Genomic DNA, 72,089 nt, shown 5'->3' with positions numbered 1-72,089 from the left:
TTTCAAAACCCACGCATTGCATACATTTGATATATTTATTGTCTTGCGGCTACAACGCATTTCCGCGCGATAGACAAGTTGTGTCGACCTTCGCGGGTAGACCACTTGCGGTCTTCACCTCTCCATGGCAAGACGTGCTATGACCAGAGGCCGTCCAGCCCGGCCAACCACCCCGCACGATAGGCGAGTCGTGCCCACTTTCGCGGGCAGACCACTCGCGGCCTTCAACCTTCCTCCACAGCAAGACGAACTGTGGCCCGAGGCCGATCAACCTCCCAGGCGAAGTTAACCAACACTAACTTTCCTAACAGAGAGTGTCACTGCATGATCGGACGCACGTCCCTCCGCGTGAACCAGCGCATCTACCAGCGATCGAGCGCCCTCACACATGTCCAAGCATGTTCACACCAACTCATACATGCCTGCTCAACGTATCAATGCATGTCTCTCGGTGTGCTCGCACGACACATACCAGGCCAGTCGCTTCCCTACACACTTGCATTGAAATGCTGAACGGTTCATGCTCCTTCATTGTTTTCTTTTCCCATTGCAGGAAATTCTCAACAAGAAGACAGCCTGAAGACGCCCTATCAGTTCTGTTGGACCTGTTCGACTCACCTGTCCTCGTGGGACTCGGCTTCTCGAGCCTTCCCTAGGACGGCTGCGCATGCCTACTCGCAATTAGGGAAAACATGCTTATGTGACCTCAGTCAGGGTCTAACCACTCCAGAGTGGTGATGACTACATTCCCGGAAACAATGTCATCCACACGCGACACCCCATGGGTCGTGTGCGGGACAAAAGGGATTTTCCCATGGGTCCACCCCATATTTCTTACCGCATACTCCACCGCACAATCGCCTAACACACCATCTTCTTTGTCATCTTTATAGGGACACGCCGGTCACAGGCGAAGAATGATGCAATGGCTCACGCCTTTCCGAGAACTCCTCTCGAGCCTCCTCCCTTATACTTTGACAGGGAAGGGGCTCGGCACGGAGGTACCCCTACAAAGCTAAAGACAAAAACAACGAGCGAGCCTATGCCATCAACGCAACGATTTCAGTTGACATTGACGACATGAGACGGCCAGGGGCGACAGTTGCACAAACCGCCCACCACGAGTCAATCGACGATAAAAGACCAGAGCATTCGCGTTCAACGCTTGCACCGAGACCACCTCGGACATCATCCACCCACGAAAAGCATTTCCAAGCGACGTACACTGGGGCATCCCCGGTTGAAGTTCGCACTAGCACAACTTTCCAAGCGACGTACACTGGGGCATTCCCGGTTGAAGTTCGCGCCAACACAACCTCGGCAAAACGACGACACTAGGCCTCCTGGTTGAAGTTCGCCCTGAGGTCGCCATCGTGGGTCACTCCAGCAAGTGACGTTGGAACGCTCCTGGTCATTTGCGTTAAGTCCAGGCCTCCTCCACAACAAGCATCAAGACAACTCCGGCCACTGATTCCCTAGGGCAAATTTGTATTTCCTCTAGACAATAGGGGAATTCACCTGAAGAGATTGCAAGGGAAAATGACACGAAGTTCAACTTTCGAGTGCAACGGGAGTCAAAACTTCCAAGAAAGCCGGTCCTCACAAAATAGGGCTAGCAAACACACAACAAGTCTCCACGAGGCGAAGCACACCAAAGTGGCCTCGGCGATACAAAGTCGAGGAGTTTCAAACAAAGAACACGGGGCACAAAACAAACCCCAGCTGCAAGAAAAAAAACAGAGCGAAAAGAAGCGGGAAAACCGCCAATGAAGAGAGAGAGAGAAAAAAGATGCAGGAAAAACCTGCCAATGACAAAACAAGGCACCGCCGAGATTAAAAAACTCGGCATCGCCAATTCAAAAAGTAGTCATAAAAACCCCGACAAAAAAGAGGGAGCAGCAGACACAACTCCTTGACGGAGACAGAAAACAATGCACTCGGAGGTTGAATCCTTCAAAATCTTCGCCCTTGCAAAACTCCAGAGATAAAAGAATCGAGCCCGCTAGGTCGAAAACCCCTTTTGGGGCGGCCTAGGCAAAAGATAGGGTAAAAGAGAGGGCCACGACCGAAAACCTTTGGGGCGGTCGTGGCAAAAGGAGAGCTCTTCCCCTTTAGATTGAGAGGTGCGGCCCTGAGGTGGGGTGACCGTAGCAAAAGGAGAGCAAAACGAGAGATAAAATAAAATTGCCCCCTAGTCTCTCACACATCGTGTGGACAAGGGATCCCCAAGGGAAGTGGCCAGTTTATCTATTCTAACACGATCCCTATCGGCTCTCCAATAACCAATTCAACCGTCCAAGGGGAGGGAACCTTCCTCAAACACAGTGGGTAATTGAATACGACGTCCAAGCAGTTCAGTACAACCTACACAACAGAAGGACGAAGAAAAATGGGGGTACATCTCATTGCAGGCGTGAACCCAGTGTATCCTTTTAGCCTGCGGGCAACGTGCTTCCCAAGCTTTCGCTTTTCACTTTGTCTTTGCATAAATCCGAATGGGTCACAGCCACCCTTCAACAGGCTATAACAGAGCCAAAATCCCAGAACATTCCTCTCCAAGAGTCTAGTCATAACGCTTTGGAAATGGTCAGACCGAATCTGACCAAATCTGAATAGAAATCCCAAGCGGGTTGCAAATGCAGCCACCCTACTGTACCCTATTGAGAAGGGTTCAAAGCCGACGGGCGCGTCGAACAAACGATTAGAATTGATAGGGCATCGTGGGGGGAAGTCTCGATATGCCTAATACATAGCTAACAGGGCCCCTGGAGGCCTCGCATATAGGCCTCTGAGAACGGGACCTACTTATACTGTCAAAGCAAAAATCTTCATGGGTTGTTTAGGTGACCCAAAACTGAAGATCTGCGTGTCGAAAAACAAATTTTCATGCTTACCTGGTCCATTACTGTTAGTATTTCTAACATGATTTACTAGTAATGTCAGGATCACAGGTACTGCAAACAGCATGAACTACGACAGACTCTGATTCCTAGTTCCACGGGATACGTAGGCGCTCTGTCTTAGAGCTCGAGTCTCGCAATACAAGACGCCGACTTTCGGCGACTTCTTGCAGGTCAAAGGCATGACCGCCCAAGAGCAGAGCTGGCCTCCGACAAAGCACAATCATTCCTCAGCAGCAAAGTGGTTTCCGGCAGCCCAATAGGTAACCGCCTAGCGGCGAGCCAGGCTTTTGGCAGATCAAACACATCACTGCCACAGAGGTAAGGCTCAGTTTGCCTCCGACAAATCAACGCCCCTTGGAAGATATCTCCCCAAGATCGATCATCTCTATTTCATGTGACGGGTGACAATCTCAACCCAGAGGGAAATCTTCAGAGCAGCACTCCAGCACTCAGTTGCATTGCAATCATTTGGCAAGTAACGAAAAGCATGTTGCACCACATCGATTGCAACACGGACGAACTCAGTGATGAGGAAGCACAATGATTCCTTCCACACCCTCACACTACTCCTCAGCGTTTGCAGTTTACTTCGCGCACCTTTTTCTGCAATGCACTTTAATTGGCGTGCACCCTCTCAGGATCGCAGTGCACATTTATTTCCGCAATGCACTTTAATTGGCGTGCACCCTCTCAGGATCGCAGTGCAAATTTATTTCCGCAATGCACTTTAATTGGCGTGCACCCCTCTCAGGATCGCAGTGCACATTTATTTCCGCCATGCACTTTAATTAGCGTGCACCCTCTCAGGATTGCAGTGCACATTTATTTCCGCAATGCACTTTAATTAGCGTGCACCCTCTCAGGATTGCAGTGCACATTTATTTCCGCAATGCACTTTAATTAGTGTGCACCCTCTCAGGATTGCAGTGCACATTTATTTCCGCAATGCACTTTAATGGCGTGCACCGTCTCAGGATCGCAGTGCACATCGCAAGTCCACCGGGTGGTAGGCGCCTTTGAACCATGTAGTTCATTCGGGATGCGCCCCGTCGGCATATTGCAAACAACCCGCCGAGCAAGCGCTCGTGCACCTCGCAAGTCCACCGGGGTAGGCGCCTTTGAACCATGCAGTTCATTCGGTATGCGCCCCGTGCATATTGCAAACCTCTTCGGGTCAGTCCCGACTAATTATTGCATTGGGGTCAGTCCCCTTCGGGTCAGTCCCGACTACTTTCTTGCATTGGGGTCAGTCCCAACTACTTTCTTGCATTGGGTCAGTCCCCTTCGGGTTTCGTCGACTACTTTTCTTGCATTGGGGTCAATCCCCGTCGGGTCAGTCCCGACTTTAATTGCCTGTTTCAGCTTTGTTCCGAACTCTACATGTCCATTGTGCGCATTCTCACCATATTCCCTTTTATTAGGTACAACACATCCTCCATATCCAAAGCAAAAAGGAGAGGGCCATATAGGAAATTCCACCTTGATCATTGCTATCAAACTGGGGTGCTTTGAAATCTTTGATTGCATCCTCTACTCGAGCAAGCAGTCAAAAGAGGGGCAAGCTGTCAGCACCCCATTTTGGCTCACCATTCCAAACAACGATATTAGCAATGATCCAAGCCACGACTTGAGCAGAACACAGGAAAAGCTCGGCCGAGCGAGCGAGAAATCACTATTCATCCTCAAGTTGGCAAAATGAGCAAATGGCCCATGGACATGACAGAAGGACTCTACGGGTCACCAAAAGCAACAGAGCGACCAGAGAGCTCAACATGTCCAAAACCGGCATTTTCAGTGTACTACACGGACGGTACTATTTCCGATAGTTCGCTTGGTCGTCGGAAGATAGTAATATTGGACTCCAAAAATCACATCAGTGCAAAAAGATGGAAAATGTCTTCAAAGGTATTTTGCAATCATCTGCTCTATACATAACAATTTTCTGTAATAGACAACTTTTCAGTGGAAGTCAAAAATGTCGGTTTCCCAGAGGAAAGTTAATGCCAATATAGACGCTGGGCATGCCCCATCAGCACACTGAACTGAATTATGCTTCAGATTGTCTCTTGGAAGTCACACAGACACTTCAAATGACTTCCGAACGGCAAAACAAGCATATCCCTCTTCAGAAGAGCATAGTCGGAGAATGGTCTGATGAATTACGGCAAACGAAGTTCATACCGCATTGCCTAGAGAAAAACTCTACAGACATTCACATTGGGCAAAACAGATCAGCAAAACCCTTCGCGGTTTCCCGAGGTAACCTCCGAAGACGGGAAATGACCATTTCAGTGGAAATCCATATCCGGAGGTCCTCTTTGGGGAAACTAGACGCCGAATGCTTACGTTACACAATGCTAGCCTCTCAAGGCTCAATGTGGAATCGTCGGAAAATAAATCCACAACTCAATCTAGACCTACCGAACAGCGCTTTATTAAGGTCTCAGATACACTTTCAAGTCCTAGAGATCAGTCTGACAAAACGGAGATCACATTGATTTCCGGAACGCCCCAAGGCAACTCAGACAGCAATCTGAGAAATCCAACTTCGGACTCCTAGGACGTCTCCGGCTTCAACATTTGCATTACGGCTTAAGGGTCATTGTTCACGTTGTCTGACAATTCATGTCAAAATGACCAAAGTGGGATGCAGATACAAGATATGCTGTTAGAAGCGGTTAACTTCGCTCTGGTACCCGGAACGGGCAAAAACGGCTTCCGAGCCTCGTACGCACCCGAAGCATTCTTCCACAAAAATTGACAATCTTGGCTTATCGGGATCGTTTTCTCGCACACATTGTCGATAACAACGTTCTTTCAAGTCACGGAACTCGAACACGTAACCGATCGACATCCGAGCATTCCCGATTCACCTCCAATCCCGTGTGGGACCCACGGGACCTTCTTCCCTTGCCAAAGACAAGAAGAACCACCCCTCTCTTGTCATCTTCTTCTTCAAGCCAAGAAGACAACTTGCCTTTGTCTTCCTTTTGCAAAATATCTAAGTGTTTCAATTCAACACTCCAACTTCCCATCCAAGCCATCAATGCTCTTATCTCTTCTCCATTAATGCAATGGATGAGGATTGAGCTTGATATTTCCTTAAGAAATTCGGATTCCACTAATCCATGGCCCTAATTGCACTTTTCTTCACTAATCTTGCATTTAAGCTTTTCTATATATTGTCCAAATGTCATTAACTTAAGGAGGGACCTTCAAGCACTCTCTCTCTAGCATTTCTCACTAAAACAAATGCTCTCAACCTCCCAAGAACTTCAGCAAAATCGCAGCAAGCAAGAACCACCCAAAAACCAAGCAAAACACTCAAGACTTAAGTCGGAATCCATCCCGACTTAAATCCAAACTTCACCAAACTTCATATCCTATATGTTTTCGACCCCCTCTATCTATTTCCGAGCTTAGATTTCAAGTTTGAAACCTCTAAGTTAGAGAATCAGCTCAGTACAGAATCGAGCACAGTTTTGGCCCAGCCGGGTCAAAGCTTCCAGCCCTGTTTTCTCACCTTTTCGAGTCGGTCTGAACTTTCAAAACCCATCAAACACCTCCGGGGGTTCGTTAGGAGTCGGGAGCCACCGACCTTGCTCAAAAATTCCATCGGAATCCACCGTTATGAATTCCGACCCGAAAACTGCTCAGTTGGGCCGGCGTTTCTGACTGTCTGTTCGGTTTTCTTGCAGATCGGGTCGATCCAGGACTCTTTTCGGAAAACGACCACCACAGCCACCTCCGGAGGTGAGTTAGCAGTCGGGAGCCGTTGGCCTTGCTCATAAATTACATCGGGAGCCTCCGTGGCGACGTCCGACCCGACTTGTGCCAGTCGGGTCCGAAATTCCAGACTTGCTCTGTTTTGGGTGATTTTTGCAGGACTGTACGGGTCGACCCGACAACTCTGGGAACAAACGACCAGCACGGTCACCTAGAGGGGTCCCTTGGCTACCCAAGGCCGCCGACCTTGCCTCAAAATTCCATCGGGAACCTCCGTGGCGACGTCCGACCCGACTTGCGCCAGTCGGGTCTGTCCAGTATTCCATCCGGGTCTGTTGGGTGCCATTCGGGTCTGTTCAACGGAAAACAGCCCAAACCCGACCCATCAACGGTCCAACCCGACTCTTGAAGGTCCCATCCCGCATCTCGGGACTAGGTATGGCCATTCCCGACTTAGAGGAGCTAGGACTTTTACATTCTCGTTGCGTTTATGGAGTTATAAGGGGTTTTATGTATGTTTTATTTTCAAGTTTTAATCTTTATGCATTTTCCATGTTATATCATGCATATTTATCCTTGATTTATATGCTAGCATGTCGAGAAACACTTGGATCGTAGTCGAGAAGAACATCCCGACCCGGGAAAGGCAAAGAGCTCACGGGTTTCCCTCCAAGGGAGGTGACCGAATGCTCTCTTGCTCCTTTCGGGCAAGGAACGATCTTCTTGACCCGATCCAAGCTTGATTCCCGAGTTTCATCGTATTTTCTCACGCGCATGAAGTCGGTATTGTTTTATCGATTCCTTAAATAACTTGTTTGTGCATGTTTCCATGTTCGAATGCGTTATTCAAATCATGGCAATACCGACTTTCGTTTAATCGTGTCATTTATCATGTTTGTCATTTAAGCATGCGAGAAATGATTCGAAACGAGACGGGGAAATCTCGTGGAACCCCATTCGGGCCATGGGACCTCTCGGCTATCTCCTAGGAGAAATAACCGAGAGCCTCTTAGACTCGTACGGGTTGCATGAGGCTTCCTCTTCCCGTTTTGAGTCCGTTCTCGGCTTTCGTGTAATTTGCAATTTACATTATTGTCGCAATCTCACATGAAATGTCTTTCCAAACCAAACTTTGCATGGATTCGTAATTCGGAGACCCTTTCGGGCCTATTAGGACCAAAAGGTGTTCCGGCCATTGTTGGCCGAATCATCCTCGGTCTTTCTTGACCTGTCTTGGTTGCCGAATCACGAATCATTTCCACAATTATGCATTCGGCACAACCCTTAAGCATTAATTTCACGAACGGGTTAATCGGGACGCTCACATGATTAAACCCACTTCACACTGATAAAGTTTACACGAATTGGCCATTAACTGATAACTCGCGTCGACAAGTTGTCAAATGACGTTGGTGCCCTTTTCAAACTTATCAATTTCAAAACCCGAAACGCGCGGTCCGATGTAGCATGGACGTCTGAAAAGGGCTTCTATGTCTCAACTTGAGTTTTTACCTGATTCCAGGTAGCTCAGGTCAGGATACAGAAGATCTTTCTAGATCACTTCCGGGCAGATCGACCGGTTCTTTGGCTTTTTCGGGGTTCTTGCACAACCCTGGACGATCCAGGGATTTGGTTGACACCGGCTACAGGCCGAGGTGGCCCGCACTGCGATGTTTCCCCCTTTTCTTAAAACAATTTTCAAATAAAGGACAAAATCGTCTTTTCACAATTCAGCGACACCCTTAGGGTTAGCATAACAGAAACACTACAGTACGGGATAAGAATGGGCTACCTGTTCAGGTGCAGGTTCATCTGCATAGCCTTTTCTTATCTAACTGATGAGTTTCTGTTATCCTAACATAGACTCGGGTAACTAGAACGGTTATCTCTGTCAGAAGACATGCAAAATGCTGATTAACCTTTCACTCGACCTAACCAAACACTAGATAATGGTTAAGAGGAATTCTAGATTCCAAATCTAGAGTCAAAACACGAGTTTGGCTAATTCAGTGGAAATTCAGTGTCATAATACAGAACAACTGTAAAAGCAATCCACACACCTGAGATTTGACTCTCTTTGTCAAGTTCTCAAAACAAAGCCGATTGCTAAAACATTGGTACATGTTTGATTGTTTAGCATATGGCATTTGCTTGCAAAAACACCCCTGGGTTAATAATCTGTTAATTCACGTAAACACGACAATAACAAACACCTTGTCTGTTATTAACGTTGCGTGTTATCTTTCCGCACCTGTTTGCCATGCGGGTCGAGCCTGATCCCTAGGCCGAATAATATTAGGGTTCAACACCCTAATCATCGATCACAGGGTCCAACACCCTAATCAACACTCACAGGGTCCAACGCCCTATTCAGTGAGAGCGTCCATTGAATTTCAGTTCTTCGGTCTTTTCCCTAAACTCACGGTGAGTTAGAGTGGAATAATAACCGAATGCGAAACGACTGGAATTCGACCCTTTTGTAATTTGTATTTATTGTTTTCGAGAGCATTGTAAGGATTTTATTTTGTACATTTATTCTGTAAGAATTCCAGTTGGTGAGCGAACGGTCCGAGAGTCGAATTAATCGAATCGGTCTAATGCTTGCCCAGATACAAGTAAATCCAAGAACTCGCGGTTCTGGTTCACGCAGGGATTCAACCTCCATGGTTCGATGAACTGTAACGCAACATTGTGAACCAACTCCCCGACATACGGGTTTACTTCTCTCTCGGCTTCTCAACCGACATCGTTTGGTTCACCGGATCTCCAGTGTCAAAACGTGCGAGCCGAGTGCAGCTTAATTCATGCGGTAAATCATAAAACATGCAAGCCTAGCAAACCAGAGTACCAAAAGGGCGTGCGGGATATAGGCCCGCACGTAACATGAACCCCCGAACACGGATTTTCCGGTTCCGCACAGATCAATGCCTTAACAACAAACTAGGTGTTCCATACCCCTAGACCCAGGGTAACTTATCCGCCCTCGACCTTCGGGTCGTAAAATGATAAGTGGCGACTCCTTCTCTCACGCGTGTCCGTCACGCGTCCCCACGGGAAGGTGGACACCCCCAAGCTGCGCGATCCAAAAGCGCGCAATGCGGGCCCCGACGAGAGTCCACATTCGGGTCCGTACACACGCGAAAAGACTAAAATGCTCGTCTTTTTAATTGAATGTCAAAAAAACGATTTGGAATTACCGTTGCGTTCAGAAAATTCAGGGATTTATGTTTTTGCAGAACAATATTTTTCGGCCTTGAGTTTTGTCCCAGATTCTGAAAATTGAAGTTGATGCACGTGAAATCCAAAGACATCCCATAGAGTATTTTTTCTGAAAAATTGTAAAATTTGCGTTAAATTAGGAAAGTGCCCTATTTTCAAAAGTCGTGAATACTCAAACAATTAGCTGAAAATACTTTTCTCTGATGGACGATAGAAATGACGATTTTGCCATCCACAAAAGTCGGTAGACCAAAATGGGGTGACGTCAGAACACCGTTTGCCGTCTTTTCATATTCACTCTTTCTCTATATATACCGAATTTAATGTCATTTAAATCCAAAAAATCGTTCGGTAAAGTCAACAAATTGTCGTTCCATTTGTCCATATTCTATATATAAATTTTGGAAACTAGCATTTGGTGACCCGTTCATGCACGGGTATTATTATCTATACAAAATAATTATAATATAGGCATATTTACATATTAATAGATTTAGGCTATATCTTTTGGTACAACATGTAATATATAAAAGCCAAAAATTGGAATGTGAGAACTTCAATTGAAAACTCTACGCTCTTGGTATAATGTTGTTACTTTCTCAAATCGATGCATTCGATGACCCTCAGCTTCATGTTGAATAAACTTTTCAATTTCACTTCAATGAATTTTACTATTTTTTTGAAGTTATATTCGACATATTTTTATTATTCGTCCATATTATTGTATGTAATAATATATAATTATTTTTTTCGAAAAATTAAAAGATTTCTTGATATCCGAAAGAACTCCTCAATATGAGTGATACATTTTCAAGTTCAATATACCAAATGCCCTATAAACACGAAACGAAAATTCTCATTTTCGCATCATCATTTTATACACGACAATTTTTCCTATGCTTTAAATCCCTCATTTTCTATTGCATCAATGTAAATTATACATTTACAATATATTTTTTCAATAACAAGGAGTAATCGAATTTTGCTTGACTAATCCTTGCAATCCACAATGAATTTCTAACAAATCCATGGCATAAGTCCTCCAGCCATGCATGTCAACCCTTGGGTTAATACTATATGATTATTGACTCTCTATACACATGATCTTCGCATATAATCATATGAATTGATTATATATATTTTTGACATCATGATATTTGGTTCTTTCATAATTTTGTAGTATTTATTATTTTTATTTGATAATATATACTATTTATATTATATAGCTTTTTTTATATCTATGTCCATTTGTCCACCATATATATTAAATATTCGATATAAAAATTACTATACAACGCACATGCATCTCCACCCCTGTTTCTTCTGCAGTAAGAAGCTGCAGACATCTCCCCTTATTTCTTTTGCAACAAGACTGCAGGCATCTACCTCGGGCACATAATTTTGGTGCCCTAACTCCTTTATATAGTGGGTGGTCTCTAAAAGATCATGGGATTTAAACTTGATACCATCCATGTGAGTCTTAATCCACATGGGCCTTAGACCATTCTCCATGTAGGAGAGAAAGCGACCCAACACCTTTATATATGAATATAAAAAATTTTAGATTATTTTCTATAGGCCAGGTTTACATGCCACTACGTCTCTAGTCTTTTACTAGAGAATGCATGCCATTTTAATTGGTTCATACAATACACTACAACTAGTACTGACAATTATGAATTGATTTTTTAATACAATAAGCAAAGATGTCAAGTTTTACAGCTTCACATGATTCATCCGCAATGGAGGCTCAATGGAAAAATGTTATTGGACAATGACTTTGTCCATAGGGGTGAAGAGCAACAATATGTACCGGATCGAATTACTGGTGCAATAAACTCATCGGGTCATTTGCTACATTAACCCATCATTGAAGCTCATAGAGGCCGTATCACATTCTAGATCCACAAAGAGAACTAATTCTACAAGGCGTGTGATCCATCTGCTTTTGAGATTGTTGAGAATAGAAGGAAATGTAGCATATGCATGATTGGCGGTCATAATAGTCGGACATGCCTGTCAACACCCCATTTTGGTCCATCAGTCTAGGCAATGCCACTCAACAGCGATCCAGGCTATGACTTGAGCATCGATACAGAAGAAGGCTCAACATAGCAACAAATTGCTATTCATTCTCAAGTCAATAGAGATAGGCAGATGATTCAAGCACATCACAGAATAACATACAGAATCATCCAATGGCATACGGAGCAAACAAAGAGCCTTAATAGCATCTAAACCGGCATTTTCAAAATACAACACGTACAGTGCTATTTTCTACTGGTTCGCTCGACGATCAAAAAATAGTAAATATTAGACTCCAAAAATCCCTCGTGATCCCAAACATGTGAAAAGTGTCTTCAAACGTATTTCGGAGTTCATCTGCTTTATACAGAGCAACTTTCAGAATACAGACAACTGTTCAGTGGGAATCCAAAAATGCCGGTTCACCTAAGAAAATTTAATGCCCAATGTTAGATACAGTCATGTCCAACAATTATGCAGAGCATGATTATTGCTTCAAACTGTCTTTCAGAAGTCATATAGACTCCTCTAATGACTCCCGAACGACAGAACAAGCATACCTTTCAACGAAAAACCTTATCCGAAGACTAGTCTGATGGAATATCGGCAAACTAAGTTAGCCATGCATTGCCCAGAAAACTGCAGCGGACATATGCAATTGGGCAAATCAGACAGCAATATCTCTTTCAATTTCCCGAGTGATATCCGAAGAGTAGAAAAGTCTGTTTTCAAAGGAAATTCATAAACGGAGGTCCTTTTCGTGGAAACTTGACGCCGGATGGTTGGCAAACCCAGTGCTACTTATCTTAACACTCAACGTGAATTCCTCAAACGGAATCTCACAATCCATCTAGACCCTCAGAACACTGTTTTAGGGTTTCAGATGCAATTTTTCAGTCCTTCGAGCCCAGTTCTCAACGAACAGATATTATAGTGATCTCCGGCTCACCCGAGCAACTCAGAAAGCATTATGAGAAATTCGGCTTCAAACTCTTATGATGTCTCCGGCTTCACATTGACAGCCGGTATCAATTATTCAGTTTGATCGACAATGCACGTCAAAACGACTGATTTGGAATGCAGACAAGAGATGCGCATTCAGAAATGGCTAACTTTGCTCTAATCGCCTGAAATGAGCAAAACCGGCTTCCGAGCCAAAAATCACACAAATCTTCCTTTGGGCAAAATGGAGGATTTCGGGCTTGATTAAATCATTTTCGCGCGCACAATGACAATTCGACGTTCGTTTGATCCACGAACTTCGAACACGCGATCAATCGAGACCCGAACTTTGGCCCGAACTTACCTCACGACTTGTGGGACCCACGGCCACACCTATGGCCGCCTCATCCATGCCATTTCCGTCCATGTCCATTGTCTTCTTCTCCATTACAACTTGCCTTATCCTTCCATGGAAATATCAAGCCTACAATTCCATTCTTTTACTCCATCTTCATAAATGTCCATCAATGCTCTTATCCCTTCCTCATCAATGCAATGGAAGAGGATTGGGTTGATTTTTCCTTAAGCCAACCACCCCTCCCCTCATCAATGCATGCTTTAATTGTACTTTTTCACACTTAATTGTCATTAAGCATAGCCTATATATACTTTTTATGTCATTAACTTAATCACAAGTCATCACACATCATCTCACTAGCTTTCTCACTCATCGAGAAGCTCTCAAACTCCCTAGAAGCTCAGCAAAAACCGCAGCTAGCATAACTCAGCAAAAACCAAGCAAAAACCCTCAAGACTTAAGTCGGAATCATCTCGGCTTAAATCCAAACTTCACCAAACTTCATATCCTACATGTTTTCGACCTCCTCTATCCATTTCCGGGCTTATATTTTAGTTTTGGAGCCTCCAACCCATCGGAACAAGCAACCACAGAATCGGATCTCGTTTTGGTCTTTCTCGGGTCAAAACTTCCAACCCGAGTTTCAAGCCCTTCCGGGTCGGTTTGAGTTTTCAAAACCCATCAAACGCCTCCCTACACAACCCTAGGGTGTCAAGGAGTCAAGAAATCCAAGAAAAACCCGTTGGTTTTAGCCCAGCACGAAGAAACAGCTCGATTGCCCAGTCGGGTCGAAATTTCTGATTGTTTGTGCCGTTTTCTTGCAGATCGGGTCGATCCGAGACCCTTTTCACCAAAAGACCACCACCATCACCTCCGGAGGTGAGTTAGGAGTCAGGATCCGCTGACCTTGCATCAAAAGTCCATCGGGATCCACCGTGGTGAATTCCGACCCGAAAACTGCCCAATCGGGCCAGTTTCCAGGACGCACTCTGTTTTCCGTGATCTTTGTAGGACTATATGGGTCGACTCGATAACTCTGGGAGCAAACGACCTCCACGGAAACCTAGAGGGGTCCCTTGGCTACCCAGGGACGCTGACCTTGCCTCAAAATTCCATCGGAAGCCTTCGTGGTGACGTCCGGCCCGACTTGTGCCAGTCGGGTCTGTTCTGGCCCAGTTGGGTCTATTTTCTGTTTACTGACCTGACCTTGCTTTCGATTTTCGAAAAATCCACGCGTGCTCTCCTCCCAAAACCACCGCAGGGACATTAAGAACCCTCTTAGCTTTCTGGAACAGTTGAGAACTCTCCGAAAAGCCACCTGAGCCGCCTGAACCGGCCTGTTTTCTCCCGGGTGCCCAGTCGGGTCAAATTGCTCCAGACGGGCCTGTTGCTGCCATCCGGGTCTGTTCAACGAAAAACAGCCCAAACTCGACCCACCAACGGTCCAACCCGACTTCTAACAGTCCCATCCCGCATGCCGGGACTAGGTATGACCATTCTCGACTTACAGGAGTTAGGACTTTTACGTTTTCGTTGTGTTTACGGAGTTATAAGTTGATTTTATGCATGTTTTACTTGCAAGTTTTAATTTTTATGCAATTTCAATATTATATCATGCATATTTATTATCGTAATATGTGCTAGCATGTCGAGAAATACTTAAATCGAAGTTAAGGAAACCATATCGATCCTGAAAAGCCGAGATACCTCTCAAATTAACCTCTTGGAGAGGTAGCCGAGGGTATTCTTGACCTTTTTGGGTCAAGACCGGTTTCCTTGCTCCGAGTTGAGTTGTTTCCCAAATTTTTATGTTTTCCCGCATCCATGGAGGCGGTATTGTTTTATCGATTCCCTAAATAACTTGTTTGTGCATGTTTGAATATGTTATTTAAATCATGGCAATACCGACTTTCGTTTAATCGTGTCATTTATCGTGTTTGTTGTTTGAACATGCGACAAATGATTCGAAACGAGACGGGGAAAACTCGTGGAACCCGATGTGGGCCATGAGACCTCTTGGTTTTCTCCAAGGAGAAATGGCTGAGAGTCTCTTAGACTCGTACGGGTTGCACGAGGCTTCCTCTCCCCGTTTTAAGTCCGTTCTCGGATTTTGTGTAATTTGCAATCTACATTATTGTCGCAATATCGCATGAAAATATCTTTTCCAAACAAAACATGCATGGATTCGGGTATCGATGACTCATTTGGGTCCATTCGGTTATGAGAGTATTTTCGGTCATTGGACCAAATTAGCCTCCATCCTTATGGAATCGCCTTGGTCATCGAGTCACGAATCGTTTTCATAATCAATGCATTCGGCACAACCCTTAAGCATTAATTTCACGAACGGGTTAATCGGGACGTTCACACGGTTAATTCATTCAATTTAAACAACTTTGCACGAATTGGACATTAATCTGTAACTCGCGTCGACGAATTATAAAACGGTGTTAATGCCCTTTTTCAAAATAAGCATACTTCCAAACCCGAGACATGCAATACGAAGTAATATGGACATCTAGGAGAAACTTGTGTGTTTTGACTTGAGTTTCACCTGACTTTAGGTAATTCAGGTCGGAATACAAAAACTCCTTTTAGACCACTTCCGGATAGATCGACCAAATCTTTGGCTTTTACGGGGTTCTCGCATAACCCTGAAAGATCCAAGGAATTAGTCAACACCGATTACAGGCCGAGGTGGCCCATATTGCGTTGTTTCCCTTTTCTGAAAAATACATTTTCAAGTCAATGGCAAAAACATCATTTTGTGATTTGGCGACACCCCAGGGGTTAGTTTGATGGAAACATGATGGTATCGAAATAGGAACGGGCTACTTGTTCAGGCACAAATTCATCTGTATAGCCTTTCTTATTCCCACTGATGAGTTTCTGTCATCTTAGCATAGTTCAGGGTGTTAGTCGGGTATTATGTATCAAAATATAATTACTTGACTAATCATTTCACTCGATCTAACCAAACGCTAGAAAATGGTTAGGTGGTACTCTAGGTTCCAAGTCTAGAGTCAAAACACAATTTTGGATGAATTCAGTGGTAATTCAGTGTCAAAACACCGAATCACTGTAAAAGCAATCCACACATACGAAACTTGACTACAGACACCCGATATGTCAGATTCTCAAACCAAAGTCGAATGCTAAAATATTGGCATGTGCTTGTTTGTCTAGGGTAAGATTTGCATGCCAAAATACCCCGGATTAACAATTTGCTAAGACACGTACATTTGACAGTAACAAACACTTTATCTGTTATTAACATATTGCGTGTTACATTTCTGCACCTGTTTGCCATGCGGGTTGAGCCTGATCCTTAGGCTGAATAAAATTAGGATTCAACGCCCTAATCATCGTACAACAGGGTCCAACGCCCTAATCATCACTCACAGGGTCCAACGCCCTATTTAGTGAGAGCGTGCATTGAATTTCAATTCTTCGGTCTTTTCCCTAAACTCATGGTGAGTTAGAGCGGAATAATAATCGAACGTGAATCGACTGGAATTCGACCCTATTTGTAATTTGTATTTATTGTTTTCGAAAGCATTGTAAGGATTTTATTTTGTACATTAATTCTGTAAGAATTCCAGTCGGTGAGCGAACGGTCCGAGAGTCGAATTAATCGAGTCGGTCTAATGCTTGCCTAAAGGAAAGTGAATCCAAGATCTCACGGTTCGGGTTCACGCAGGGATTTAACCTCTATGGTTTGATGAACTGTAACGCAAGATTGTGAATCAATTCCCCGACACACAGATTTACTTCTCTCTCAGCTTTTCAATCGATATTGTTTGATTCGTCGAACTTACGGTGTCAAAACGTGCGAGCCGAGTGTAACTTAATTCATGCGATAAATAATAAAATATGCAAGCCTAGCAAACCAGAGTACCGAAAGGGCGTGCGGGATATAGGCCCGACGTAACATGAACCCCTGAACTCGGACTTTCCGGTTCCGCATAGATCAATGCCTTAACAACAACTAGGTGTTCCATACCCCTAGACCCGGGTAACTTATCAGCCATCGACTTTCGGGTCGTAAAATGATAAGTGGCGACTCCTTCTCACCCGTGTCCGTCACGCGTCCCCACAGGAAGGTGGATACTCTCAAGCAGCGCAATTTTAGGTCGCGCGCATGTGGGCCTCGACGAGAGTCCACATTCAGGTCCGTACAATCCAAACCTAAAAATATTGGATCGACTATGGAGACAAATATCATTGACGTGCATAGAGGAGTCAATACGATCAATACCATCGATCACAATTGTGTGGACCCGAATTTCGTTTCGTCGGGGTCCGCATGCGTGCGCTATCGCATGGCTTGGGAGTGTCCACCTTCCTGTGGGGACACGTGACGGACACGCGTGAGAAGGAGTCGACACTTGCCATTTTACGACCCAAAGGTTGAGGACCGACAAGTTACCCGGGCTTAGGGTACGGAGTACACCTAGTCGCTAAGGCATTGGTCTTGCGGAACAAAAAATTCTAGATCCGGGGTTTCTATTACGTGCAAAGCCTATATCTCACACGCCTCTTCCGTACTCTGTTTGTCTAGGGTTTATCGTTTTATTTCATTTACCACGTAAATTAGGTTGCACACCCCTCACTCTTTTTGACACTGCAACTTCGATGAAAACAGTTGATTCGAGCTAAGAACCCGAGAAAGGAGTAGGCCCATACATCGAGGAATCGGTTCACTATCCTCGCGTAATGATTCATCGGATCGTGATGGTCAACGTCCCGCGTGAACCAAAACCGCGAAGCATTGGGTTTACTCGTCCCTCGGTAAGTAGATCAACTCGACCGATTCAACATTCGGACCGTTCACTCTTCGACCGGGATTCTTACATGAACAAAGGTACCAAATAAATCCTTACACTATTTTCTCACATAAATAAAAATACCAATTATAACGACTGAACCCCGGTCAGTTTGTGCTCGGTCATTATTTCTCTCCGATCACCATGAGACTTGAATAACCGAAAAATAAATAAAGGCAACGCGGGCTCAGGGATCCGGGGGTCGGGTCCAACCGAACCGACGGATAGCAGAAGAGTCGTTTGACTCTCGTGATAGCCATAGGATCGGTCGAGTTCCCGGGTCATGTCCGACCACGACTTACTTACCCGATCCGATTCGTCTTCCACATAGACACTACTAGGAGTAAGGCAGTAAGCCGAGGCAAGATCCGATTCCGTACTCGGGTTACGCGTACTACGTGTTTGGCAAATGATTTCCTAGCCTAAGCAGAACATGTGCAGGCATGGTGCTAGGCTAACTAAGTGTGTGTAGGTCTCTTTTAGATTGTTCTGCTTTGTGACAGTGCGACTTTAACAGATTATGCCAAGAACATGTTTTTCACCTGAAAGCCCAGAACCTAACCCTTTTTGCCTATTTGCCCTCGTTTGATTATGCTAAGTGTATGATTAGTCAAATTTCGCATTTTATCAACAGATAGAGCCATCCTAAAATTATCGATGCGGTTACCGGTTATTTGTCAATTTATGCACTTTGCTTAAAGCCGAATGATTTATTTAGTCAAGTTACACATCCATTTTCCCGTATGTGAAATTCTTTTAGTGATTATTGTTCCATGCCTTGGATACTACGGGTTTATGAAGTGCCACAACAATTTATGCACTTTGCTTAAAGCCGAATGATTTATTTAGTCAAGTAACACGTCCATTTTCCTGTATGTGAAATTCTTTTAGTGATTATTGTCCTATGCCTTGAATACTACGGGTTTATGAAGTGATTTGTGACACGAAGACCAAGACGGATCCCCAAAGACCAAGAATGCCCGGTCGATGATGGCTGATACACTCTTGGACCCTCGTGGGCCCGAGATAATCGCCGATACACAAATCCATGCACATTATTTCAAACTAATGCATTTAACTTACGATTTATCAACCGATCAATGCCAAACGAAAAATACGGTTGCACGCAAACATATATGAATCACGATTATAATGCATATTTTACGAAGCCGGCGCCGCCATGATCACGAGGAACGCAGGAAAACATACAAGCATACACAAACGCAATATTAACGGAATCGATAAGATAACGCCGACTCATGGAAGGGAAAACATAAAAATACGTATTGCCATGTCACATACGCATAATAAGCAAGACAACTTATTGAAAGAACATGCATATCGTCGGTCGGGGACTCAAATAGGACGGGTTGGAAGTCCTTATTATTTTATTTCACTTTATTTAATTTTTTTAAAATGTTCAAGGACTGAATTGAATAATTTCAAAAGAGCTGAGGCTTATTTGAAAATTAGGCTAAAATCTCGGGGACTGATTTGGAATAGTTCAAGAGTCAAGGATAACTTTGAAAATGTGAAATGTCGACTACGGCCATTCTGGATTTGTTAAGAACGTTAGGGACTGAACTGAAAATAGGTGAAAAGTTCTATGGACTGATCTGAATTGTCTAGCGAATTCAGTGGCTGAATTAAAAATGCTGAAAATAGCCCAGGGTTCAGTTGAAACAGATCTGAAGTTTCGTACTAATCTAGAAAAAGTGAAAAGAGTTGCAGGGACTGAACTGAACAGATTGAAAAGTTCCCTAGACAGATCTGAATAGTCTGAAAAGTTCAGTTGCTGAACTGAAAATGCTGAAAACGGCTTAGGGTTTGATTGAAACAAATTTGAAAGTTTAGGGCTGATATGGAAAAAGTGGAAAGAGTCGTAGGGACTGAAGTGAGACAGATTGAAAAGTTCCTAAACCCAAGTTTAGAATAGTTCTGTTTCTCAACACGGTTCACAAGCGTTTATTTCACGTTATCACCCTTAAAACAAATATTAGTATATGTAAATGATGCCCTAAGCATGTTACTAAGTCGGGATTTATACCTAGCTTCGAGAGAAAATTTGGAAGTCGGGCTAGACAAGTGTCCGATCGGGTCTAGCAGACCCGACTGGAGGAAATCGCACGGTAAGAGAACTGGGCTGGAGTCGATTGCTAGGCATGGGATAGCGGCTGGACGCAGCGTTTCCAGGCTGTCAGGGGCTCTCCGGGGGTGGCCGCAAATGGCTCGAGACGCCTTCAACCTGAATTGACCCGAGAATGCAGGAGAAAACCCGTGAGAGTAAGATGAAACCTGAATGAGACAGGAGAGTTAGAGGGCTGTTGCAATGATAGGCCTGGTGGCACCCTGCTCTTCGGAGGCTTTTGGCGGTCGGCTGGGGGCAGTTCACGAGTCGGAGGAGCTCTGAAAGACCCGACAGAGAGTTGAAGAGGAAGGCGAGTGTGGGTCGGTTTGAATGGTCTGCTCCGAGGGTGAGATGAGGGATGTCCAAATGAGCTAGGGTTGTTATGAAGTGAGTGTCGAGCTGAGGACTATCCAGAGGAAGAGGGCCAACTGAGGGGAATGGAGGTCTGCGAGTGAGTTACTGAAGGCAGGGAGATGAGCTGAGGACGTTAAGGGGAATGTTGAGGGTTGTCCGTGAGGAACTGAGGGGAGACTGTGTGGAATTGAGGGAGAACGGGAGTGGGCTGCCGTGTGAGGACGAGCTATGAGCAGTAGAGGTAGAGTCCGAGAGGGCTGTTGGGGGGGCCGAGGCGTAACGAGGGAGTGACAGGAAGGAAGAAAAAGGAGGTCGAGGCAAGTTGCTGGCACGGTTCTACAGGTGAAGCAGAGAGAGAAGAGGAAGGTGGTGTGATGACGTTGACTGGTCCGACCCTTCCAAGCTGCCATGAGGTAATGACGGAAAAAAGAAGAAGAAAGGAAAACAGAGGAGAGATTGGGGATGTGATCGCGAGGAAGAGTTGCGTGAGGAGAAGTCAGGTTCGGAGAGGGATCGAGAGTCGGGCAGGGAGTGAGCTGCCGGTCATGATGGGAAGTTTTCGTGTGACAGAGAAGAGGAGCAGGAGAGGGTCAGAGGGTTTGCATGAGAAGAGTTGGGACAACAGAGGTTCGGCTCAGTGATCGGGTAGGCGTGCATGGGTGAGCATGGGCTGGCGTGAGGAAAAGCAGAGAACAAACAAAGGGGAGGTGACCAGAAATTGGCAAGCTGTATGGCCCCCCTTTCTGCAGAGGAGACAGAGGAGGATGAAGCTGCAAAGGTGATAGGAAACGTCACGACAGAGGAAAAGGAAGGAGCAAAAGGTAGGGAAAGTTGCTGATCTTGGTGGGCTGTTGGCGGAAGAAAACAGAGGAAGAAAAGGGAGAAGAGAGGAGAGTGGTTTGTCAAGTTGCAGGAGAAGTAGAGGGGAGAAGGCGGCTGCAGGCCAGGGCAGCAGAAGGGCGACAGAAAAGAGGAAAAAGGAAGGAAAAGGAGAGGCTGCAGGTTCGGTCAAGGAGTAGACTGGGAGAGGAAGAGAAGAAAGAAAAGGAGAAAGAAAGGAAAAGGAAGGAAAAAAGAAAAAGGAAACGGGGAAGAAAGGGAAAGTGGGCGGGAAGAAACGGGTTGCAGAAGTCAAACGCCCGTTTGACTTTTTTTTTTTTCAAAAATTGAATTGACGTGCGTAAAGATTGAAATTCTCGTATTTTCAATTGGAGATCAGAAAAATGATCCAAGACCACCATCGTGCTTAGAAAAATTCAGGGATCAATGTTACGCAATAAAATATCTTTCAGTCTCGAGTTTTTATCCCAGATTTTGAAAAATTAACGTTGATGCACGTTAAATTCAAAAACGCCCCGTAGAGTATTTTTTTTGAAAAGTGTGAAATTGGCATCGAATTAGGAAAATGCCCAAATTTTGAAAGTCCTGAATGCTTGAGCGTTTAATGTAAAAATACTTCCTTTCAAGGGATGATATAAATGACAATTTTGTCCCTCTGGGCCGGTGGACCAATACGAGTTGCTGACAACAATAAAACGTTGCATTCAGAAGAAGTCCTTGTATAAGGTTAGACTGTCCTTAAATTGATAAAAGTTTTTTTTTCTTAAAGTAATTCATTATTCATATAATGCGTTAATATTCTTTTCTAATTCTATAAACCTTACTGAGGCAAGAATGCAAAAGGTCGTAGGATCGTGAACAAAAGCATGTGATGTTCTCGTACTAATTAAACATGGCACCAAGAAACAAGCAATTGATAGTGTTGCGTGCGGATTATACCATCTGTATATTGACGCAATCACAATGTGTGCCAACAAGCTAGTATGAAAAATGCAAGACAGGCAATTCAAGAAAAAAAATTTAAGGAAAGAAAAAGGCGAGTATGTAATTACCGGACGAGTTTTCCTGCTGAGACCGACATTGATGAAGACGGCGGCGAAGGTGGACAGAGGAATCCCACGCCCAATCGCCCTAAAACCTGCAATAATAATAATAATTCATATATTCGAATTTAATACATTCCCTTATTTAAATAGGGGAAAAATTTTAACCGAAGTTGGGTTTTTAAACTAAAAATATATCTATTTCATGAACATATATATCACATTAAAACTCTAGAAGAAGAAGATTTCAAGGTATGTGTTACCTTTGAAGGTCTCCCATGGGTAGACGACGCCGTCATGGTTCCGATCGAAGAAGGACACATGCTTCTGGAGAACGCTTTGTTCTTGAGTTCCGGCTAGCGTGGGAGACGTGAGAGGCAGCGGCCATGTCTAACTAGCTCTAATAAAGGAAAAGCAATGGAATCTGGGAAAAGTTGTTAAAGCTTTGGTATCAACTTTAAGCTTTGGGTTTGAAGATGGGTATGGAGTTCTTGGGTAGAGGCAGGAGCCGAGCCTATTTATAATTGTAGGGGCACTGAGAGAAATTCGTAATTTAATCATAAAATTGGAATGGAAACTTCCTCTTTTCATATGTATGTCTACTTGCACAATATATAATTCATTAATCACTGTCAACGTATGATAATAATTACAAAATTGTTTTTGTTGGAAACATTACTCATATAAGGAATCCCTATAAGGAAATTAAAATATACAGCCCAACTCCAGAGATTAAAACTTAATTGAGATTTAATTGACATGTGCTGATCATGTTTGTAACTGACTATATTTTCCACTTGATTTTAACATTCTTTGAATATGTAAATCGGTTTTATGTTCAACAAAAGCGATGTGCCGTAGGAATAACAAGTCGGTAGTATATGGTACGATCTCTGTACCTCAAGTAAGTATCATAAGGTCTCGAGTTTCATGGATACCTATATATCCCTTCCATCTTCATTTCAAATAGAGATGGATAGTAAAACTCACGATAGAATACTTTCCAAAGTCCAAACTCACGATATACTTATTTCACAAGTAGTTACAAGAAATTGTCAATACAGTTATGGGGTTTCCATAAGGTTTTTTTTTTTTAGCTAAATAAAAGGCCGGGAGGGGGAGACCAGCATAGCAACCCCTCTCTAGAGACAAGAGGGGCTCCACAGCCTCTATGGAATGTTCCATTCGCCCGATTGAGTAAAAGGCTCATGAGACATAGCCCACCTAAGTCACCATGACCCACCAAAGTGCACAGTGGACCAGAATAGCTCACATAGGGTAGATGACAAGGGTCTACTAACGCAAACTCTTTCGTGTTTAAGTCGAGTTTCGACCCCTTGACCTCCCCTTTGAAAGACGAAATCCGTTACCAACTGGGCTACCACCTAGGTAGTTGGAGTTTCCATAAGTTATTGCAACACAAAGTGGAGTAAAACTTCCGATCACAAATCTCGATATAAAATTGTACAATTTCCATTGAACATATGAAGGATCGGCTCATCTCCAAACTTAAAATTCGAGTTGATAGGTTGTTAATCCAATATCATATATAAACTCAAGGATTTCTTTCTATTTTTCTGATGCGGAATTGACAATTCTGAATACTAGTCCGCACGTGGTAACGTGTGGCTTTAATACTCCATCTACTCGTGTCACATGGATATGAACAAAAACAGCACGATAAATCTCAATAATGATTCTTAAATCTATTTTCTTGCATCTGGATATGTACTTAAGTGAAAGTTGCTGGACATATAACTATTTCTTTTTTGGCTAGGTAAGATGGACATATAACATAATTAATCTGAAACGCGGAAAGGCATTGCTTAGTGGATGCAACAGCGGCAGCCCAATCCTATATATGGCACATTCATAATCGCTTCAATTAATTTTATTAATTATGTATGTAGATTACGCCCCCTCAGTCTTCCGTGTATGCCACATAGCATCGTCAAGTGCTACGCTGGCGGATTCATTAAAATTGATGGAAAAAATGATATCGTGTTGGACGTATTACTAAATCAATAATTTATATTTTTTCACGGAATTTCCAAAAATCGTGTTAGATTTGATAAAATGAACAAAATTCTTTTTTTTCCCTCTCTTTTTGCAATTAACCCTATTGTTGATGCATCAATCAAGTTCTGTGGTCGGGCCCCAAAAGCCTAGGACTTATTTACTCGGTGTAAACTTTTATAGATGAGATCGTCAATCGGTGATTAATCTATTGCTATATCTATCATTATTATTAAAAAAATCTATATATATATATATATATAAAAAAACTATATGAAGAATAGATGAAAATTTAGATTTTTTAAACCGTTACCTTACGATATAATATATGCTTGTGCATTGGCTTAATTTTGATTTGTTAATCCACGTGATTATTTCGATTAGCTCCGAAGGTCCTCCTTATACGTTTGACTTGCATTTTCTATTTTTTTTTATGTGGCGACTCTAGATTAATTAATATTTATCTACATGAATAATCGTAAAAAAAATTAAAATTATTTTTTGGCTTTTGTGGCGGCCTTCTGGATTAGCCCGCCATTATCCACAATTAATTCCACATTTGAACGTGCGCGTGTGTATTCCTTAATATTTATTTGGAATGATAAAATAATTATGATGATCGGATAGGAGGATCCAATCTGTCTTCCCATTGACCGAATGCAAGGTGTTTCGATGATTAATATTTTCGAGAAAGAATCAATTGAAAAAATAATATAAGAGAAATGTCGAGCTCAATATCGGACGTAAGCAGAGCCGATATCACAGGTAGACTGAGTGAATAATTTCTCAGTCGACCAGTATACATCTGGGAAGATGTTAATTTTCTGTGGTGATAGCATTTCCTTTTTCAACTGTAATAGTATGTGTTCCACTGTGTACTACCTCTGACAATTACAGAGCACTGGGAGGAGACTTGGTTCAAACTCAACGGAATTGAAGTTGAAGACATGCATACCATTCCAGTCTCTTGATTGGTGCAAGTCATGTTAAATACGAGCCTGGAGTCTCACGGTGGTGGCTTATCGGGATATTCATTGCCCCAAAACAAGTTCAGCTTATAAATGTACTCTTCATGGACGGTTTAAGAGCAAACATACATCAGTAAGCTAGTTTCAACAATCTTCCTACGAAGTAGATGCTGGATAACATTTAAGCCAAAACTACATGAGAAAACTCATAAAGAAAGTCAAACAAACGATATTGATTACAACCAGTCAGATTTCAGTACCTCCATGATGAGAACAACACATGGAATTACAATTCTGCTACAAGACATTGACGTGTCGGCATCTTACACTAGAGCGAAACGGGCTTAGCTCGACTTTTCCTTCCCAAAGAAAAGCAAAACGTCCGGAGAAATTGCTGAAATTGGCTCATCCCAACATTTTGAAAAACATTGGGATTTGACCAGTTTTACTGACGTTTTGAAAAGCTTCCGCTTTTGTTAATCTTATGCCGATGCTTTTGGAGTTTTAGCCGGCGCAAAAAAATGTGACATTTTGTTTATTCAATTTCTACGTTTTTGAAAATTTTCCCGACTTTTAAAAAAACTTCGCCGCAGAGGGGTCAAGGTTGGCGCATTTGCATCAATACCGACGCTTTTCAAATGTCGACCTTTGTTTATTCTAAGCAGAAAAATTCCCGCTCATTCAAAAGATTCAAATTTTTTGTCAACAAATTATCATTTTGCCATTGGGTGTTTCAAATATATTGTCAAAATGCAAAGGTGTGAGGAGAAACATATTGTCACTTTATGACTATCTATTGTCACTTGTTTTTGTGGCTTATAGTAGAAAGGGTAAGATGTTGTCTCCATATGAAAATCTGTTGTCGTGGAATGCAAGATATATCGAGGATAATGTTGATGAAGTGATTCAAGATATAATTTTTGGGCAAATTCACGGTAGTTTTTTTTTTTATCAAAAGACCGATTTAATTAATCTTGTTAACAAACAAAATGTTGTGCAATATTTTAGAAAATCATTCCAAAACAATGAATTTTCTAATATTGGTAATTACTTTCTCCACTTTTCATATGGAAATTTGGTATATGTATACTCTAACCGAGATAATTGAAGACATGACTTAACATCATCGGTACTCTTTCATATTTGTATGAAACAAGAAAAATATTTCACATGAATTTGGAAAGTGTGAAGGTAATTGACACCCAATCAATAAGGATGGAATTGAAGTGGTAAGAGACTTGTTTCTCCCAAGCTTGACTTATCATACCTGCAATTACCTCCTGCATCGGTTGCTTGATATACGTACGTCAAAATGTACTTTCAGACTTTTAGTATGCACTATTAATGATTCAATTCGTGGGTCTTCATCATAGATAACTTCCAATGCACATTCATCTACCTTCAAGTTTGTCTATGGCCCAAATCTAAAATGTAATGGTCAATTACACAACTCCTTTAGGAAAAACCCCACAACATAATATTCCCAAAGTTAAAACAAGCTTACAGCTGTCATTTTGATTATACAAGACAACTTTTGAATTCATTATGGCCTAGATTTCCTCGAAATCGAAAAAAATCCCCGACAAGCATGGCCACATATTATAAGAGATCGATTGAACAATTGAAAGAATGTATACACCTCCTTGAAACATACAATAAATAGGTTTTATGAAAGAGACTTAAACCTATCAAACTATAATTATCTTCCATAAAATCATGTGACTAAGTAGAACACTCAAGAGTTGGACTAACCAATTACAATACTTTCCAACTAGCCGTTCTACTTGTTAGATGGACCAATTTACATCCGACTAGCACAAATCCAACTACCAATATTAGTTAATGTTATGCTATTAGAATTAAACCTCAATGAGTACCTCAAGAAAAATAAGTTGACGTTAAATTTATAAGATTTAGTGTGTTATAATGGTCTTGACCAACATGTTGTCAGCTTATGACAATTTGTTGCTACTGATATTCTTACATCACAATAGAAGGGATAGCATGTTGTCTCCTTGGAATCGATATGGCCGTTTAGGACGAAGCTTCAAAAAGCGTCAACCCTTTTTAAAAAGAAAGATTAAATGGTTGAGGGGGAACTCTCCCGTCCAACCAAAATTCGAAGACATCTGCCAAAATTAAAAATTAGAAAGAGCCAAAATTTTGAAGAATCCCTTCGAAATATCTTTTTATCTTCCTCTTTTTCCCTTTGTCTCTCTACCCTAAAACTAACAAGCGGTGATTGATAGAACAATCCGAGAGGTCGAAGCTGTGACCCACAAAACCTTTAAGCAACTCGAACAACCCCTCCCTCCTCATCACCTACAACCTCGATTGAAGTTGTGACCGTGTGTTCAAGGTTGCCAATAACTGTTGCTAGTGAGCTGTGAAGATCAACGAAAGGGACAAGTTCTAACGTGTTTTCATGGTTGGTAGAGGAAGGAAACCAAGTCGAGAAGTCGAGTAAGTTGGACAAGTCGCTGTACGGACCTGAATGTGGACTCTCGTCAGGGTCCGCATGCGCGTTTTTGGATCGCGCGGCTTAGGCATGTCCACTTTCCCGGGAATGCGTGACAAACACGAGTGAGAATGAGTCGCCGCATATCATTTTACGATCCGAAAGTCGAGGGCCGATAAGTTATCCTGGTCTAGGGGTATGAAACACCTAGTTTTGCTAAGGCATTGGTCATGTGGAACCGGAAAGTTCGAGTTCAGGGGTTCATGTTACGTGCGGGCCTATATCCCGCATGCCTTTTCGGTACTCTAACTTGCTAGACTTGCATGTTTTAATTATTTACCGCATGAATTAAGTTGCGCTCGACTCGCACGTTTTGACATCAGAAAATCGGTGAATTAAACGATGTCGGTTGAGAAGCCGAGAGAGAAGTAAACCGCATGTCGGGGAATTGGTTCACAATCTTACATTACAGTTCATCAAACTATGATGTTTGAATTCCTGCGTGAACCGGAACCACAAAATATTGGGATTACTCTTGTCTGGGCAAGCATTGGACTGATTCGATTGATTCGACTCTTGAATCGTTCGCTCACCGATTGAGATTCTTACAGAATGAATGTACAAAATAAATCCTTACAATGTTCTCAGAAAAATAATAAATTACAAATAGAAAAAGGTTGAATCTCAATCAGTTAGCTTCCGGTTATTATTTCGCTCCAACTCACCGTGAGTTCGAGGAAACACCGAAAAACTGAAATTCAAGCACTCTCGGTGAATAGGGCATTGGACCCTGTGATTGATGGTTAGGGCGTTAGACCCTAAGTGCAATGCGTCCTATGGGTCAGGCTCGACTCGCATGAACAAACAATAGCAGAAAAGTAACAAACAACATGCATATTGCAGACAATGTGTTTGTTATTGCCGACTGTACGTGGATTAACAGATTATTAACCCAAGGGTATTTTTGTAAGCAAATGTTATATGATAAACAAACAAATGCGTGTAAAACATTTTGCATTCGGCTTTATTTCAAGGACTTGATAGACATGATGTCTGTATTCAAATTCTTTGTGTGTGGATTGCTTTTAAAGTTGTTCTGTATTATGACACTGAATTTCCACTGAATTAGCCAAACTCGTGTTTTGACTCTAGATTTGGAATTTAGAATTCCTCTTAACCATTATCTAGTGTTTGGTTAGGTCGAATGAAAGGTTAATCAATATTTTGCATGTTTTCTGACAGAGATAACCGTTCTAGTTACCCGAGTCTACGCTAGGATGACGGAAAATTATCAGTGGATAAGAAAAGGCTTTGTAAATGAACCTGCACCTGAACAGGTAGCCCGTTCATATCCTGATACCGTAGTGTTTCTGTCAAGCTAACCCTAGGGGTGTCGCTGAATTGTGAAAAAACGATTCTGCCATTTATTTGAAAATTGTTTTCAGAAAAGGGAAAACATAGCAGTGTGAGCCACCTCGGCCTGTAACCAATTTTGACCAATTCCTTGGATCGTCCAGTGTTATGCAAGAACCCCAAACCGGTCGGTCTAACCGAAAGTGATCTAGAAAGATCTTCTGTATCCTGACTTGAATTATCTGAAATTAGGTTAAAACTCAAGTTGAGACACATAAGTCCTTTCTAGACGTCCGTGCTACATCAGACTGCGCTTTTCGGGTTTTGAAATAGACAAGATTTGAAAAGGGCATTAACGTCATTTGACAACTCATCGACACAAATTATCAGTTAATTACCAATTCATGCAAACTTATCAGTGCCAAGTGGGTTTAATCATATGAACGTCCCGATTAACCCGTTTGTGAATTTACAACTTAAAATTAAATGCCGAATACAGTAAATGTGCGGGTTACAGACAATTAGACAGATCATGAATTAATCCATTGAATGGAGTTTCAGTATCCAAAAAGCTTAATTTAATGAAAACAATTCATGATACGACGACTAAGACGGGTCCAGGAGAATCGAGGATAATTTGGTCAAAATGACCAAAATACCCTCGGAACTCAAATGGCCCCGAAAGAGTCACCAATACATGAATCCATGCATTTTTACTTTAAAAATAATGTTTTAAAGGTATTAGCATGCGGGATTTGCAACAATATTAAAATTGCAATTTGCACAAAATCCGAGAAATTAATTTCATTGAGGTAAAGAGACCGTTCTTGACCCAAATAAGGTCAAAGAACTCTCGGCTCTTTCCTCTTGGGAATAGTCGTGGGTTTCCTTGACCCGTTTCGGGTTTCAAGCGTTCTCTTTAACCCAATTTCGACTATTTCTCCCATGCTCAAACGTTAAACACGATAAATAACACGTATTTAACAAAGCCGATATCGCCATGAGTTTGAAAAACGCATTCAAGCATACAAACATGCACAAACACGTTATTTATTGAATCGATAAAATAATATCGGCTCCATGGATGTGGAAAAGCATAAAAATTCAGAAGACAATTCAAATCGGGGTTGACCCGAAAATGTCAGGATTACCTTTCAATTACCTCTCCAAGAGGTTAATCCGTGAGGTATCTCGGCTTTTCCGGGTCGATATGATTTCCTCGACTTCGATTTAAACATTTTTCGACATGCTAGCACGTTAAACAATGATAAACATGCATGATATAACATGGAAATTGCATAAAGATTAAAACTTGGAAGTGAAACATGCATAAAACCCCTTATAAACACAATAAAAATGTAAAATTCCTAGCTCCTCTAAGTCGGGAATGGTCATACCTAGTCTCGGGATGCAGGATGAGATTGTAAAAAGTCGGGTTGGACCTTTGGTGGGTCGGATTTGGGCTGTGTTTCATTGAACAGACCCAAACAGGCACAACAAACCTGACTGGAAGCTGTCTCGACCCGACTGGGCAGTTTTCGCGTCCGAGGTCACCACGGTGGCTGCCGATGGAATTTTAATGCAAAGTCAGTGGCTCCCGAGTCCTAAGAGACCCCCGGAGGTGGCTGTGGTGGTTGTTTGGTTCCACACCTATCGGGTTGACCCGTATAGCCTTACAAAGATCATAGAAAACAGAGTACGTCTGGAAAACAGACCCGACTGGGCAGTTTTCGGGTCGGACGTCACCACGGTGTCTCCTGATGGAATTTTGAGGCAAGGCCTGTGGCTCCCGACTCCTAACTGACCCCTAGAGGTGGCTGTGTTGGTCGTTTGGTTCCAGACCTATCGGGTTGACCCGTATAGCCTTGCAAAGATCACAGAAAACAGAGTACATCTGGAAAACAAACTCTACTGGGTAGTTTTCGGGTTGGACGTCACCACGGTGTCTCCCGATGAAATTTTGAGGCAAGGCCAGTGGCTCCCGACTCCTAACTGACCCCCAGAAGTGGCTGCAGTGGTCGTTTTGCGAAAAGAGTCTCGAATTGACCCGATCTACAAGAAAACCGCAAGAACAATCAAAAAATTCGACTCGACTGGGTAGTCGGGCTGTTTTTTCGTGCTGGGTTAAAACCGACGGGTTTTTATTGGATTTCTCGACTCCTTGACACCCTAGAGTTGTGTGGAGAGGTGTTTGATGGGTTTTGACAACTCAAACCGACCCAGAAGGTCTTGAAACCCGGGTTGGAAGTTTTGACCCAAGAAGGGCAGTTTTTCTATTCGGTTCTATACTGAGCTGTTCCGATAGGTTGGAGGCTTCCAAATTTAAATATAAACTCGGAAATGGTTAGAGGGGGTCGAAAACATGTGGGATATGAAGTTTGGTGAAGTTTGGATTTAAGCCGATATGGTAAATACCATTATTCCGACTTAAGTCTTGAGGGTTTTTGCTTGTTGTTGGCTGAGTTCTTTCTTGCTGGATTGCTACGGTTTGCTTGAGGTTCTTGGGAGCTTTTGCTTGATGAAAATGACAAGTGTTGATATAAGAGAAAATGTCTTTAAGTTGAAGAAGGCTTAGGCTATATATATGCAAACTAATGATGCAATTAGGCAAACAAAGTGCAATTAGGGGGCATGCTTAACGGATCTGAATTTTTTAAGGGAATTAGGGTGGGTTTGGATTGAATGAAGCATTAATGGATGAATGGTGATGATGGAGTGTTGAAGTAGAGGATTTAGATATTTTGAAGAAGATAGAATTGCAAGTTGTCTTGTTGTCTTCATGGAGATGAAGAAGACAAATGAGAAAAGGCCAAGGAAAAGGGCGGCATTGGACAAGGTTATGGCTGCCCTAGGGCAAGCCATGGGTCGCACGGGCGTTGAGGGAAGTTCGAGACAAAGTTTGGGTCTCGATTGATCGCATGTTTGAGGCTCGTGGCTCAAACGAACGTCGAATTGTCGATGTGCGCGCGAAAACAATTTAAACGAGCTCGAAATCATCAATTTTGCCCAAATGAATGTTCATGTGGTTTTTGGGCTTGGAAGCCGGTTTTGCCCATTTCAGGCGATCAGAGCAAAGTTAGCCATTTCTTAATCCACATCTTGTATCTGCATCACATGTTAGTCATTTTGACATAAATTGTCAGACAACGTGAACAACTGACCCTTAAGCCGGTAATGCAAATGTGGAGCCGGAGACATCCTAGAAGGCCAAAACTGATTTCTCCGATTGCTTTTTGAGTTGCTTGGACGCTCCAGAGATCACTGTGATCTCTGTTTGTTGAGATTAGACCTCTAAAGACTTGAAAAGTGCATTTGAGACCTTTAAAGCACTGCTTTGAAGGCCTAGATGAGTTATGCAGTTCAGTCTGACGATACCACATTGAGCCTTGGAATGGCTAGCACTGTGTAGGGTAGGCATCCAGCGTCAAGTTTGATCCCTTTGCAAATATATATAAAAATAAGCTCAAATTCTACCAGCAAGTGTACTGGGTCAGATCAAGTAATATAGTGATGAATAGAGTGTCGATCCCACAAGGATTAATTAAGTACTAAACCTATATTAGATTCTATTATTATCTAAGCAATCAAATTAAGAGAATTAACTAATTAACTACTAATCAACCTAAATCGTCACAAAGAGCAGAAAGAGAATTGTACGAAAATATATCAATTGAAAGTGGGAAAAACAGAATCCACCCTAGTTTCACTAATCAGATTGCCATCATGTTATATAGACTGATAGCTATGTGATTATTCAAGTGAGTTTATCAAGCCTTTAAAATTAAAGTCTTAAACCTCTAATTAATCAATCAGCTCCCGCATCTCTAATTAATAGTGGACTCTAAATTATAATCATACACCTTCCAGTGCTATGATTGTCTAATGCCCTAAATTAATTATCCCTAATGTCTTAGCGAATAACTAACTAGAAACATTGCATTAATCCCTGGATAATCTCTAATTAAACTAATTAACGCAGCTATCGCATTTAACTAATTAGTCTAATCAAGAATTCCTAACAAACACTATATCAACTCCCGTATCAATAGTGTTTCTAACAATTATAACCAATTAAGAATTAAAATTGAAATTATAGGAATTGCAATCATGAATCATCAACACATCTATTAATCCTATAACATGGCGACAATCATCATATTAGCTACCTAGGGTTTCATCATATTCCCACAAAAGAAGCTTAGAATATCATGGAATTGAAAACACAATTATAATTCCAAGGAGTCATTGCAATAGAATTCATATTCAGCAGTAAACTCAAGATATTGAATCCTAAAACAAAAACCCAACAATTCCTTTAAGGAATTATCTCTTCCACAATTCTTCGCTTCAAATCAATTGATCCAGGTGACGGCTCCAGACAAGACCCTCTCCAAAAACTCTCTAGGTTAAAAGAATGGTGAAAGATGGCTCCCCCTAGGGTTTCCTAATCTTGTTATGAGGAGTATTTATATCCACAACAAAAAAAAGATTTCCGAAAGATATATGCTGGCTCCAAATTGCGCAAAACTCCTCAATATTGCTCGTAATTCCATCTAAGTCCTCAAAGACCTACAATATCAAATTACACATAATTAAGCACCGACTTCTTATAATTTCTATAAAATTAATAATAATTTAACATGAATTGCACAATAAAATATGAGTATAATATGCCCTTATCAACTTCCCCACACTTGAACTTTTGCTTGTCCTCAAGCAAAATAAATAAGACCAAGGAAAGAAATCTATCAGAGAGAGTACAAATTTTCATATTCACTGATTTAAGCATTTGATATCTCATAATTTATTACTCGTTATTTTGTGGTGCCCACTGCTCAAACCAAACTGGAAACATGTGATCAGAGTACTACAGTTGAAATTAACCAGCTAATCTAGAGAAAGCAAATTTTAATCCAAGCGTTTAGCCTAAGATTTCTATTTCAAAAGTAAATACTCAGTCCTATAAGGAAAAATACACATTTAAACTTCATAGCTGTTAGCAGGCATATAATCCCTCTAATTTTCCCTCTAAGCAAGTCAACAAGGTAGTGAAAGCATATGGTATCTGCTTCGTCCCTAGGTTTTCTTCCTTTTTATTACAAGTCTTAATTTATTTTTTTGTTTTTGCATTCAATTTTTCCTTTCTGTTTAAGAAGCAATTTTTTTTTTTCAAGTCCAATTTTAGTTTGAACTTGTGCCTTTCCGCTCTTCTCGTTATAGTGAGTTCATTGAGTCGGCACATCCCGGGCTCATCACCCAAGTGACCGGGTTTTAAAGGGACCCCTACGAACTCTTCCTCACTCTAACATTCAAGTTAGGATACTCATAACTCAATTCTTGAGTCATTGGAGTAAAGGCTATGCTTGCTTTTTTTTTTTTGAATGCTCACTAACACTTTTCAGACTTCTTTTATAAGAATCACTAAGTACAAAGCTTCTTCTACCTCTTTCACTAAATGTTAAAGTGCTATTAGAATAATTAAAAAGAGGATATACTAACTAACTTTGCTTAGAAGTAGACCTGTTTATTTTTCACTTAAGGACTTGACCGACTCTTAAACTTCAAACTCTAGGGCTAAAAACTAGGTAAATTTGATTTCTAAAGATTTGACTAATTAATTTTAACTAAGTACAAAAATCACAACAGTGGTGAGTAGGGCGCCTAAGTGAGTCAATTTTTTTCAAACAATTCCTGAACAAATGCTATCAACAGTATTCTTCGTACAATCTCTAGATTTCAATAATTAAAAAAAATTAAAAAAAAAAAAAAGAATTTGGCCTAACAATTGCCAGATAACTTAAGGACAATTATAATTCAAGGTGACAGGGAAGTATAACTATTTATCAACAAAGACAGGCATCAGATGTCATGAGTAACAAATTAAATCACAGAATTCAGACATCAACACTATACTCAATTTTATACTCCATCTGTTTAGTATCTCCCTTCCCCACACTTAGATTAAACAGTGTCCTCACTGTTCCTAATGTAGCTCTAGTAAAACGAAAATAAAAATAAAGAACATAAGAGAAAAAGAGATACTAGTACTTCCCCGGTTTCGAAAAATTAAGTTGAAGCAATTGGAGTTCCAACTGGTATAGCAATAGAGAGAGTCAGCAGTTGTTATCCACCCTGGCTTCAAAAACAAAAAGAAAACAACAAAAAGAACAAAAATAGCAGATAATCCATCTTAACTAAAACAATCAAATAGCAAATATCCCAAGTCTACCCAATGAGTGGGTGCTTGATAAAGTACAAACCAACAGCAAATCAAAATAAAACAAATGAAGCAAAAGAATTGAGAGCCAACAGGGACTTTAGCTCTCAGACATGGGCTGCCTCCCATGAAGCACTTAGTTTATAGTCGCTAGTTCGACTTTTCCAATTCTTCAACCGAATTTGCTAGATCCACCGTAGTGGCATCACCATCAATATTTTCCCCTTCAAAGTAATGCTTGAGAAGATGACCGTTTACTTTAAAAGTGCGGTCATCTTCTGACTTCAGCTCAACTGCACCATAGGGAAAAACATTAGAAATAACAAATGGTCCAGACCATCGAGATTTTAACTTACCTGGGAACAACTTCAAGCGAGAGTTGTATAATAGGACTTTCTGACCAGGCAAAAACTCTCGCTTTAGGATGTTCCTATCATGCCATCGCTTGGCTCGCTCCTTGTATATCCTAGCATTTTCATATGCTTCCTCTCTCATCTCAGCCATCTGATTCAATTGGAGCAATCTCTTTTCACCTGCAGCTTGTAAATCAAAGTTAAGGTATTTTATGGCTCAATATGCTTTGTGCTCAAGCTCTACTGGTAGGTGACATGATTTACCATAAACAATCTTGTATGGGGACATTCCTATGGGGGTTTTGAAAGCTGTCCTGTAAGCCCACAATGCATCATCAAGTTTTAAAGACCAATCTTTCCTAGATGCATTGACTGTTTTCTCTAAGATACGCTTTATTTCCCTATTGGACACCTCAACCTGTCCACAAGTCTGTGGATGATAAGGGGTGGCAATTTTATGAGTAACTCCATATTTTGATAATAATTTTTCAAATTGCCGATTGCAAAAATGTGATCCCCCATCACTTATAATGGCTCTAGGTACCCCAAATCTTGAAAAGATGTTCTTTTTCAAAAATCTGATTACAACTCTGGCATCATTACTTTGTAGAGCAACTGCTTCTACCCATTTTGAAACATAATCAACAGCCACAAGAATATATTTATTTGAAAAAGAAGAGGGAAAAGGACCCATAAAGTCTATTCCCCACACATCAAAAAGCTCAATTACAAGAATGCTATTTTGTGGTACTTCATGTCTCCTAGAAATATTGCCAGTTCTTTGGCATGGAGCACAAGACATAATGTAATTCCTGCAATCATGAAATACTCTAGGCCAATAAAATCCACAAGATAAGATCTTAGTTGCAGTTCTTTCCACACCAAAGTGGCCTCCTGCTTCCTTAGAATGACAGTGTTGTATTATGCTAAGTTGTTCAGTTTCAGGCACACAGCGTCTAATTACTTGGTCAGCACAATATTTAAACAGATATGGTTCATCCCAAAAATAGTATTTCACATCATGCAAAAATTTCTTTTTCTGTTGAGATGACAAACCATATGGTGTGATGTTGCTAACCATGTAATTGACTATATCAGCATACCAAGGTAATCCTTGGATTTCTGCTACATGCAATTGTTCATCAGGGAACTTTTCATTAATGGGTGAATCTAAACAATCAGATTCCAAGCGGGATAAGTGATCAGCCACTACATTTTCAGTTCCCTTTGTGTCTCTAATTTCCAGGTCAAATTCTTGTAGCAGTAGAATCCAACGAATTAGCCTAGGTTTAGCATCAGCTTTGGCAAACAAATATTTCAGGGCAGCATGGTCTGTGTATACTATGATCTTAGAACCTATCAGATAAGGCCGAAACTTGTCACATGCAAATATGACTGCTAAAAGCTCCTTTTCAGTTGTGGCATAGTTCTTTTGGGCCTCATTTAAAGTTCTACTAGCATAGTATATTGCATGAAATACCTTACCTCTCCTTTGCCCAAGTACTGCTCCTACAGCATAGTCGCTGGCATCACACATCAGCTCAAACGGAAGCTCCCAATTAGGTGCAACGATCACTGGTGCAGAAGTGAGTTTCTCCTTCAATAAATTGAATGCCTGCAAACAATTGTCATTAAAAACAAAAGCAGAATCTTTTTCAAGTAAATTACAAAGAGGTCTAGAGATTTTAGAAAAGTCCTTGATAAATCTCCTGTAGAAGCCAGCATGTCCTAAGAAGCTCCTTACTCCTTTTGTTGAAGTGGGTGGTGGCAACTTCTCTATTATCTCCACTTTTGCTCGATCAACTTCAATCCCTTTCTTTGACACCTTGTGACCTAAGACTATACCCTCTCTTACCATAAAATGACATTTCTCCCAGTTCAGAAGCAGATTAGTCTCCTTACATCTTTTAAGCACACAGCCTAAATTTGTCAGACAAGATTCAAATGACTTCCCAAAAACAGAGAAATCATCCATAAATATTTCAATAAAATTCTCTAACATGTCAGAAAATATAGACATCATGCACCTCTGGAAAGTGGCAGGTGCATTACAGAGACCGAAAGGCATTCTCCTAAAGGCAAAAGTGCCATAAGGACAAGTAAATGTGGTTTTCTCCTGGTCCTCGGGTGCTATATGAATCTGATTGTAACCAGAATAACCATCTAGAAAACAATAATAATCATGCCCTGCAAGTTTTTCTAGCATCTGATCAATGAAGGGGAGGGGGAAATGGTCTTTACGGGTAGCATCATTTAGTTTCCTGTAATCTATACAAACTCTCCACCCAGTCACAGTACGAGTCGGGATTAATTTATTGACCTCATTTTTAACCACAGTCATACCACCCTTTTTGGGCACTACTTGAACAGGACTAACCCATTTACTATCTGAGATAGGATAGATAATACCTGCATCCAACAGTTTAAGCACTTCTTTCTTCACTACCTCTTTGAGAGTTGGGTTAAGTCGCCTCTGTGGTTGCACTATGGGTTTGCACTCAGCTTCCAACATTATCCTGTGAGTGCAAATCAAAGGGCTGATCCCTTTGATATCTGCAATAGTCCATCCTATTGCCTCCTTGTGCTCTCTCAGCACGCTTAGGAGCTGTTGCTCCTGATCACCTGTCAAGGAAGAAGAGATAATTATTGGCAAAGTATCATCTATTCCAAGATAGGCATATTTTAAATGGCTAGGCAATGGTTTAAGTTCTAGCACCGGGGACTGTGTCAAAGATGATACTGGTTTTGTCGCACTAGTGCCCAGCTCCTCATAGTAGCGAGCCTTGATTTCTGATACCTTCTCCACAGATTCTTCCTCATGCTCATCATCATCACTCCAATCGTCCAGATCCCTAAGGACTGATTCCATTGTATCCACACCTGCTTTCTCCTCCACAGACTCAGAGATAAGCTCATCAATAATATCAATGGTGTAACATGATTTGCCATCATCAAATTTCTTTATGGCGTCATAAACATTAAAAGTTATTTGTTCATTCATAACTCTTAAAGTGAGCTTACCTTGTTCCACATCTATTAATGCTTTACCTGTCGCAAGGAACGGTCTGCCAAGGATCATGGGCACCTCTCTGTCCTCCTCCATCTCCAAGACTATGAAGTCGACTGGAAATATGAATTTGTCTACCTTCACCAGGACATTCTCAACAATACCCTTTGGATATTTGATACTCCTGTCAGCAAGTTGCAAGGTAATATGAGTTTTCTTGCATTCTCCAAGTCCAAGTTTCCTGAAAATAGACAGAGGCATTAAATTTATACTTGCACCTGAATCAATAAGAACGTTCTCAAAATGAAAATTCCCTATAGTACAAGGAACAGTGAAACTCCCCTGATCTCTTTGTTTGCGTGGTAAGTTAGGCAAGTCCTTTTGGAGAATCATAGAACACTCTCCTGTAAGCATCACAGGCTCACTCCCATCAAACTTCCTCTTTTTAGTGAGCAGATCCTTCATGAATCTAGCATATGAAGGCATCTGCTGGAGTGCTTCTGCAAATGGAATGTTGATTTGCAGCTTTTTAAAAACATCTAGGAATTTAGCAAATTGGGCGTCCAACTGTTGTTGCTTCAATCTTCCTGGAAAAGGGACAGGAGGAACATACGGTTTCACCCCTAGTGACTTCTGCCTTGGTTCCTCCACCTTTTGCTTACCTTTGTCTTTCTCCGGACTCTCCTCCTGAGTTTGAGCTTTTCTATTGACTATTTCCAATTCCTTGCTACTCCTCAGCATTATAGCATTGACACCCTTGGGGTTCTCTTCAGTGTTGCTGGGTAAAGACCCTGATGGTCTATTACTCAATTGCTGAGAAATCTGACTAATCTGACCCTCTAGGTTTCGAATAGTGGCTTGTTGATTCTGTAGCATGGTGTCAGTCTTTTGCATATAGCTCAACATGAGCTCTTCCATTCTCGACTGACTTTGCTGAGGTGGAGCATTCTGAGCAGGGCCTTGCTTTTGGAATCCAGGTGGCGGTTTAAGTGCATTATTCTCATTCCTCCATGAGAAATTAGGATGATTACGCCACCCGGGATTGTAAGTGTTCGAATAAGGCCCTTGATTACTCCGTTGGAAGTTGTTGACAAAGTTCACTTGCTCTCCATTGGGTGAAGCCGAGGGATTTCCAGACATGCATTCAAGAGTCGAATGTGGTCCTGAACACAACTCACAAAAAGCAACCTGATTAGTATTAAAAGAATGTGCTGAGGTGAGTTTACTTACCTGGGTAGTGAGAGCTGAAATCTGGGTTGTCAAATTAGCAATAGTGTCCATGTCATTGACTGATGCCACTCTTGATTTACTTCTTTCATTCTGCCAATTATGTGCACTGGAGGCCATCTCTTCTATCAAAGCACTTGCTTCATCATAATTCTTACCCATCAGTGCGCCTCCTGCTGCAGCATCTACTAGAGACCTCAATGTATCATCCAGGCTAAGATAGAAGACCTCAATTAGGAGATTATCTGGCAATCCGTGATGTGGGCACTTTCTGATTGCCTCCTTGAATCTCTCCCATGCCTCATAAAGTGATTCACCATTGAACTTGGTGAAGTTAGTGATTTCGTTCCTCAATCTTGCAGTCCTAGCTGGTGGGAAAAATCTCCTGAGAAACTTAGATGAAAGGTCGGCCCAGGTGGTGATGGACTCTTGTGGCAGTGAATTGAACCAGGCTCTCGCTTTATCCCTAAGCGAGAAAGGAAAAAGCTGTAATCTAATAACATCATCAGTGACATTATTCATCTTTACCGTGTTACAGTATTGGAGGAATCCTGCAATATGCTCATCAGGACTCTCGTTGGGATATCCTCCAAACTGATTTGATTGAACCATCTGGATGAGTGCTGGCTTCAGTTCAAAGTTATTAGCTGGAATAGTGGGCCTTCTGATCGCAGAACCCATAATAGTAGGTACTGCATAGTCTCGAAGTGCTCTGGCAGCACCCTGTATTTGGCGGTTGATGTCATCATCTGCCATCTCAACTACCTGCAATTCTTCCCTTCTTTTGTTCTCTCTTCTCAACCGATGCAAGGTGCGCTCTATCTCAGGATCTAATGGTAGAAGTTCAGCACTTCTACTCCTGCGCATAGAATACCTGCAAAGAGAACAAGAAATAAACACACAGTAAAGTGCGCCTAAATTAACAATAGAACTAAAGGTGGTCTAATATTAAGTTAATCCCCGGCAACGGCGCCAAAAACTTGATCCCTTTGCAAATATATATAAAAATAAGCTCAAATTCTACCAGCAAGTGTACTGGGTCAGATCAAGTAATATAGTGATGAATAGAGTGTCGATCCCACAAGGATTAATTAAGTACTAAACCTATATTAGATTCTATTATTATCTAAGCAATCAAATTAAGAGAATTAACTAATTAACTACTAATCAACCTAAATCGTCACAAAGAGCAGAAAGAGAATTGTACGAAAATATATCAATTGAAAGTGGGAAAAACAGAATCCACCCTAGTTTCACTAATCAGATTGCCATCATGTTATATAGACTGATAGCTATGTGATTATTCAAGTGAGTTTATCAAGCCTTTAAAATTAAAGTCTTAAACCTCTAATTAATCAATCAGCTCCCGCATCTCTAATTAATAGTGGACTCTAAATTATAATCATACACCTTCCAGTGCTATGATTGTCTAATGCCCTAAATTAATTATCCCTAATGTCTTAGCGAATAACTAACTAGAAACATTGCATTAATCCCTGGATAATCTCTAATTAAACTAATTAACGCAGCTATCGCATTTAACTAATTAGTCTAATCAAGAATTCCTAACAAACACTATATCAACTCCCGTATCAATAGTGTTTCTAACAATTATAACCAATTAAGAATTAAAATTGAAATTATAGGAATTGCAATCATGAATCATCAACACATCTATTAATCCTATAACATGGCGACAATCATCATATTAGCTACCTAGGGTTTCATCATATTCCCACAAAAGAAGCTTAGAATATCATGGAATTGAAAACACAATTATAATTCCAAGGAGTCATTGCAATAGAATTCATATTCAGCAGTAAACTCAAGATATTGAATCCTAAAACAAAAACCCAACAATTCCTTTAAGGAATTATCTCTTCCACAATTCTTCGCTTCAAATCAATTGATCCAGGTGACGGCTCCAGACAAGACCCTCTCCAAAAACTCTCTAGGTTAAAAGAATGGTGAAAGATGGCTCCCCCCCTAGGGTTTCCTAATCTTGTTATGAGGAGTATTTATATCCACAACAAAAAAAAGATTTCCGAAAGATATATGCTGGCTCCAAATTGCGCAAAACTCCTCAATATTGCTCGTAATTCCATCTAAGTCCTCAAAGACCTACAATATCAAATTACACATAATTAAGCACCGACTTCTTATAATTTCTATAAAATTAATAATAATTTAACATGAATTGCACAATAAAATATGAGTATAATATGCCCTTATCAAAGTTTCCCCAAAGAGGACTTCCGGATATGGATTTCCACTAAAAATGGTCTTTTATGCTTCTCGGAGGTTACTCAGGAAATTGAAAAGGATTTTGTTGTTTGTTTTGCCCAATTGCGTTTGTCCACTGGAGTTTTCAGGACAATACAGGGTTAACTTCGTTTGCCATTATTCCGTCAGACCGGTCTCCGGTTATGCGTTTCTGAAGAAGGGTATGCTTGTTATGTCGCTCGGAAGTCATTTGAAGTGTCAGTGTGGCTTCCAAGAGACAATCTGAAGCACTGCTCATGCTCTGTATGCTTGTGGGGCATGGCCGCATCTGACATTTGGAATTAACTTTCTCTGAGAAACCGGCATTTTTGGACTTCCACTGAAAAGTTGTCTGTATATAGGAAGTTGTACTATATAGAGCAGATGATTTGCGAAATGTGTTTGAAGACAATTTTTATCTGTTTAGCACTGATGTAAATTTTTGGAGTCCAATATTGGCTATCTTCTGATGGTCGAGCAAACTATCGAAAAATAGGACTGTCCGCAATATACTTTGAAAAATGCCGGTTTTGAATGTTGTTGAGCTCTCTAATCCCTCTGTTGCCTTTTGATGACCTAGGAAGTTCTTATGTTATTTGCTCATATCATCTGCTTTCTCCTACTGACTTGAGAATAAATAATGATATCTTGCTCTGTGGAGCCCATATTCTGTGTTCCTGCTCAAGTCGTGGCCTGGATCATTACTGATAATGTTGTTTGAATTAGTGAGCCAAAATGGAATGCTGACAGTCGCGATGAGCAAAGCTCGTGTGTGGGCCAAGGAAAGCCGCACAACTGTTGTTCTCTAGTTAATGCCAAGAGGAGGCAACGAGAAAGAGATGTCTATGAGAGAGGGAGAAGAGGGTGAAGGTTTGGTCAGAACTGATTCAATCATTTGTGCTTGAATTCTCCTTCAAAATTGAAAATTTTCTGGACCCATTTGTCTGTCCATCTTCGATTGACTTGCTAGACATCTTCGATTGATCTGAGAGGTTGGGAGAGAAGCAACTTATGCTTTTAGTTTCTACTACTGATTATTAGCTTCTTTTCGTTTCTATATTTTCGATATCATGTACTCAAGAACTAATACTTGTTCAAGTGATTACTAGCTCATTTTCATCGTGTTGCCTTTGATGATTATAAGTTTATATAAAGTTCTGTGATTCTTTGAAGGATTTGGGAATCTTCATAAAGTCTAGGGCATTGTGCGGACCCGAATTTCGTCTCGCCGAGGCCCACAAGCGTGCGAATCAATCGCACGACTTGGAAGTGTCCACCTTCCTGTGAGGACGCGTGATGAACATGCGTGAGAAGAAGTCACCACTACCTGTTTACAACCCAAGGGTCGAGGGCCGGTGAGTTACCCGGGTCTAGGAGTATGGGATACACCTAATTTGCTAAGGCATTAGTCTTGCAGAACTGGAAATTCCGAATTCAGGGGTTCTGTTACATGCGGGCCTATATCTCGCACGTCCTATCGGTACTATATATTGTCTAAGGTTTGGCATTTTTAGTTTATTTACCGCATGGATTAGGTTTCGCTCATCTCACTCGTTTTGACACCGCAAATTCAAGAAAACAATCGATTCAGACTATGAGGCCGAAAGAGGGGCGGATCCTCGAGTCATGGGATCGGTCCACCGTCCTCGCAGTAAAGCTAACCGGACCGTGATGGCCGATGCACCGTATGGACCGGTTCCAACGACTCGTGTGGTTCCGCTCGTCTCGAGGGCCCATAAGTCGAGTAAATCGGTTTCGACTCTCAGACTCCATGCTTGCTAACTGGAATTCTTACGTAAATAAATGCCTCATAATGTACTCTCAAATAATAAATACAAATTACATCAAATGGATCCCGTCGGCTTGTGCTCAACCAATATTCCGCTCGTACTCCGTGAGCTTTTGAAAATGCCGAAATCAAAATTAATGTGACGCGGGTTCATGAGAGCCGAGGGTCGAGTCCGACCAAACAAACAGGTCCCAAGAGGACTGAATGTTCCTCAAGATAGCCGCGGGACCAATCGAGCTCTTAGGTGATTGTCTAACCCCATTTCGAGCATCTCGACTCAAGTCATCCTCTGTTTGGATACTACTAGGGTCGAAACGATGACTTGAGGCTAGACCCCATACCGCACTCAGGTCGCCGCACTCAGCATGTGTAGGGGCGTTGGGCCTCATGATCGATGGTTGGGGCGTTGGACCCCATGTGAACCGTATCCTATGAGTTTGGGATTGAACAGTCACAAAACAAAAAAAAAAGATAGATGAAAACAGATTGAAGCAGATGAGCACAGACAAGTTGTGTGTGGATTGCCGTGTTTACGTGATTATCAAATTATGAACCGAGGTTACTTAACAATCATGTCTCTACCCTAAACAAACAAAAACAGTGGGTCGAGGTTGCTTAACAATCATATCTCTACCCTAAACCAACAAAAATAGTGGGTCGCCTTGAAAATGCATGTAGCATTCGGTTTTGCTTAAAACGAACTTGATAGACATGATATCTGTTGTCAAGCCCTGAGTGCGTGGGTTTATTTTAAGTTTTACAGTTTTGTGACACTTAACATTAACAAATTATGACAGAAGTATGTTTTGCTAGAAACCTAATACCTAGGGTTTTGACTCACCCGTTTCCCTGTGTTTAATTATGTTGAGCACCTAATTAGTTTGGTTTTGTATTTTATGATAGATTAACCCAATCTAAGCACAAACTTAGATAAGTGGGAACGCGAAACTCCACGAGGTGCCAAGGTCTTTGCTCATGCCTCATAGAGGACCGGACAACCTTTCACGGGTTGTTCCTGCTCACATTTCTGGTCCACATTCCTATGCAGATAAAACCTGCGCGTGTACAAGCTACCAATCTTTACCTGTGGCTCCGAGTGCTTCAATTGCTCTAACCCTAGGATTGTCGGTAAATCATAAACCAATAATTTTGCCCTTGAGAAGGAAAAATTAATTTTGCAAAGATGAGACTGCGTGATGCGGGCCACCGCGGCCTGTAACTGGTGTCGACCAATCCCCTGAATCCCCCAGGGGTCGTGTGTAAACCCCGAGAGAGCCAGAAAACCAGTCAGTCTGCCCGGAAGTGGTCTAAAAAGAACTCCCGTGTTCTGACTTGAGTCGCCTCAAATCAAACCTAGACTCAAGTCGAAACACGCGAGTCCTTTCTAGATATCCATGCTACACGGACCACACGTCTCGATATTTGTAAAAAAAATTGTTATTTTGAAAAGCGATTATTAGTTCATGATTTATCGACTCGATTATAAATTATTAACCGGTTCATGCAATTCGTTTAAAAGTCGGGTGGATTAGTTAGCCGAGTGGATCGTCCCAAGTATTATGTGTTTGTGAAATCAATTAAATTAAATTAATGAATCACCGAATGCTTTTTGTTTACGGGTTTCAAGCCGTCGAATCAAACATTAGTGGACTGTTCGACAAGAGCTTTAATTCCAAACCATCTTGAAATTGAAACCGATTTTAACCCGAGTTTATATGATTAATCCGGTTTGTGTGAGGTTTTGATAAAAAGTGCATTCAAGCATTCCAACACACAATCGTTTTGAAATTAAGTCCAATTTTAAATCGACTTTACGTGATTAATCCAGTTCGTGTGAGATTTTAATAAAAAATGACAAGCAACACATCCAACACACAAATTATGGGAATACAAAATCACATCAACATTGAATTTATCAGTTTTTAGCTCAAGTGGATCGATTAAGCCGATTTTGATTCTTTTAGTCGGTTTTATTCTTTAAAGCTGAGTGCACATGGAGTCCAGTTCGTGTGAATTTATTTCTGCTTTATTCAACCGATTTTAAGGCTGATTTTTTTAAAAGTCAGGATTTGCTTTCGGTCGGTTTCGATCAGACGACCCAATTTTAAGGTTCAAAGTTTCAATATTATACTGGTTCGTCTTATTGTTATTCAAAATAACACGTCTCCACATCATCACGAATCTTAATTATCGAATCACTTGATAAAAGAAAACCTAAGCATGCCACTAAGTTCGAGACTTATACCTCTCCCAAGTTAACGTCGGGGAGGAACTCGAGGAAGCTTCGAAATTGCTCGGATCGAGGCTAGGATTGACTAAATGAGCCCACCACCACACCACAGTTGAAGCTCAGGGAGCAACGAAGGGCGGATTCCAAGTGTTTGGAGGCTTTGGACCTTCGAGAAAAGAGGCACAAACAAGCAAAGAATAGCACAGTTATGGGGGATTCTGGTGCAGCCGTCTCCTAGTCTCCAAGATACACCACAGCGGGGCAACAGAGGCAATCAGGAGTGGCTAGGAAGAAAAACTAAGGGAGTTGGGTCCATAGAGGTTTTGAATGTGAAGGTGAAGGAGGTGATCAAAAGGATGAAAATGACAGAAAGAAGGGTGAGCTAAGAGTGGGTGTCGGCTTATCTGTTGCTGTGTTGTTTTTTCATTTCTTTTTGTTGTTTTCTTCCCGAGAGAGCCAGAGAGGAAGAGTTAGACAAAAAAAGTGATGACAAGGGTGAAAGGACAGGGGATGGGAGAAGGCAAGGAGATGGAATCGATGGTTTCTGTTATGGTATGTCCGTTGGTGAGGGAGGGAGTAAGGGAGAAATTTGAGGTGGTCTTGAGAGAAAGAGTGAGTGAGATGAGAGTGAGAGCTGGTCTGAGTTTAAGGAGGGAACTGAGGTGAGAGGGGACTAGGGGGGAAAAATGATGATCCGATATGACCAAGAAATGGGAGCCGAGGGAAATAAGGGAGAATGAAGGTGACCGAGTGGAAAGTGAGCTGAGGGTAAGAATCAATGAGTTGGACGAGACGTTCCGAGAGATTGAGCTGAGGGTTTCTCGGGAGGAATGAGCTGAGGGGTTATCAGGGAGTGAGCTGAGGGGTTCTCAGGAGGAATGAGCTGAGGGGTTCTGAGAGAGTGAGCTGAGGATCAGAATGAATGAGTGAGCTGAGGTTCAACCAAGCTGAGGGAGAGTCGGGAATTATCTTCCTGTTCTGCATCGTTATCTCCCTGTTCTGTCCCGTTTTCTTTTTCAATTCTGCCTTCTGTCTTTTTTCTTTTCTTTTTCTGTCCATCCCCTCTTCTGTTCTTCTTCTGTTCCCTTTTCTTCCGTTAGTTCTGTTCTTCTTTTCTGTTTCTTTCTCTACTGTCTTGTCTCAGATTCGTGAAAGAAAAGAAAAAAAAGGAAGCAGAGAATCAGATCTTGACAAGCTCGATTGATGTCATGTTGTAGACGATGAAGGTGATATTGTCAAAGGCTGCAAAGGAGGTGGCAGGTTGCAAGGTTGGCGCCATAGACTGGTTGAACTGCAACAGAGAGGAAGGGAGCAAGGGATTGCAGAGCAAGTTGCGGGATTAGCCGAGAAAGAAGCATAAGCAGATGATGATAACGTGTGAGGGTCTTGATCATGGTTGAGACGATCAGAGTTGCAGGGTGGGCGCCAGAATCCATTGTGGGCGCCGGGATTGGCCACTTGCTTGGATTGTCGATCCTGAAAAGGAAAATGAAGAAAAGGAAGGACGAGAGGGAACAGGAAGAAGAAGAGGGAACAAAAAGAAGAATACATGGGGAGGTGGCAGGCTACATGGGGGGTGCGGCCACAAGTGGCTGAACCTCCTGACATTTTTTTTTGAAATATATATATATATACTCGTGCGTTTTCGCAAAAAATCGATTTCTCTAAATCCGTTGAAATTTTTGGAAATAGAACTTTGAAATTGAGAAACGGGAAAAATAATCGGCTCTACGAGACTTTCAATTTACATTGACGAAGATCAAATCTCGATAAAAAATCGACATCGAACCTCCGACAAGCGTCGATCTTAATTGCCTGATTATTTTTGAAATTCAATCTCTTCAATTGGACATCCGAAAAATATTTCGGAACCACCATTGTGTTTAGAAAAATTCAAGGATTGATATTATGCAAAAAGATGTTTTTCGATCTCAAGTGTCGTCCCGAATTTGAAAATCAAAATTAATGCACATAAGGCCTGAAAATTTCATTTTTCCAACCGACTATCCAAAAAATGACTTAGGACCACCATTGCATTCAGAAAAATTCAAGGATCAATATTATGCAAAAAAATATTTTTTTAGTCTCAAGTTTGTCCCAGATTTTGAAAGTCTAACTTGATGCACGTATAGCCCGAAAACGTCTCGGAGAGTATTTTTTTCAAAATATAAAATTGGAGTTAGATTAAAGAAATGCCTTGATTTCAAAAGCCATGAATGCTCGTGCAATTAGTCAAAAATACTTCCCTCCAATGAATGACAAAAATAACGATTTTGCCCCTACTCTTAGCGATGCTGGGTTGTCAATTTTGGATTCTTATCATATTGTGGTCCTCTGTGACTTGCCCCCAGGACGTCCAGTTGACATGATCGACCTGAACGTAAATAGTAACCCGACTTTGTTGGGCTATTTTCTATCGGTTCCATGGTTGTAGTCAGGATTGCTATCGATGCCCTCTCTTGGAGCTGGTGGACCAAAACGGGGTGCTGACAGGCATGACAACCTATTGTTAGTGGTGAACGTACCCAATTTACCACTGATAACAAGTAGTCTTATTTTTTTAACATAAACAATTTGGGCCAATGTTTTTTGCGTTAGCCTAGGCCTCAATGCTTCGCCTTAGGCAAGGTTTTGGCCAACGCTTTTGGCATCGATTTAGTCGTTTTGGCCGATATTTTCATAGCGTCAGCCTAGACATGGGTTTTGGCCAACGTTTTGGGAACGTCGCCCTAGACATGGATTTTGGCTGACGTTTTGGAAATGTCTTTTGTTGAAGCTTTTCTAAACGCATCGGGACGCTTCTGCCAAAGGGGTCAATGGCGACGTTTTTCGAAATATCGAAGAAAACATCGCCGGTATTTTGGCCGACGTTTTTTGCATCGGCAAAAACGAAAAAAAAATGTCGGCCAAAACACATTCTTTTGTAGTGAATTAGAAAAACATGTATACTAGCTAATAATTCAAGAACAGGTTCATCATCCAGTAGGTAAGTTTCATATCCAGGTTCCCAAGTACGGACTGTACTTGGTTGCACATGGTGGCCTTATTGAAAATCCATTGAATTTATACGAGTTCGGATCCATTTTCACTTAAAAGTTCAATTTGATAAGTATTGGTACCCAAGTCTTATATAAATTAATGGATATTGATTTATCTTTTTCATGTGGTATTAATATTCCCAACACACGTCCTCACGTGTAACGCGTGGTCTATTTTTACCAACACATTATCAAGTGCCTTTAAACACCCGCCCTCAACAATTGATCTAGAGTTTGGCTCATCTTTCATACTTTTGGCTGCACTCGGACATATTGGGCTAGGCGTGGTACGGGTGTGCACACATTCGTGTATGTGCGTATACACGTAACCAGGGCTTTGATACCATATTAAAAATTTATTGGGCTTATATGGGCTCGGGTCCATTTCCGCTTAAAAGCTTAAGTTAATAAGTGTTGATACCCAAGTTTTATATAAACCAATAGATATTGATTCATTTTTTCTAGTTCGGATTAATATCCTCAACATGCCCAATTTTCTCATTTCAATTTTTCTTTGAAAATTAGTAAGTTTACTAAAGAACTTTCGCATTTTTTTCAAGCTAACCCATCTAAAACTTCCTCACAAATCTCAGCCTAGGTCGTCCAATTTCAGCCACCACCTTGCCCAGACGAGGTTGTTGGAGATGTTCGCTCCTACAGCTTAGTCTGGACGGGAAGAGCTGGACTTGATCTAATTCGACCCTATCTACGTCAAATCAGATCTAGCCCAATGAGGTTAGTGAGGGATCACGGTGACCTGCTCCTAGTCTTCTCCTACAAAAGACCATGTATCTGCCTTGCTCTGCTACCTCCAGGAGCCTAATCTGGGCAAGAGGTGGCCGAATTCGAGCCACCTTGTCCCTTCAGGGCTCATCATGGGCCATAGCCTCCCTAATGTCCGAGTTGTTTCGTTTTTCTGCAGAGAGAACTAGCCAATAAAGGGTCGCCTAGAAGAGTATTGTTAGCTTGTTTGTGCCAGCATTTTTAGATTATATGTTCTGGCAAGAAGGTAAGAGAATTTGACGAAAGAGCAGCTCGAAAACATAAAGCTATACTACCAAAAATAAATATTAATATAGCAATGAGAATGTTACATGAATAAGCATTTGTTTTTATGCAACTTTGCATGCCTGAGAGAGAGCAGGGGGCATATTCATGATCACTTACATTTGGAAGACCGATGATAGTCCCCATCCATGACTGCGTATATATATATATATATAATCAGCATCATCCATTCCGTAACTGACAGTTCCACCTCCAATACCCTTTTGATCTCCTCTTTGAAGTTCTTCAAGTAATTGAAAATTCCTAGGAGCTGCAAATGATAGAACAAATCAATGAAATGAGATTTCATAGTACTACCGATCGTCAAAGAATGCTTTCATAGGTTAGGAGATCTTCTGCTGCATGATCATCCTTTCTTTCTATCCTATTTTCTTAGAAACCTTTGCAATAACAAGTAGACACATCTTTCAACTGAAAACCATACATCAATAGACTCAGGGCTAAAGGCAAAGTGGAAAGAGCACATCCACAATGATATTGTGACAACGAAAACTTCATCAAATATATAAAACCTGTTATCTCAAAAAAGTAGGTACAATAATTCCCCCCAGTGGGAATGGCGATACAAAACTCTGTGTCTTGCACTTTTCGATGTTCCAGAGAATGCTAAGAGTAATGAGAGTTGAACAAGATTTTGGAAAATCTTTGGACGGAAGATGAAGGAGCAAAGTGACCACAACAATGACAGGTGACAGACGAAAAGAATATTTCAATTTTATAAAAAATTGACAAGCGAAGTAAAACTTATGAAATATGAAGTAAAATATTAGGTCACATATGGTACATAAGTGTTCAGGCAACTGGCCAGTACAAGAGCTGAAAGCAGAAAGTGCTGAAGAGATAATCAAGGTTAATGTCACGCCCAAGAAGAATCTTTAATGTGAGATGAAGTTAGAGGAGGTAGGCAAAGTACCAATTTCTAAAAATTACAACACAAAAAAGACCATGAAAGGGATGTCCAAACTGATGCAGATATATTCTTTAAAACACACTTAAATAATATACATTTGACTTCCTCGACGGCGGCAACTAAAATGTAAAACGCAGTAATCAGAGGTAACAATGGAATTGTGGTTTGAGCAAGGATGAATCCTTTTGTTCCGTCATTTCAAACTAAGGATTCGCTCATATTCTTCTTGGGCAGCAGCGACAATAAAGTTCTTGCAGATACATTGCAGATCATAAATCTTCCTTTTTATGAGCATGCTCATAGATTTTTATTTATTAATTAGACAGGATAACTTTCCAAGTGGATTGACCGGATGGTGAAGGCAACTCTTTACATTATTCTAGTAAGAGTAACGACAGCAAGAGAATTCCCCAGGATCCAATATAGAACGTGCTCTTTAAAATGCAAGAAAAAGGTACAATTTTAATAAAAGAAAATGTGATGTAGTAGCTACTGTAGAAGATAGATCATCTAAACGGGGCTCATTGTATTGGGAATATTGGTTGTATTTAATGAATGTATTTTATTTCCTTCTTTTCTTGTAGTTTGGCCGATTAGGTATTAGGTGTAGATTTATTACTTTTTTCTTTGTTTCCCAAGGTTTAGCTGTCTAAATTTCGGCCAGGGGCACCTTGTTAAAAAATCTCTTGTTAAGCAATGATGTAATATTGTGTGCAATTTTTGTTTCAACTTATTACACTGTCATGGAGAAATAAGGTTCACAAAGTAATTGCAAAACAAAAGAAAAATGATTGCCTCATAGAATTTCTAAAAATAAAAGGTACATAATTAATGTGGTATAATGGGGCCTTGAAATACTTGTAACATATCGAATAGGTTAAAAAGCATTAGAGAAGGCTTTGCAAGTGTAAATTAAGACGTTAGTAATAGAGTAGGGGAATTGAGAGGCTCAATTTCTCCTAAAATTGCCCATTTGAGAAAAAGAGATGGGGGAATCTTGGTGGGGGCAATGGCGGTTTAAATTTGGAGCCCCAGCAATTGGATTAGCAAACAAAAAAATAAGTGAAAAATCTATGAAAAATAGAGGTAATTGTAAATTGATACTAGCTGTTGTGACACACTAAGCAAGGTCACCAATGACACTTGAGGTAACAAATGATGTCACGAGGTGCAATAGTGATTGCAATTACAAAGAGAGACACTAGCATATTTGTAGGTGCATGTCTAGAGCAATCTCCCTATGGGCGATAGTTGTTGGCGTTGTCCCCTACCACCATCTCTCTCTTGTTCAAGTTCCCATCCCCTTTTAACGGTTAGTATTACCCAAGTTGAGTTTACCTATGAATCAAGTTTCGAGTAGGTTCACAAGTTTCACGTTATTATTCTAGTTGTTATTTATTTATTTTATATTATATTTTTAAAAAATAATTTTTATTTTGAAATATCTCATTTCGGTTATTTTTATTGAAAAATAACTATGAGGAACAAGACATATAAATCAGAAAAAAGAAAAGGAATTAAGTCGAAAGAAATAATAACAAGAGGTTGGGAATCCACCTAGTTAAGTATTTTTTTTACTTATTTATGAGCGATTTAGGGCTTAAAGATTAAGGCTTCGATTAAGAGTACTATGGTGGTTGAATAAGTGTTTATTTTGTTGAGTTTTGAGCAGAAGTAATATTTGTTAAATTCCTTTAAAACCATTATTTTATTAATTTCTACAGTTAGAAATATGATTTTCTCAAGCAAGTTGATAGATGATTATAAAAACTGCTTATACTTATTTTCTATTTTAAGCATTAAGTTAATTTCAGCAGTTTTAAATTGTTACTTCCTAAATACTTTTGCTAATTCTAAAATCAACACTTATTTTTTAACAATTATGCTTCAACACTTTTATTTTAGCAACAATACTCCCAAATCAAACCTAAGTAGTTTAGACCTCATCTCTCATTTTTCCTCTTTCTCATTCGTTTTCCCTTATAACTAACTTATAATTAATTTTTAGACACTTATTTGATTAAGTTAAAACAAATAGATCTCTCCATCTGCAATAATTATGCTAGCGTATATGTAGCAGCCATGTGATGATTTGGATTAGCCCCGAAGAGTTGAAGACCTCCTAACACATTTAACTTTCATTTTGTACTAGGTGGCAAGACCCGCATGATACTACAGGTCAAAAATCACGTTCGCTAATTAGTTCTAAAATATAAAGACAAAACAATTCACTTTTTATTTTCTCTCTTTTTACAGTAAAAAGGTAATATCCGTATAAATTTAAAAAAATATATGGTAGGTGTTTACTATAGAATATTGCATGTCATTGATTTTGTTTTTCCCGAAATAAGAGGGTGCATGTCATCTCATTGTTGATCATATTAGTTATATATAAGTTCTTCTCGACTCCAGTATTTTCTTAATGATGCTTAGTGATTATTTCACTTTTGCTAACTATTCCAAAAATTCTTATATGTTAGAAAATTTATGTACGTAATAAATATATACTCAATCTTAACATACCAGCCATTCATATTATAAACTTAGCTTATTTCTCTCTTTCATATTATTTTGATTTTTGATAACTTTATTTTATCTAAGTCTTTTGAGAATAGATTTCCTTCAATATATATTTTTTATATTATTTCGGAAAAAAATAATACTAACTTCTATATTTCATAGTGGAGTACGATTTGTGAGTGAAGATATTCAAAAGAAAGTCAATAATACTTCAATGTAGTAAAATATATATAACAAGCATCAATTTATTATATTTCAATATATTATATTTCAATAATATATATACATATTATGGGCTAATATATCGTGGACGACATATTATGGGCTAATTTCTTGTAGTGAACATACAAGAAATTTTATATACCGTGACAAATTCTTTTGCCACGAACAAATTTCATAGCTATTTTGACGAAATTAGACTTGATGAACTAACTAGAACATGAAATGAGAACGTCACAATATATTATTAGAAAACTTTGTATTAAAAAATTACGTACAAAATCAGTTAAATACAAATGATTAATTAAATATATTAAATATTGACAAGGCAAATTAAATATGAGAATCAGTTTCAATATATTTCAACCAAATATATATAGCGTTCTCAGTTAAATACAAATGATTAATTAAATATTGACAAGGCAAATTAAATATGAGAATCAGTTACAAAATTGTCACAAAATAGTTTTAAATCAGTCTAAAGTCTAACATATTAGAAATTATTATTCAAAAATAGGAGTTAATCAATTGAAAATTCTTACCGTTAATAAGAAGTAATTTAATCTCTAAAAATTGTAAATAATTACCATATATAAATAAATTCGTACAACACACGGGATTGAAGACTAGTAATACCAAAAACTAATGTCGGGTCATTACAGACCGTCAATCATTGTTCCAAAAGTCGTACATTATCTCAAATGAGTCCTGCTAGTAAGGAAAGTAGAATTCAGGATTTCGGCGGAGCAGTTCCAGCGGTGAGGCATCCACACATCAGTCGTACACCTCAAAGGCCGTGACATGGCGAGAAATGTAACAAGTAAAGATGCGATTGACTCCTCGACCGAGGATGTAGCATCCTGCGGGAGCTTCACTCACACCTTCAACAGCAGCGACAGCGGGTTGGATTCCAAACCAATTCACGTTGTGGGTCAGGCCGCAAGAACGGCCAGGTGAGTTAGCAGCATGTCCAGCAGGAATACTGGCAGGGGCAGCAACAGCAGCTAGGGCGGCGAGGGTGGCATTGTCATTGACACAGCCAAGAGTTTTGCCGCAAGGAGGAAAAGGATTCTTATCAACGAAGAGGTGAAGGACAAAACTTCTGACAACATCTTCATTAACTGACGCAACGTACATGCAAGTAACCCGTCACAGACCCGTTGATTCACGCATGAATACCGGAACTACGACCTTCTACTACCTGTTAATTCTACAAATACCAAGAAATAGACATCAAACTCAAATCGACTCCGAGATTGGGCAAATAGCACGAAAGCTCTGAATTTTATTCACTGATCAAAAAGACAACTCCCTTTAACTCTAAGGTTTTACAAAGCATAAATAGAAATTAAAAACGCCTAAATTGTACGAAAGATAAAAACTTTTCCTAAAATTGTAAAAACGTCCAAATAACATAAATATGCCCGTTTGAGGCCCTAAACGATGGAATTCGGCCAAAATCTCGTCTTTTCATAGCCAAAGGCTGTGAGTTTTGCTCTGGAGGCCGCTTTCCTCGAGATAGGGTCGTTATAATATTTTTCTCAAAATACCAATTTGCCACATCTTCTGCAGTATCATTCAACCCTGGGATGAGAGAATTCGCCCTAGGAGTCTAGAGATAAAATTATCCACACAAACATACATATCTTCCATACTTGACCGGAAACCGATGTCAGCCCATGCTTCAGAACGGATGATTGGAAAAAATCCCGACTCAAAATACTCTGCCGCAGTGATTGGTTCGATAGAGACATCTGACATCCTTGTTCTCATCTGTTGATTCGGGGCACAGTATTTATCAATTTCCTGCTCCAGCCTCGCCTCCCTCCTATCTTTTCTTCGCGAGTCCATCCTCTTGTCGATGACCTCCCGGACCGCATCAGCCTCCTTGTCGTCCTCATCATACTTCGCAGAAGCAAAAAGACCCACATCATTCCCCTCAAATTCATCGAATTTCCAGTTCTCGTCGTAACCCTTGTCAGCTCCCTCATCATCCTCGTCGAAATCGGGCTCTCCATCGCCTCCCGCTAAAAAAAATGCGTCATCAGACGAATTCTCCTCGATAAATATATTTGCGTCCCCTTCAAAATAGATACCATACTCGGCATCCTCCAAGTCGACAATCGGATTAGGGACTCGGTTGCACCTCGGGTTGACCTCATGCCGAGCCTCCATCAGTGCTCCCATCCTCTCGGCTAAGTCATCCACAAACACATCCAGTCTACGCTCTAGCGCTAGCACTAGCCGGGTATCAATGATATGCTTGATCCTCCAATCCAATTCGTCCTCCTCCGCAACACGACGTGGATTAACCGTTCTTCGGGGCGACATCATTGATCCAAGAACGAACGTGGCTCTGATACAATTGACGCAGCAGCGTAAACTAAAGAACAATTGTACCGTGCCCCGAATCAACAGATGAGGACGAGGATGTCAAATGTCTCTAACGAACCAATCACTGCGACATAGTATTTTGAATCGGGATTTTTTCCAATCATCTGTTCTGAAGCATGGGCTGACATCAGTTTCCGGTCAAGTATGGAAGATGTGTATGTGTGTGTGGATAATTTTATCTCTAGACTCCTAGGGCGAATTCGAGGGCGAATTCTCTCCACCCATGGGAGAATGATGCGGTAGAAGATGTGGCAAATTGGTATTTCGAGAAAAATACCATAGCCTTCAGAGCAAAACTCATACCTTTGACTATGAAAAGACGAGATTTTGGGCGAATTCCATCGTTTAGGGCCTCAAACATGCATTTTTATGTTATTTGAGCGTTTTTGTAATTTAAGGAAAAGTTTATGTCTTTCGTGCAATTTAGGTTGCGTTTGGTTTCATAATATGATTTTAAAATCAGATTTTGATTTTGATTTTGAGTGGTATAAATGGGGCCCACATTTGACTTTGTATGTGTTATGTTGTTTTGTTGTGGAAAAAAGTGATATAAATGGGGCCCACTCTTTGACTTTGTATGAGTTATTTTGTTTTGTAGTGGATAGAGTTAAAGTTAGAATTGTGATTCTAAAATACCATCTTGAAACCAAACAGGCCCTTAGGCATTTGTAATTTCTATTTAAGCTTTGTGAAACCTAGGGTTAAAGGGAGTTGTCTTTTTTATCAGTGAATAAAATTCAGAGTTTTCGTGCTCTTTGCCCAATCTCGAAGTCGATTCGAATTTGATGCTTATTTCTTGGTATTCATAAAATCAACAGGTAGTAGAAGGTCGTAGTTCCGGTATTCGTGCGCGAATCAACGAGTCTGTGATGAGTTACTTGCGTGTACGCTGCGTCATTAACATAGTGGGACGGATGAATCGATCCCAGCACATTGAAGAGTCCATCCTCTTCAACAATCTCACAAGTGGTCCAAGATGAACCAAAGTTTGGAGCAATGTCATCTAATTCAATAGGGGAGAAATGGACGCCACATTTGTGAAGAGTAGAGGCGAGGCGGTGGTAGTTACCATCAACTGGGGCCTGTGGGGGCACCACGACCATATGTATCTGCCGTTCCGGTTGGTGGGGCGTAAATCACCAACGTATCAACAATAACATCATTTACCCTAAGGGGTCCAATGGATCAGAGAAGAGAGGAGATGAAGGACGGAAACTCCATGCTGTTGGAGCAAGGAGCGCGAGGATTCATCCGGGCAGTCCAGGTGGCAGGGGAGTACCTTGCAGCTACAGATCGGAGGCGATTGTAGCAGCACCAAAGAGCGTAGGTCCCCATATGTTCAATATCACTGCTAACAGCACTGGTGATGTCCATGGCAGTATCGCAGTAATGGCTGCTCAAGGGCTGGTAAAAACTATAGACCTTTCGACACCAGAAAGTCAGACGAGCAGCGAGGTTATCGAGGTTGACAGTTAACACTGTCGGGGCAGTTTAAGTCGTAAAAGGACAGATTAGGAGACGACCATCAGCAACAAGATCTTCCAGGATGTTATCAAGATTGGCCATGGTGAAGCTGGAAAGCAAATATGATGTCAGAAATCCGTGGATTGAGCTTCCTGAACTATAAGGTGGATGCCTCTTATATGCGTTTGTATTTATTAATATATTTATATGGCATGATAAAATAATTATGAGTCTAGGATCATCTGTCCGTCGATTGAAAGTAAGCTTTACCAATATGTTGAATTAATTTCTCGACCACCTTATTGGTGTTTGGAGAGCCGTTCCAGAGCATGTGGTCTCTGCACGAGAATCGATTTAATAGCTCCTCAGATTGTGGAATTAAAAAGAAATCACCTAACTATTCAACTTTCGAGACGATTGTAGGAGCAGACAACTCCTAAGGGTTTGAATGACTTGCTAAAAAGAAAAAAAAAATTACCAACTCGACTCGAAATAAAAGAGCTTTATTAATCGAAATTGGAGGGTACAAGATCATAGAAATAAAAGAATAGAAACTTGATCCACGAAAAAAAAAAATTTAGAAACTTAGCCGAAAGAGGGGAGGGGAAAAAAAGAATAAATCGATAGAAGTCTTTTAGACTAGCGTAGAGGTGTGTGGGTGAGCTATGGCCTTGGGCCCTATGTAGGAGGAATAGCCTTTCATTTCCGAGGAATGGCTTAATTAGGCGCATAATTACCAATGTAAATGGCAAGATTAAGTGGCCAATTAACCTTTATTTAATTTTCTTCAAATAGCAGGGCGTAGCTTTACAAGGAAAGAAAATAAAACTAAACAAATGGCACATAAATATCACTGGTGATAATCCGGCCTAAGATCTCTTGATTTTGTATAATGTCTTATACCACTAGATCAATACCCATTCTTCGTTTCTTGGTCAAAATGAAGATCTATTAAGAGAGTGAATGCTCAATTTATCAATCCTTTCAATCCAGCCCCCCAATTTTCTCCTTTTCGTGTTTTAGTCCGTCAAGTTTATTTCCTCGATTTCAGCACCAAAAAGCTAACCTCAGGCTTTTCTTCTTGAATCAAGTATGAACAAATCGGCCTCCGAATGAATTCCGATTAATGGACTAGTATACGCGCTTTAAAAATCAACTCATATAAAATAAGCTCAAAATCATGAAACAATATTTACACCTTGAGACATGACTTAAGGTTGGCCTAAATCAATATTTTTCAATTATATACATCAATTTTTTCGAAATTATATAATTTTAGAAATATTTTTGTGTGTACTATATTTGAAAGCCCAACGAGTTTCGACTAATCCAATTCGAACCAAGTTGGTCCACTAAGGAAGACTAAAGATCTCAAATTTAGAAATTTTCGATAACTAGATTTCAACACGGTGATTAATAATTGTGCAAAAATAATATGTTAAAACATATTAGAAGAATATCAAGTGTCACATCAGATAGGCTAAATCAATAGTTACTTGACATATATATAGAACTGTTATATTATTGTGACGTATATTTTACCAATTTATATATGTGCCACAATGATATGACATTTTTACGTCTATATTTTTTATGAAAGATTTTTACTTATATATTCAACGTTACATTAGATAATAATTTCTCAGTCACCACGATACATATTGGAAGATATTTATTTTTCATCACATGCACATGCTTTTGTTCAATTCTTTTTTTTTTTTTGTTTAGACGCGTATTTTTGTAATTGATGGTAGAAATCTGAGTCTGATTGGTCCCATCCAGCCAGCCAGGTGGCTAATTAATAATCCGTTTTATTTCATTTAAATCTCACAGCAAATCCATATCTTACATCTTTATACATATAAAAGTTGAAGGGGTGAAATGTCAAGCCCCCCTTTAAGCCAAATAAAAATGGGTGATGTGCTACTACACTTAATAGCAAAAATAACTATCACGATTATTTTTTTTCTTAATCGTCAGATTCTCTTACGTAACATGTGGTTGTAAACGTGCACTAAATTTTTTTACTTTAAGATTCACCCTTATAATTTGACTATCGATTTTTTTTGGCCACATATCTTCTCATCAACAATCAGTCTCGCTCGAGAACGAGCCGGATCTACTTCGATATTAAACCAAACCAAAATGCACCGTTTCAATCAAATAAAAATAATTAAATTACTTAAAAATATAAATAATAAACAACTACTAAAAACCATCTTCCTGACACATTTACTCCTAATTGAACAAGAACCAAACCCCCACTCTACTCTATTATTCCCTCAATTTAACAATACAATGATTACTTTATTATTTTTCTTTTAATAATAAATTTTCTCACGTACTTTTTCTTAATTGTTATCACAATTAATTTTTTAATATTAAACTCTTCCAACTATTCACTACTTTTTTCTTTTTATTCAATTTTATAATAAATTATCTCACATATTTTTTCTTAATCAGTTTTATAATTAATTTTTGGATAAATTACAAAAAAAAACCTAAATTTTGTAAAAAGTCTCAGTTTTGTCTTAAATTTTACTTTGTAACAAAGAAAATAACATATTTTGATAATCGTCTCAATTTGGCCTCCGTTACTATTCCGCTAAGATTTCCGTCTATTTGCCTACGTGAACTTTATGGGACCCACCAAATTTGCACATCATTTGAGCATCTTCTCTTTTCTTTACAAAAATATCCCAAGTTTTCATAAAAGTCTTAGTTTTGTTCTAGATTTTGATTTGTAATTTAAAAAAAATACATGTTGACACTCCGTTTTGGTCTACCGGCTCCAAGAGAGAACATCAACAACATTCATGACTACAACCCGAAAACTATTACAGAAGAAGACCCAACAAACCCCAGGTTACTATTCACAGCCGGGTCAGCCGGATTACTTCCCATCAATGGATGACAAAAATGACGATTTTGCCCCTCTTCCTTGTGATCATGCTAGGTTGTTGATTTCGAATTTTCCTCATGTTATGATCCTCCATGCATCGCTCCCAGGGCCATCCGGTTGACATGGCTGACCCGGATGTGAATAGTAACCCGGGATTTGCTAGGTCTTTTTCTGTAATAGTTTTCGGGTTGTAGTCAGGAATGCTGTTGATGTTCTCTCCTGTAGCCAATGGACCAAAACGAGATGCTGACATATTTTTTAAAATTACAAATCAAAATCTATAACAAAACTAAGACTTTTATGAAAAATTAGATTATTTTTGTAAAGAAAAGAGAAAATGATCAAATGATATGCAAATTTGGTGGGTCCCATAAAGTCCACGTAGGCAAATAGACGAAAATCTTAATGGAATAGTAACAGAAACCAAAGCTGAGATAATTATTAAATCATGTGATTTTTTTTTACAAAATAAAATTTATGACAAAACGTGTGACATTTTTACAAAAATTAAATTTTTTTTGTAATTTATCCTTAATTTTTTAATAATAAAATTTTCTAACTATTTTGTCTTTATATTGTGGAGTAGAATATAGGAACAATTTTACTTCCAAACCAAATGCATACATAATTTCTCACACATCGAACAAGCAACAATTCAGGGGAAAAAAAAACCTTCGAAATTTCTGAACCTGCGATGAATAACTTTCATCTGTTTGGTTTCGTGATCTTTTTGAGCGAGGAAAAGTTGAAGAATGGTGAAAATTGTTCACTTTGCTACTGGATTTTGTCCATTAACTTCATTTTTGGGAAAACAACCTGAAAATCATTACTTTTCTCTTGCTTGATAGTAGATTTGTTCATACTTGAAACAATACAGCAAGAAATTTATAATGGAACTGTGAGGCCAGGAGGGAAGGGGGAGGAGTCGAGCTCGGAGCAAGCTTGAGCCGGAGTCGGGGAAGGGCGAATGGTCGAAGGGCGGTGCTGAGCATCGAAGAGATTGATTTTTTCTTTCAATTTTACGGATTTGAGGAAGTTGAATTTTGCTTTCAATTTGGAGGTTTAATTCTTGTTCAATTGGGAGTAACCGTGTCAAAAATATTGTTTTTAGTGTATTTTTATTATTTCTTTTTTAAGTAATTGTTAAAATGCTTTTTATTTAATTGAACCAGTGTATTTCAATTCAGTTTAATATCAAAACGGATCCAGCTCATTTACATGCCATACCGAGCATCGACGAAAAATCTAGGACGTGTGTACTGTCAGGATCTTACATAAGGAAATCTGATGGCTAAGGAAAATAAATGTGGTGGTGGTTTTTGCTAGGCAACCGCTACGAATACCCTTTGCTTGTTCAAAAAAAAAACAGAATACCGTTTGCTTTCTTTTCAGATTCATCCTATATATAGACAGACTTTTATTTACCATACTTTAATTATAGAGAAGTCTAAAGATATAATCGTGGGAAAATATAACTGGACCTCCCCAAACTATGGCTTTCTGTAAAAGGCACTCCCCAAACTTTAAGGCAAATAATAAAGCGTCACTCCCAGCACTATAAAAAAAAAATGCAAATATTACTGCCCTTCATAGCAAAATAACAAAATAGCCATAAGAGCAATATTTAATTAAAGAAGTAAATTTTTTGACCGGAAAAAAGAAAGTACTAAAAATTTATCTGTTGGGCAACCCTGCACAATCTGTGTATGGACTACTCTGTCATGAGGATTTGAATAGTATTCACGTGGGTTATGAATATAGTTAGTGGAAATTTGGATACTACTTGTTATGAAAAAATAAAATAAAATGAATTATTAAAGACAAAGAAAATCCTAAAAAAAATCATTTTGGTGGCATAAATAAAAGAAATTGTTCTATCGAGTTCCATAAAGTGAAACTTATCCACTTTCATTTTTACATATATAACACCGCAATCTCCAATTATTTTCATACCGAGCATTCTTTAACTTAAATAGGATTCTCTTTTCAAAGAGAAGAAGACAACTGGGGGGAAGATTGCCGTCGGGGGATCCCATGCCGATTGCCGCCACCGGGCGAGTTTGCTGAAAGCCTCTAAGACTGTTGGCTACCATGCCTGGGGCGATGGTCGGCCGATAGCCCTGATTGCCAATTTCATCTTACTCCCAGCCTTTTGTTCCTTTTAGTTCTTTTAAAAAATTATTTTTTAATATTTAAAATTTTTGCAATTTCAAAAGAATATATACAAGTGTTATGTCAACATAGTGAACTTGTGGCGCTTAGTGAGCAGGCACGCTAGCAAAGCTGGGGATGGTTAGCGTCCTATTATGAAAGTAGGAAATTTCTCTGTCCTTGTAAAAGTCGCACTCTTTTTTTTTTTTATTTGCTTAGAAGATATATTTCAAGGGCAATTTTGGAATTTCAATGGGTTTAGGGAGTGACACTTTCATTTATAGTAGTTTAGGAAGTAATTTTTCCTTTTCAAAGTTTTGGGGGTGATAGTAAATAGACGGGTATAATTTAGGGAGTGATAATAGTATTTACGCTATAATCGTCGTCCATTTATCCATATGGAACGGCTTTACCATGTTAGGTGCGGGGATGAACATAACAAAGCATGAAAATATATTACGGTGCCATCGATCAAATCCGAGTAATTAAATTAGTTCCCAGATAATTAAATCTAAATAAGTAAATTATAAATTAAAATGATAAAAAAATGATTTTGGGAAATTTTTAATTAAAATTCGAAATTGACTTTTCAAATTGAGAGGTGATCCGGTGATATCAACCAATTTTCTAATTGAGTGAATTTGAAATATTTAAAAGGAAAATGCGCCTACTTATATTTTTGGAAAATGTATAAACGGGTTGTACATTTATTGGATAAATTTTCGGGACATTGAAAATTTACTAATGATACTATCAAAGAGTATCTTCTAAAAAATGAAGAGATTTGGGTTTAAATTATAAAAGTAAATGCATTTATGTATATGCTTTAATGCAAGGATTGTGAAGAGAATCTTCACAATTAGCTGAGGCCTGAGAGTCTCTAAAAACGTTAATGTGGAACGTCCTCGTCAATCCAATCGGAGACTCTTGTGGGAGTACTTTGAATTACATAATATACTAGTCACGTAACTCGCGCGTTGCATAGGGTTTTACATTTATTATTCTTTAAATAAAATGTGATATGCAAAATATGGTTAATTTTTGTAAATATAATTTGTAAAAATTTAATATATTAAATTTAAAAGAAAGCATATATGTATATATATGTATGGAAAATGTCAGGGATGCAATCCCTTGGGTAGAAGAGAGGCGAATTTGTCAAAATTAATTATTAAATTCATAGATTTATTAAAGGTTCTTAATACGCCGAAATATTTGATTACTTAGACTATCTCTAGCGGAAAATTGACCGCGTCTCTCGAAGTCGCCAGGCATATAGAGAGATGCACGCCGCATCTTTCTACCGCTAGAGACGTCTCCACGTGTCTCCAAGCATGGAGACGTCTCTCTGCAGGCCCCACGCGATAGCTACTATCCCTTTTTTTAAAACTTTGGCTCTATGCGACGGACGGAGAGAGATATCGGAGCAGAGGTCAGAGTAGAGAAGCGAGAGAGACAGAGAGAGATGGAAGTGCTGATAACCGACGAATAGACGGTGAAGGTATTCGTGAAAGACATTGAGATCAACTGAGCTCTCTGTCGACGAAGGAGATGATCGACTGAGATATATGGTGGAGTCGTGAAGATGATGATGGTGGTTTCGGGTGATGGCGGCAGGGAATGGAGAAGGCAGAGGATGATGGGTTTATGAAGAGTAAGGAGTGGTGATGACAATGGTGGAGACGGTGATGGTAGGAGTAGATGAAAATGAGGATGGTGAACAAAGCAGGGGATGGAAAGTGGAAGGAGAATGAAGAAGGTGATTAGTTTTAATTATTATTAATATCTAATTATCTATTATTTATATAAAATATCAGTTCTATACATTTAATATATATATATATATATATATGAGTCCTCATTAGAGACTTAAAAGAGAGACAACTATTAGAGTGTGAAGTCTCTCTTTTTCTTGAATGTGTCTCTATTTGACGTAACACTTATGTGGAATGGATCACTTCAAAGATTTGGGGAAGTCTCACCCATTGGAGAGGATCTTATATCTCCTTGACTCCATGAAATCATTTAATAAAATTGAATAAATATATAATAATGAAAGATTTCCAATACGCTTACGTGAAAACTCATCGTCGCTCCAATATGGTAATGTGGAAGCTTCTCGATGCACAAACGAAAGTTCCTCATTAACTCTCGTGAAAGGAGTTTAAATTACCTAATATATATAGATATAGATTGGATAATTATTGAGTGAAATTACAATTATAATATTAATTTAATAATTGTTACTAACTGGATTTATTTTATTAAGGATTTTCAGTGAAAGTGAGATGAAAAGCTTTTTTGACCTTTAAAATAGTAGAGATTATATGTAAATATTGAATATATATATATATATATATTCTTTTGAATATTAAAAAAAATATACTCTAAATTCCATATAGGGATAGCAATGAATTTGTGTAAAAGAGCATTTCACCCGTCCCATTGTCCATTGGAATAAGGGAATGATTTGGAGATCCGATATCAAAACTTTATAGGATTTGAGAAAGATCTAAGAAATAACAAAAAAACCGATCTTAAACCCGTGAAGAAAAAAGCAGTAAATAGTTCATGCTACTCTTTTTCAAAATAACCTGCCTTGTTTTTCTATTCTCTTTGTTGTAATTGTGGGGTTCCATCGTTCTCATTAAAGAAAATATCAAGGGAAACTCAAAGACAAGCTAGAAATTTTATGTTCCAGTTTTCATCTCTTATTCACGTATTTCTTCCACTTCACCGTACAACTCGATTGCTGTAGCTCCTTGTTCCGTAATTCCCTCTGTTCTTCCACCTCTTTCTGGCCCCTCCTTGTCGTCATTGGTCTACTTATCCTTGCCCTCTAAAGCGCGCCCCCCACCCCACCCCACCCCCCCTTCCTTTTTTTTTTAGGTTGCTGGCCCGGGATAATCCTGATGCTCCGTGAACCCCAACGGCACACGAAACGAATAATCAGACTAAAAGTGCTCCGGTGACCTCAAGAGGTTTCAAACTCAAGATTGGATAGATATATGAGTATAAATTAGATGTTATGATAGGTACATAAAAACTCTTTTCCCTCGAGTTTTATTAATGGGCAAAAGAGTTTCCCATAGGTACTGTTGAATTAATGAAAATGATTCGGATATTATCCATTGATATATTAACGGATTTGGAAAGGGTTTGAGATCGATATACCTCTAGCCCGTCCCACTCAGCACCATCAAGCTTTCTGAGGTTAGTAAAATTTCAAAGAACCTGATATGACATGGTGACAGTAAGGCCGAGTGAGGGCCGAGCCTTCCACAGCTACGCCCAAGGGTGCCTTGGACTCCTCAAGCTCTGCGAGTCTGCACCAGGGGGAAAGTCCATGAATCACCCACCCTAGGGACTAAATGAGCCCAAATCCATGGGCAGGGGCTTGACAAGCCCCCAACCTCTTGAACCCCTGCCGTGACAAGGCCCCAACCTCTTGAGGGAGCTCAACAATTACAGGTTCACAGAAGCTTATGTTGGGGCTCGTCAAGCAAAGATTCTTCATCTATCTACACGAAAAGTACAATGCAAAGATGTGCTCATCTCTTCCCAAAGTTCACTTTCTGGGTTTAAAAGAATGAGAAAATTCCGCTCAAAGGAGAAGAATTTAAATGACTTGAAGTGAGCCCAAAAAGAGTCAAGTTCGGGCAATTAGCACATAAGATATGGAACACGTTATGAAGATCAAAATGTAAGTCTCAATTTATTCAACTGCCCAAGTTTTACTCAAACACTGAACAATCCTGAGTTAGAGGATTGAATCCATTTTTAATTCATCATCCTCAGTTACAGCAATAACCAACCAGCTTATATCTAAGCAGAGTGGGTGTTTACGAGATCAATTTGCATATTGCGTTTATATACACTACTGATATACATTTATAATGATAATTAAGCTCACATGATACAACACCTGGGCATTAGCCCCTTCTGATCCCCTCGTGCCTCTTCATTCCCTGAAATTACACGAACCTTTTCACCGTAAGTTCACTCATAGATAAAAGTACTAAAAATCAATTATAGAAATAATAGCTTTCTGGCTTGGAAAAATTATTTATGTACAGTTCCTATGCATGATACAATTAGGGGTGGAAAGGGGGGCAATTCGAAAAACAGAAACCGAGTATGCTACTTTGGATTTCAATGCAAAGCCCCGCATCTTGCATAAAGAATAATATTCAAGGTTCAAAATCTTTAATTCTTAACGTCACGTTTGGCATGCCGGCATGAAATAAAACGAAATGAAATGAGTTCTATAAGGTGAAATTTATTTTGTTGAGAGAAAAATGATCTTTTTCTAGTTGAACTTGCAAATGTGGATGAATGTAATTAAAAAGGATTGAACATATTTATCAAAATTTTAGTTTATACATATATTTAGATATATGAACCTTAAAGAAAATATATCATAGATAAATAAAAGCTAGTTGAAATGATGAAATGAGCATTACTCAGGTTGTTTTTGAAGGAAACATCGTTCCATCAAGTTGGAGAAAAAAGTTCATCCTAATAGAATGCATTTTAAAAAACACTGAAGAAAAAAATGGTGGAAATGATGAAATATTCCATTCGATTCCAAAGTACCAAACATAACCGAAGTTTCGGTTTTCCTTTTCCAAGTACTAGACCCTGCTGTACACATTTCCCCCAGTTTCTCTGGCTTTCGTCTATTGCAGTTGAAGACTTTCTCAATTGAGCAGGGCTGGAATCCCAGTTCAACCAGTCAAGACTGGCCAGGGCAATCCGTTTTTTTTTTTTTTTTTTAAAATACTAGCCTAAACATGCATGTATAATCAAAACAAAAGGCTAATCAGGAAATAAGAGTTGACCAGAAACAATCAAGAGTCACGACCTTCAGGAGGTTGAGCCAGTTTCCGATTCTGCGGGGACAGCATTTCCTTCTTCAACTGTAATAATATGTGTTCCATCGTGTACTCCCTTTGCCAATTACCGAGCATTGGGAAGAGACCTGGCTCAACCTGGCATTGTTATTAGCTCAGTCATTCAAACAGATCTTATGATAATTCAAACTGAACGTGATTGAAATTGACCACATACATACCATTCCAGTGTCTTGATTGACGCAAGTCATGTTTATACGAGTCTGGAATCTCACAGTTGGCGGATTATCGGGATAGTCCTTGCCGCAAAACAACTTCAGCTGATATATGCGCCCTTCATGAACAGTCTAAAAGAGCAAACATGCATCAGTAAGTTAATCTCAACTATCTTCCTACAAAGTAGATGATGGAGAATATTTAAGCCGGATTACGTATCAGAAAATTTATAGGAAAGTTAAACAAATCACATTGATTACAAGCAACCAGTTAGATTTAAGCAACACCTACGTGATGAAATGAAACCGCAAGAATCATGGCATTCTGCTGCAAATATTGATGGGTTGGATCTCAGAAAAAAAAATATATAGATCCTAGCGAATAATTCAAGAAGTTCATTGCCAGATGGAAGATTTTAAGAGGTTTAGCTCCACAAATTGCTAACATTAATATTAATAGATGAACAGGACTGAGTACAATAGTGGCTACTGTTAAGTGATTGAGATTTAGCAGAATTTGGAGCTCAGGGAAAAACACACTTGATTAGCAGACAACGGAAATGCTTACCAAAATGACCATATATGCATTACATATTAAAGTCGAAAAGATAGTTAAGCTATAAGCCAGTCCAGCCAGATAAAAAACAAGCATTGGGCAGTTCACTCACTTAAGACTTGTTTAAAACAGGACATTAAAGCGATATAGGGAAGTTATCCTAGAAAGAGATATCATGCAGCACATAGTTTTAGTCAATCATACATGCACAGGCCCTGCACAAATAATTTAGATGTTTCTTGCATCAGCAAGACAATCCAATGTGACTCCACTTCTCATAACCAAGATGGCATAAAATTCTTCAAGCCCAACTACTGACCACTTTGGTTCCATAGAATAGCTCAATTTTCTCATTCCACCTTTTTTTCCCTGAAAATTTGCAAGTTACCAATACCAAAGAACTCGCCATTATTTTTCAAACTAACCCATCATTAAAGTTCCTCACAAATCTCAGCCTTGGTTTTCAGCCACCTCCTTGCCTAGACCATGTCACTAGAGGTGGCAGATCGCTCCAGCAACTTAGGCTGGAGGGAGGAGGCTGGACTTGAGTCAACTTGACCCATATCCATGTCATACAAGATCTAGTCCAACAGGGGTTAGAGAGGGATCAAGGTGACTCAATCCTGGCCGCCCCCCAGGGAGACCATGTGGCCACCCTGCTCTGCCACCTCCAGCAACCTAGTCTGGGCAGGAGGTGGCCAGACTTGAGCCACCTCGACCCTTCAGTGGTGAACATGGACCCATAATCTCCCTGAGGTAAAAGGTTTTTCATTTTTCCTTAGAGTGAACTAGTCGATCAAGGTTCACCTAAGAAAGTATAACCAAATTCTATGTGCCAACAACATAGATCAAATGTTCACGCAAGAATGGGAAAAGAAATTAGCGAAAGAAGAGCTCAAAAACATAAAGTTCTACTATCAACAATACATAGTAATACATCATGAAGATAAAATTATCAGATGGAGGAGCATTCGTTTGCATGTGACTGCATGCATGAGAGAGAGCAAGGGGCACATTCATGATCACTTACATTAGGAGGACCGATGATAGTCCCCGTCCATGACTGCATATAGATATCATCAGCGTCATCCATTCCATAGCTGACAGTTCCATCTCCAATACCTTTTTCTCCTCTTTCAAGTTCTTCAAGTAATCTAAAATTCCTTGGAACTGCATATGATAGAACAGAACCATGAAATAAGATTTCATAATAATACCAATAGTCAAAGAATGCTTTCAGTTGTCAAGAAATCAATGAGCTTCTGGTGCATGATTATCCTCTCTCTTTTTCATGTTTCTGATTCAACCTTTACCCTGACAAGTAGATATGCCTTCAACTGCCAAAAATTCCTTCTCAAGGATAAATCACCATTATAGAGGAACGCACTACCAGTTCCATGGTTAAAAGAAATCAACTACCTAGACCTATTCTGAATGAAAAGGACTAAAAAGGCCAGGTGCTATAGCCATGTGAACACTCATAGGAAAATGCAAAACTAAGACCACACTATCGGAATCATTTTTCATGCTCTGTGAAACTAAACATACAAATTTATCATAAGAATTGCTTGCAATATAATTAGAATTAGAATATAAGCACTAAAACCAATCCAAGGAACAATCCGGACATGCTAGCAGGAACAGAGAAATTGACCCAAGAAAAGAAGAGGCTGAAAAAAGTAAATAGATAAGGTAACTGAATTCAAGGAGAAAAAGACATACTAGCGGCAATAAATTCAAATCAAACCAAATCTCACCGTGTGATTGTGGTTGATCAAGTCAATCTTAACAAAATTCTGTTATTATAACCGTATCATCAATAATAAGTAACTTCCACGGTGCTAGAACCCTAAAGCTCCTATAGAAGTCATCATCTAAGGCACTAAGAGACAAATTACAGAGTGAGACAGAGAGAGACAGTGAGAGAGTATTGCTCTCAATAAAGTATTGCAAGCAACTACACCTGAATCTTGCAAAACAATATGAGGCAACTAGGAGCTGTTCATTAGAAAATTTGAAACCTATAAATGCGAAACTTCAAGAAATTATTTGCATACTACTAATATCTGTACAAAATTTCTGTGAAAGAACGAGAGCCACAATAAGTACATTAGGAATGATTAATAAATGCCATCTCACCAAGCCATTTTACCTTGTATCGGGCAAGTAATTAGAATAACTCAAAAGGAGACATTTGACCTTACAGGCCTAGAAAGAAGAGAGAATAGAATATTTGAAAAAGCAAACAGATCATGATATTGTGAAGATAAAAACTTCTTTGTATAAAAAATTACCATCTCAAAAACAGTAGAAAAATAAATTCTTCCAGTGGAAATGGTGATATAGAACTGGGTGGTTCATGCAATTCTCAATGTTCCAACAAATGCAAGAGTTCTGAACTTTGAACAAGATTATGGAAAATCTTTGGACAGAAGTTCAAGGAGCAGAGTCATCCCAACTATGAAAGGTAAGAGATGAAAATAATACTCAAATTGTATAAGAAAATGAAAAGCAAGGTAAAACTTATGAATTATGAACTAAACGATTAGACCACCTATGCTACAAAGTGTTCAGGCAACTGGCAAGTACTAAAAATGAAGGCAGCAAGTGCTGAAGAGATAATGAAGATTATCTTTAACATGAGATGAAATTAGAGAAGGTAGGCAAAGGACCAATTTCTAAAAGTTACAAAGTAGAACATGAACGGAATGTTCTAGCTGACGGATACATATGCTTTAATGATATTAAAGAAATACATTTGACTTACAGCATTGGCAACTAAAAATGTAAACCACAGGAGTTAGCTGAATTGGAGTTTTGCTTTGAGCAATGAAGAATCCTTTTGTTTTGTCATTTCAAATTGAGGATTCGCTGGTATTCTTCTTGGGCAGCAGTGAGAAAAAAGTTTCTACTTCTCTTGCAGAGAAATCACAGATAATAAATCTGGATCAGTGCATGCATAGATTCTATTTATAGATAAGGATCACTGCATGCATAGATTCTATTTATAGATAAGGCAGGCTGCTTTCCAAGTCACAATCTGCTAAATCTCATCAGTAGATTGATCAGATGGTTGAGGCAACCCTTTGAATTATGCCAGTAAGAGTAACAACAGCAAGAGAATTTTCTCAGGATCCAATATAGAACGTGTCTTTTAGACACCAAGCAAAGTTCGATTTAATAAAAATGTATTTAAGTGTAGAAGACGGATACTAATGAAGAAATAAGGCATAAAACATGAGGTACAATGAGCCTTGGAACACGGGTAACATATCTGAAAAGTAAAAAGGCATTGAAGAAGGGCTTTGCATTGGGATATTAGCAATAGAATAGGAGATATAAGATGAACAATCACGAACTACTTAAAGGTCCTCCATTTCCATTGAATTATAAACTCATATCTAGTTCCTTTCAACCTGCAGAGTTTCCAACATCTAGAGAGAACATTGCCGATACGGAAACAAGGAAGAGGAGCCACTCGTTAAGAAGAGGAGCCACTTGTTACGAAAATTTGACCAATCGTACAACCGAACTCTCAAGCAACAGAAAATAGTA

At 39.9% G+C, this 72,089-nt stretch overlaps 2 protein-coding genes, 1 long non-coding RNA gene and 1 other non-coding gene across 4 annotated transcripts in view; 1 reads left to right on the top strand and 3 right to left on the bottom strand.

Moving 5' to 3' along the window:
- Positions 1-22,176: 22,176 nt before the first annotated feature.
- LOC116201952 lies at positions 22,177-22,834 on the bottom strand. Its single transcript, XR_004155965.1, has 2 exons — positions 22,628-22,834; positions 22,177-22,459 (listed from the first exon to the last, which is right to left on the bottom strand). It is a non-coding gene; the product is annotated as an uncharacterized LOC116201952 (long non-coding RNA).
- A 16,042-nt stretch (positions 22,835-38,876) lies between these two features.
- On the bottom strand, positions 38,877-40,830 carry LOC116200482. The gene is made up of 2 exons (XM_031531331.1): positions 39,009-40,830; positions 38,877-38,920 (listed from the first exon to the last, which is right to left on the bottom strand). Exons 1-2 carry the CDS (start codon positions 40,828-40,830, stop codon positions 38,877-38,879), a joined length of 1,866 nt encoding a protein of 621 aa, XP_031387191.1.
- Positions 40,214-40,320, top strand: LOC116202117. The gene has a single exon (XR_004155999.1). It is a non-coding gene; the product is annotated as a small nucleolar RNA R71 (small nucleolar RNA).
- A 25,770-nt stretch (positions 40,831-66,600) lies between the features above and the next one.
- LOC116201802 (ubiquitin-conjugating enzyme E2 variant 1A-like) overlaps positions 66,601-72,089 on the bottom strand; it is a 6,267-nt gene continuing 778 nt past the window's right edge. The window contains exons 2-5 of the mRNA XM_031533215.1: positions 69,565-69,704; positions 67,985-68,110; positions 67,775-67,901; positions 66,601-66,878 (exon numbers count right to left, since the gene is read on the bottom strand). Coding sequence (XP_031389075.1) covers positions 66,820-66,878; positions 67,775-67,901; positions 67,985-68,110; positions 69,565-69,704 — 452 coding nt within the window. The 3' untranslated portion in view covers positions 66,601-66,819. The remainder of the gene's footprint in view (positions 66,879-67,774; positions 67,902-67,984; positions 68,111-69,564; positions 69,705-72,089) is intronic.

Source organism: Punica granatum, chromosome 3 (genome assembly GCF_007655135.1).
Source record: "Punica granatum isolate Tunisia-2019 chromosome 3, ASM765513v2, whole genome shotgun sequence".
Taxonomy (NCBI): Eukaryota; Viridiplantae; Streptophyta; class Magnoliopsida; order Myrtales; family Lythraceae; genus Punica; species Punica granatum.
This window is presented reverse-complemented; position numbering and strand designations above follow the sequence as displayed.

Bases quoted from the DNA above. Each gene is read 5' to 3' on its own strand.
- LOC116200482 (XM_031531331.1), bottom strand. From the start codon at position 40,830: ATGCGCAGGAGTAGAAGTGCTGAACTTCTACCATTAGATCCTGAGATA. The intron at 38,921-39,008 runs GTATAAATTTAA...ACTTGCTGACAG, and splicing joins TCTTATTGATTCAGGTGCAA to GAGTATCAAATATCCAAAGG.